The sequence below is a fragment of the Zalophus californianus genome, chromosome 14 (assembly GCF_009762305.2).
Source record: "Zalophus californianus isolate mZalCal1 chromosome 14, mZalCal1.pri.v2, whole genome shotgun sequence".
NCBI lineage: Eukaryota > Metazoa > Chordata > Mammalia > Carnivora > Otariidae > Zalophus > Zalophus californianus.
In genome coordinates, this window is record NC_045608.1 from 29,288,669 (window position 1) to 29,358,505 (window position 69,837).

Consider the following 69,837-nt stretch of genomic DNA (forward strand, 5'->3'; position numbering starts at 1 on the left):
CAGGAGGCCCAAGGCAGTGGGTCAGCCCTTTCCAGGGGGGCCTAGAAGGAGCTTCCTCTCTTGGAGCCTGGGAGAGAGGCACTCCAGGCCCTGTGATTTGGGGGCTGCCAGGTAGTGTCAGCATGATCAGCCTTGTGAAATTCCTCCAAATGTTGGACATCTCCCAACACACTGTGCCCCTCCCTAGAAAAGGGCACAAATAAAGCCGTGCTGGTAGTGACTAGGCCAGGCTGGGTAAGGGCTGGGACTTCCAGGCCCAGACTGGTCCCCCTAGGAAGCTCTGTGTTGTACACCCACCCCGCCCCCAGCCCTTTGAGGATCTGGCCAGGGATCCTAGCGCTCGTCAAAATGTGTGTCTGAGCCTCAATTCCCCCTGCATTTGCCAACCTGCCCAGCAGGGTTGGTGTAAGCGTGTGATGAGGCAGCAAAACAGTACCCCCTAACCTCTGATTAAACACCCAGGCTGTGGACTTTGGTCCAGGGTGAGACAGGGCCCCTGTGCCCCCTGTCCAGTGGTCTCTGACGGTCCCTCCCAATCCGACTGTGGCCCTGCCCTTTCCTAGTGGCTGCATGGACCACAGGAGAAATGCTGAGCTGGGAGACCAAAGGGCACGCTGAAGGCTAGCCTCCCTGGGCGACCTCAGGAGCCGCAAGGGATGGGGACCAGGGCAAAGTATCCTACTGCCCACTCGGGCCAGTGTCCAGGGCAGGTGGGAGGCCGAGTGCTCAGGATGCTAACCAGGTTTGAGCTGAGGTCCCGCCATGCTGGCCACATCTTCACACCCAAGATCCCCCATCCCTGGAAGCTCATGCCTCTCAGCTCCGGATGTCTGAGCCACCGCAGGCAATGGGGAGGGAAGGGGGTAGATCCAGCCCCAGCCCTGACCACGCCACCCACCGCTGTGTTGGCCTCTGCCCAGGCCCTCTCCCCAGGCCAATCCCTCCTTAAAGCCAGATCGGCCTGGGAGTCACGTGACAGTCAGAAAGTGAGACCAAGCGGAGAACCCCCCAGGCTGTGGGGGCGACAGCTGGCTGAGTCACACCGTCCAGCTTGGCTTCCTTCTGTTCCTGAAGCACTGCACATCTCTGTCCGCTGTGGCAAACACCGTGTCCCCCTACTCGCTCCTTCAGTCTACTCTTGGGGGGTCTGGGCTCCCCCAGGTGATGAGGGCAGCTTGCCATGCCAGCCAGACACTCCACCTGCCCCAGCCAGCCCTCAAGAGCTGGGTGGGCTTCTCCTCACTTGCTGCTGTGAGTATAGGCATGGGGGGCCCCGGGGTGCTGTCCTAGAACCCCAAATCCTCTTTCTTGCAAGCTGGAACTTTCTGCCCAGAGCCCACTGTGCAAATGACCTGGGGGCGGGGGCAGCCCCCATGGATAGCCACTTTGGAACTAGGCCCCACAGCTGGGAGGGTGGAATCTGGGCCATGCCAGGTGGGGCCCAGGGCAATGGGCAGGGCTGGAAGCTGCAGGTAGTCTTTGCTGGGAGGCCCGGAACACTGAACAAACCTAGTGTAAACCTGGTTAACAAGCCTGTTTGCTCGGCACCAAACACGCAGGGGCTGCTCAGGTATGGACAAGCAGGAGGATGGTCTGGGGGCTCAGGCCTGGGCATGGGGTGCCCTCAGGGCAGCTTGCAGTGTCTGACTGATGTGGGTGGCATACAAGAGCTGAACTCTGCCCTGGGGCCAGACAAGGCTGGATGCCGCTCATGCCCAGGGCTCCCATGAGATCAGGTCGGCCTCGGCCTCGTGGAGTGCTCATCTCTGCTCGGCTTCCCTTCCCTGGGCAGCCTCCCTCACTCTGCCCACGGAGCCTCCGTGCATGGCGGCACTAAGACAGGCAACCGCCAGTAAGTCAGTCCCCCAGCCTCCCTTCCCATCTTGGTCCTGCCCCACCTTACCAGCCCTGCAGGCACAGCCGCCCTGCGCTCCTGCCTAGCACTTGGAGGGGCAGGGCTACCCCTGGCTGTGCAGGAGACCCTCCTGGCTGGGCCTTGGCCTCTGGGGAGCTGGCCTCTACGGCAGCATCGGGCTCCAAATGCCTCAGAGCCCCTGGCACCTCCCAAGTCACAACAGGGTGGCAGCCAGAGGCAGAGGGCCACGCGGACAGCGGCTACAGCTCTCACTTTGCCACCACCACCGGGGTACGCCACTCTCGTTCGCCCCCCGACCAGCCTCCCCCCAGACCCAGACCCCGACTCCCTGGGGAAGGCGCTCCCGGCATCCTCAGAACTGCTGGTGAGGGTGGGAGGGTGGGCTGTGGCCTTTCCCTCTGGTTGGGCAGCCCCAGCCCCACATTGAGACCTGCGGTGCTGCCCCAGGCATTGGGGTCTGCATGCAGCTTTGACCCCATGCTCTGCCCCTGACTATGCCCCTCAGTCTGGCTCCCGGCGCCTGGGCCCCAGGGATCCACCTTGGGCCCTGCCCTGTCTTGGCACAGGACCCTGACCCAGGGTCCTCTTGGCCCGTGCTGCCAGAGGCCAGCAAAGCCGCTCATCAGAAGTTCCCCTCCAGATCACACGACTTCCAGGCCTTTGGTAATCTCAGGGGTGAGTTTTATGTGGGGAGGGGCCTTGCTCTCATCTTTGCTGCCTTATTTCTGCCCTCCCAGTTCCGTGGCAGAACCCAAGTCCTTGCCTGTCCCCACACCTCACTGTGTGCCCTCCCGGGGGCCCATTCCAGGGAGGGCTCCAGAGCGCCCAGCCTCAGGGTGCCCCGTCTCCACAGCCACTGAGCAGATGGGCAACTGAGCAGACACGCTGGCTGGCTGCCAGCCCTCTGAAGTCACTCCCCACCCACCCGCTCACCGCTCAGCCCAGGGCCTGTCTGGGTGATGTGGGCAGACCTGGAGTCACTGGGGTGCCCAGGAAGATCTGGAGGAGTTGGCAGGCCCTTGGCCACTTGCCTGACACATGGGAGAGGGCACGTGGCAGCAGCTGCAGGTGGGACACCGCCTCTCCAGGTCAGCGAGGGGCCTGCACAAAGGGCCTGAGTGAGAATGAAAAGCCAGAACATGCTCGTGTGTGTGCATGTGAATTGTGAGGATAAGCATGTGCGCGTGCAAGGCTGCATGTGGGAGAGCATGTCAGCATCCACATGTGTGAGTGTGCATGTTCGGGAGTATGAGAATGTGAGTGAGCAAGCGTCCAAGTGTGCCTGTGTGGTGTATGCGTGCATGCAAGTGTGCGACGAGTGTGCACGCATGTCCGTGCACATGCACAGCAAATGTGCACTGGTGTGCATGCACATGTTTCTGATGAGCGCGTGAGTATGCATGTGTGAGTCAGTCTGTATTAACAAATGTCTGTGAGTGTGCACATGAGTGTGAGTATGTGGGTGGTCCAGGTTTTACACTGACTTTGGCTTCCAGCAAGTTAATTTGGACAGCTGGGGGGCCCAAGACGGCGGCCAAGCTTTGGGGCAGTCCTAAGGCGGGAGTGCCTGGTGCCATGCCCAGGAGACCAGGGCCCTTAGAGTGGAGCCCTTGGCCAGACGGTGTTGGCGGGGAGGTCATGACCAGCCTGGGAGCTGGGCCTGGGTCCTAGGGCTAGAGGACCGGCCCTGGCCCTCCTCTTTTCCTTAGGATAACCAGCAGCTCCGAAGGAAGGTGCCCACAGCACAAGGCTGCCGGGGCACCCTGACCGCACCCTGCAGCGGTGGCCGCTTTAGTCCCCTGTCCCCAGTGGGCAAACGGAGGCTCCGCTCCCCACCGGGGCTCCCGGGGTTCCCAGCCCGGGGCCTGCACTGGTCAATGGCCACCGTCGGTAGAACAAATGGGCACCGTGCAGTGTTCTCTGTGAATCTGGGGGTGAGAACAGCCTTGCAGGTAGGGGGTGGGGGGTTCACATGCACAACACAGGCTCTTGGCACTAGTGGGTGTTTGCAGGCGCTAGTTTAGTTAGCACGAAGAACATTTCAGACCTGAGCTGCCAAGCCTGCGGCTGAGCAGTGCCCAGGGGTTCTGGGAAGAAGAGTCCCGGCTGGGAAAGAACTGCCGGATGGGGTCATCAGGGTGCCCCCTGCCAGCCTGACTGTGTCTGGGACACACGGGCCTAGGTCCTGTGTGTGCTTGGCTTGCATGCTGAATTCCAAAGCGCCAGCTAGGACAGCCGGGCATAGCTCAGGGAGGCTCCTTGTGGCCCAGGACCACCATCATTGACCCCGTACCCTTCCTGGCAGCAAAGCTACAGGCTCTGGGCCAGCCCTGCCCCCCTGGGCCCCAGGGAAGCCACTCTAGCTTTCATTCGGATGTCCCCACTGATGGTGCCCGCTCGCCCACCTCGCTCACGGCTCTTCCAGTGCGGGGTGGGGGCTGGAAGCCGGGTGCGGCTGGCTCCGTTGGCGTTTTGGAAAACGGCCACTCCAGGCAGGGAGGGCCTAGCCCATGTTCCCAGCAGGGTTGTCTGGCTGGGGGGTCTGCGCCTCGCCCCTGCGCCCCCAGTTCTTGGCTCCCCCCCCCCCCGCCCCGCGCAGCCTTTCTTGCCTGGCAGGCCCCTGGCCACCGCCGCCCGCCTCGGGGTGCGAGATTTCACAGTGGCGTTCTCCTTGCCAGTTTGTGTCTCACGTAGGGGATGTTTCCATTTTTACAGCAGAAAGCAGCGATTCCAAGCGCCTCAGCCACAGCCGGAGTGCGGCAGCCCCCCGGGGAGCTGCTGCCGCGTCAGGTGCTTTGGGGGGAGCAGGCTGCTCTGCCAGCCACGGCCCTAATTGCTGTCACTCAGGGAGCCGGCTCTAGCCTGGGGCGGCACGGAGTGACAGGGACCACACAGGTGGGCAGGAGCCCGAGGAAGGGTCTCTGGGGTAGGCACAGCTGCTGGGGGGGGCAGGAGCCGTGCCTGCCGGACACACGTCCTATGGGGTGGGCGACAGCCCCAGGTTGAGCGGGTGTCAGCCCAGGGGGGTTGGAATCCGGGCATTGATCCCGCCAGCCTCGTGGCCCCGGGCTCGGAGCCTGACCCTCGTAGACTGTGCGGGGCTGCGGGTGGAGGCACCAAGGTGGCTGGCTGTGGCTCCGTCACCTCCCGCCCTTGCTTGGGGCTGGGCTCCCAGGAACTGTTGGAGCACAACGAGGACTGCTAGGAAGGTTTTCTCAGAAATCTTTGCTGCCCATGGCACAGCAGGTCCATGGACTTGATGTCCAAAGGTCTCATGAGCCAGCGTGAACTCGACTCTGCCCCTGAGGCTTAGAAGGAAGAAGGACAGAAAGAGGGCGAACTGCATGCTCTGCGATTTACAAACGAAATGATAAGCCTTCTTGGGAAACAGGAGGGGGATTTGGCTCTACGTCATGAGCTGTGCACCTTAAAAGAATAGAGTGCTGTTGGGCCCATCACATCGGTGGTTGGGGCAGGGGGACACAGCAGTCCCGAAGGAGCATCGCTGACCTGGAAGCTCTGGGGGCATCACCAGCCCTGCAGTCCCTCAGGGAATGGGGCGGGAGGCAGTGGGTCCCGGCCCAGGGGGAGGCTGGGCGAGTTACTGGACTGTGCCTTCTTCTGGTCCATGCCCGACCCCTGGGATGTCTCCAGAGGCTCCAGGCAAGGAGGGGAGGGTAAAGTGAGACATGGAGGGGCCAGGGTGGGCACGGGCTGTGGGTTGGCATGAAGGGGAGTGTCCAGCTGGGCCCTGCACCGTCTGCCTGTCTGCAGGGCAGGATGGAGATCAGGACTGCCCGGCTTTGGCCGGTTCCAGGGGCCCAGACCCTGTGTGCATGGCTGGGGCGGTGTGGGCGGGGGCTGGTGGGGCGTTACCTGAGCTGTTGATCTGTAAGGCAAGAGGAATGTCTCGGTGCTTACAGCAGCACCTGTGAGTTCTTATGCATGGCAAGGTAGGTGCAGAAAGGTCCACACACATGGGATCGGGGCCCGAGGGGATGGTGCTGGCCCCGGGTCCCCCCATAGCCCACGCTGGCTGTGGAACTGAGTCTAGGTGTAGCTCCCGCACAGAGCAGCCCTGCTATCTGGGGCCACGCTGCGCTCTAGTTTTGGTTTCCTTCTGGCACCTGCTCCTCTGGGCCCAGCTCTGGTACCCCACTGGGGTTATGTGTTAGCAATTTCTGGATTTCTTGTCAATAAACCCACCTATAGCCACGCTTGTCTTCACACGGAAGGGATCCTGCCATGGATCATGAACCTCACCACAGTTTCTGGCCTTTGTTGGAGGTTCTGAGAATTGGGGGTCCCTCTGAGGCCCCATAGAAACTTCTGGCTCCTTGGTCAAGGCCTCCAACCCCCCAGTCTCAATTTCCCCTAATAATGGCACCTAATATCCATGTGGGGGAGAAGACTGTGCTCTTCCACTCTCTCCAGGCTTCTAGCTTCTGCCCGTCCTATGTCTCTGTCCCCAGCAGGCGAGTGGCTCTTCAGGGGGATCTGGGACCTGCTTCACTGGTGGGCAGAGCTGCTATCCTCCAGGGTGGGTGCCCTGTCTTGAGAGTGCCCTCCTTTAGACACAGCAAGTGCCTGTCCTTTCCTAAGTAATAGAATCCATCCCTTGAGTGCTTCCCGGGGCCCACCTACTTCTGCCTGCCCTTGACACCCTGAGCTTGGACTTGGGTGTTGGTTGAGGAGGGCCCTCCCTGTAGCCTGGCACTGGGCATGATTGCCTTGTCAATGTGGGGGCTGCTTTGGCCTCGGCGCATTTAGGAATCTGTTCCCATGGTGTACCACATGTCTGATGACATGAGGACATGGGGCAGAGCTCCTCAGAGACTGGTCCTTAGGGCAGGCGCCACAGTTTGGATGTCTACATACATGTGCCCACATGCTCACATACATGCACACACACTTACGTACATACATCCACACGTATGCCAGCACACACTAGCGCACGAGTTTGCATGTGCGCACGTGCGTACACACACACACACACACACACACACACACACACACACGTGGTGCTCATGGCAGAGAGGCCAGATGAGAAATGTTGGCCAGCTAGGGCTTAGGAAAGTCAGGCCTGCTGGCAGGCTGGGGCTGGGCCTTGGACCCTCTGGGTACCTGAGGCGGGGCTCTCTTTGGAGGCAGGGAGTCAATGGGGCCAGGATTTGGATCTGAGTTGGGGATTTGAATCCCAGCTCAGGGCCAGGGGTGTCAGACAAGTCTTTTCACCTGGCACATAAGGTCCTGCTACCTAGGATACAGGAGACACAGAGGAGATGCATCAGGCCTGTGGGATGCTGTGGCCAGTGCTGTGGGCCACTGCCTTGCACCACAGTCATGGGCTGGCCGAGGACCCATGAGCCCAGGAACGGCAGTGTCTGCGTGGGAGTGCACCCATGCCCAGCAACGCCAAGGGGCTGAGGCCACTGAGTGCCACTGACCACAGTGAGCCCTGGGCTGCAGACTCAAGGACTGCTCCGAGTCAATCTCCAAAGCCCTTCAGATGCCACACCAGGATTCCAGGCTCCTCTGCTTGTCTACCAAGCCACCCTGTGGGTAAGGAGGCCCATCAATGGGGCCTCACCTGTGCCCACCAGGCCCATAGACATGCCCCCGCTCCCAGAGGGCCACCCGACAGCCGAAGGAGCCTGCACCCCGCTCTCCTGGCTGCTCTCCCTACATGAGCTGACGGTGGTGTAGGAGCCTCTTCCACTGCCCCTGAGACCCCTCACGGGGACTGACCACCGAGAGGACAGCTCTGGGAGGTTCTCGGGGGCAGCTGGGGTGCCACATGCAGGGAATGGCAGCTTGGCTCTCACTGTCCCCTGGCCTGTGCTGCCCACTCACACCCCAAACCCGTGGCTCACGCCCAGCTCTGATCCATAGGCTACCCTATCCCTCAGCCTGGGTCCTGAGAGTCCCCCAAATCCTCGGTCTCAGTGCACTAGGGCTTCGGGCCCCCCAGTCCACTGCAGGATCCTTTGCTGGCAAACTCGAGCTCCCATCTGACAGCCTGGGGTGAGGGCAGAAGTGGGGGGGCAGGGGCACACACCCACATCTGCTCCTGCCCTCTCTGCATGAAGACAGGTGAGACCTTCCCTAGCACCCCACCCTGCCCTACACTGCTCTGCATCCACCCTGAACCCCCACCCTTGGCCCCTCCTGGCCCTGGCGCCCCTGAGCGCCCCAGAGCCATGCATCCCAAACCTCCAGGTGGCCCGCTGCTTCTCTGAGGACATGGCTTCCTGGTTAGGACCTGCCCGGTATCCAGTTAGGCCACTGCCTTGGCCACTCCTGCACCATCCTGCCTGCCACCATCGCGGAGACGGATTCTCCTGCCTGTCAAGCCCAGGGTGGGGAGAACCCCAGGGATTGAGGCTCTGTAGCTTCCCTGGTAACCACTCTACTTAGCGTCCCACGTCCTTGGCCTCAGAGATGCCCTCCACGCTAGACAGATGTGCCAGGGCTCAGGGCTGCTGGGTCCTCCCAGTGTGATGGGCAGTCCGGCTCAGTGTAAGGCCACAGTCACAGGGACCCTGGGCTCAGCGTGCCCCCACAGCCTCCCACCCCCTCGCATGGACGCCTCCGCCTGGTAGAGCTCTCAGCACCCTCCCAGCACCCCTGCATGCCCACTGCAGTCTGTGCCACTCTGGGGAGCTGGTGGTCCCAGAGAGGCCCCGGGCAGCCCAAAGGGGAGGGCTGCTTCCCCACCCTCTACACTCAGGTCCCCCCCTCCCGGGTGAGAGAGAAGCTGGCCCAGAGGGATGGGGCCCACCGTGCCCGTGTGCACCCCCACAGCTAGCTGCCCACAGCTTGTGACATCCCCTTCCACTGTCCCTGTTGTCATGAGCTGTTTTAAATCTAGGTTTTATGATTATTTTGCTCTGGCAAAGCCAACAGACCAGGAGACGATTGTCATTGAGAAGATAGTGGGTTACTCACAGATCCTAAGAGGAGAGGGCATACCAAGCTCTAGGGAGCCACGGGGGAAGGTGAGTCTGCAGGCGGCTCGGGAGAGGGACACTGTGGGCAGGAGCCTTTGTTGTGGTTTCTGAGGGAAGGCCGAGGGGCAAGCAGCCCAACGACTGGCTAGTTGGAACAGTTTCAGCGCTCTGGGCCATAGGGGCTGTCCCTGGTTGTCTGGTACGTGGCCCTGGGTGATTAGGACCGGTAGGCAGTAGCCCAGAGTGTGGGAGCCATGGAGGAGGTGGTTGGGAGTGGACTCTGGATTGGTTGGTTTGTCTGTGGAATGTGCGCTTCAGGATGAGTTGTTTGCTCTCTAGGGATTGGCCAAGCCTGGCAGGGGCAGTCCCTCCAGGGGCAGCCGGGACCTGAGATGTCAGAGCACCAGAACACAGAAAATAAAAGGCACGGTTAACGGTGTACGTGCTGGGCAGGCCCAGGGCAAGGGGGATGGCTCCTAGCAAGCCCCGTTGTCTGCAGAGGAATCCCAGAGCCCACCCTCCATGCCTGCCCCACGGAGCCATCTAGGCCTGTCACCCACTAGAGTCCCTGGGACCCAGAGACCTGCTTGGGTGGGGGTGGGCAGAGCCCCAAGAAGACTGGCCCTTTGTCCCAGGCTGGGTCCCTCCTGGGAGCCCATCTTCACATGGTTCTTGTGGCCTTTCATTACAAGTTTTGTTCGGGGAAAATTTAAGAGTATGAGAAGGGGGAGCCATCCCTTTTGGAGGGGACCTCTCAGACATGGGCATTTTCTCTTTCCCGTTCTCTGGCGTTATCCTCTGGGAAAGCCCTCTCTGCCCCGTTAGCCACAGTGGTCTCGAGTCCAGCCCCTCAGGAGGTAAGTCCTGGCTTGTTCTGCTGCTTCCCTCTCGACACTACCTGCCTGGCACTCCTTTGCCAATTCTGCTGAGGCTGCACAGGCGGCCCTCCATGGCTTTGTCCCTGTCCGAGGACATCTGCCTTCCAGAAGGACGATGTGAAACACCAACATCATTCATGACTGGTGCCAGGTCTTGCTTCAGTCGTCCAGTTTTATGGGCCCCGTTTTATGCTCTTTTCTTCCCCTTCCCTTTTTTTATAACTAAAATGATCCATTTATTGTGTTAAAGATTGCATATTCAGGACATTCACTCGGTAGGTGATTCTGCATAGTAAGTCTAGAATGAACCAGAGACCTATTTTTATATATTAAAAAAAATTCAAGAGCTTATAGACTCATAATGTTGGGGAGGGAAGGTTTGGAGGGGAAATATTCTTTTTTTTCCCTTTAATGTGATAAAATAGATGTAGCATGAAATTTACCATTTTAATCATTTTTAAGTGTCCAGTTCAATGGCATTAAGCATATTCACGTTGTTGTGCAGCCATGCCCACCAGCCCCCTCTGGAACTCTTCATCTTCCTAAACGGAAGCTCTGTCCCCATTAAACACAACTCCCCAGTCCCCACCCCAGCCCCTGGCAACCCCATTGGCTCTCTGTCTCTGTGAATCTGGTGGCTTCAGGGACCTCACGGAAGTGGAGTCCGACGGTATTTGTCCTTTTGTGTCTGGCCTGTTTCACTCCTCTGCTTTATACCCTTTTGCTGCTTGGCATTCTGGCTTTCTGTGTTCCGCAGCAATGGGTGGTAAGCTGGATACATGTCCTGTTCTTGATTCTCAGGGCTTGAGTCCCGGTTTTCAAAAATACACTTGACCCTCTGGCTCTGCGATTATCAAGTGCTTGTGTGGAAACAATACTTGTCACTTCCTAACATGCAGACCCCTGGGCTCTGCGCCCCTCCAGCCCATCCCCTGAGTTAGGAGGACGGCAGCACTGGCTCCGTGAGTGGGTGTTCTTGTGGGCCCAAGAGCACCCAGGCTCTGATGGGACCCCCCAGGACCCAGGGAAGTGTTTCAGGACAGTGGGAGTGAAGACTTCATGGTTCCCAGGATGGCCTCAGGACCACAGGGATGAGCTGGTTCTGGGACACAGGAGCTCAGGATGCAGAGTGCATGGGAGGACCCTCCCAGCCCCTGTTGCCACTTCCCTCCATGGTCAGTCTTCTCGGCTGGCTGATCCCCGAGTTGGACCTGTGGCCCCAGGCTTACACCTCCCAAACCCCTTCCAGGGAGAAAGGGGATCCCCCTCCTGCTTACATTTGAAAAATTCCAAGAAGGAATCTTGATCAGCCTGGCTCGAGTCATGTAACCCTCCTTCCATCCAATCACTGTGATGTGTCTAGGAGGCGGAGGTACTGGGGTTGTCCACGCCTGGGCCTTGGGCCCACCCTGATGCCTGGGGTATCAGCCATCCCAACAGCAATGTACCCTGCAGAGCCGTCGGCCTCACTTGGAGTTGGGCTCTGAGATGAGAGTGGACAACCTGAACCAGCAGCCCTGTGGGGACTTGAACCTGAGCTCTGTAATTCCAGGTGGAGAAACCGAGGTCCAGGTCAGGGGCAGACTCACCGGGGTCACAGAGAAAGCTGTGTCAAGTCACAGTGTGACTTTGTGCCCTTCTACTATACTACACCCTCTCTTCCAGGAAGCCTTCCTGGCTTGGCCTAGCTGGGCCTGGGGTGGTCACACCAGATGTCCCACTCTGCAGCTGTCTCCAGTGTCCAGAATAGGACAGGGGCTAGCCGCACAGTTCCTGGGTTCAGTCTGCATACCCCCATGCCCATGATTACAGTTTAATAGTTATGGTTGGCCTCTCTCCCCTGCCACTCTTTGGCTTTCGCCCAGCCACACGCCAGCTCTCCTGGGTCCTCGCTGATTTCCCGGCACATTGACCCCTTTTTGCCTCCCTCCCCTAGTCTCCGGGCCACACGAGCAGGGCCCAGACGTGATTTTTCAGCTGGGACCTGCTCATGTGTGGGATGGGCCTGGCCTTAACTTTGCCATCAGCGACCGGGCCGGGCACCCTGAACCACATGGGCCCCGAGCCTGCAGGCCAGGCCAGGCCCTGTGCCTCCCGCTGTCGAGGGGCCCGGAGTCTCCTCATGATAGGCAATGCAGCATCTCTCTTGTAAATTATGAACATTTGTAAGTGTTTATGGAGGCCCGGCGAGATTCTGGCATGTGCAGTTGATGATTTGGGGATGGAGGGGGCATGTGGAAATGACAAGTCTTATAAATGGGAACCCACTGAAACGCCCCGTTAGGGAGATTTACTCCGATCCTTAAATATTGGAGATTAATTTTTTGAAATCATCTATAAAATAAGAGATTTATACCTAAAACAATACCATACACCATGACAGGATGGGATTAGAGTCGATTTATGTGTGTATTAGTCAAAAACTCAATTTCATATATTGTGCAGAAAAATTAAAACCCTTTCTGCATTTTATTACAAATTAGGCATTCTCCATATATGGAGATAAATAATTGATAGCATTACAAATACTTAATCTAGAAAATATTTATTAGGAACAGACAACTCATTTTTCACATGTTTCGTTGAGGACAATATTGCACACTTTAAAAAATTAATGACGACTTCTTGCGAGAAAAAAAAAAAGTCTATATCTTAATTCTTTTGTTTTGCATCATGGTCTAGCCAAGGAAATGAGGCTGGGCAGCAGGACAAGAGTGTGGGGTCGGGCCGCCACTCTGTGACCTTGGGCACAGATGGGTGGGAGAGTCTCTGGGGTCCTGGCGCTCAGAGCCCCGAGCCTAGGAAGGTGCATCTGGAGTGCTAACATATTGTTTTTCAGCTGCTGCCCACACTCTCCTTGGCCTGTAATTTAAAAATAAGTGTTTCTGACTTACTCTCTGAGAAAGCACCATTTGAGGACGGACTTGCCGAGCCAAGAAATCAACGCTTTGCGGACTCGCAGCCCAGAGAATCACAGAGTTGAATTATCCAGGCCCCCAGCTTGGGTCCCAGGCTCTGTTCCGGAAGGAGGGCCTCATGGATGGTGGGAAGCAGGTGCTTGCCTGGGGCCAGTGGCCTCACCCAGGACAGGTGACCGCCCCCCATCACACGCTTTCCCTGCCACGGGAGCTCCCAGCCTCCACCTGAGCTCCGCCTGGGGCCCATCTAACCCTGGGCTCCACCCGACCTCTTCTCAGAGCTGGTACCACCTACCCATCACCCTAATCCAGGCCTGCGATGGAGGAGATGAGAACCAGGTGGGGCATTCGGGATCTGTGCCCTTGCCCATGACCTCTGTCCTCTGTCCTCTGTCCTCACTGTGAGCTTTGGAGGCTGCGCTGGCGCAAGGTGGGAGCTGACGGCAGTGCCCGGCAGGTCCTTGATGCCCCTGGGCCCCTGGGGGCACTAGGGATTGAATAAATAAAGCCATGTTTATTAAAATATAAATTTGGTGCCTAACAGAAGTGCTGTTTCTATACATAGAAAAAAAGGTTTAAAATAAAACCAAAACAGTTTTAAAGGCGCCATGGCATTAATTATTCATCTCTTGCTAATGAAAACATGCCTTTGCAGGCGGCAAGGCATCCCTCCTCTCATGGGGGTCTCGGGGCTCCTTGATAAGCCTGGCCTGAGGGTAAGGGTGCCTCAGGCGATGGGCCTCTGTGTGGCAGACCCCTGGGGCTGGGGCCGGTGGCTCTGAGCTTCAGTGTCCCCTTGTGTAAAATGGGGTGACCATGGTACCCCCTCGAGGCTGTTCAATGTGTGTCAGGCAAAAGATGCACTAGGACGTGGGACCCAACAGGGGACAAAGGACATAGACTGGCCTGGAGGAGTGAGCAGTGGGTGCTGGTCAAGACTGGGGGCCAGTCCACATGCATCCCTGGCTTCTGCGGTCAGGTCAGGGGAGCAGGGTAGCATCTGACATGGGGAAAGGAGAAGAGAGCAGGGAGGGGGGTTGGCTCGATGGCAGAAGCCCCTCCTGGAGGAGGGAAACAGGGATGAAGGCTGGTAGGGTCATCCTGATGAGATGATTCAGTGCAAGGGGCAGCTGGGTGGACACACTGGCGAGTTAGCCGGCTGGGCCAATAGGCCGCTGCTCCTGAGGGAGGGACCCGCCACACTGGGGACGTAGCTCAAGGCTCTTCCCTATCTTACAGAGTGCTCACCACCCACCCTGGCAAGGCCCGGCGACAGTGGTTGCACACCTGTTCTGTTCGCCTGCCCCAATCAAGTCCCCTCTCTTGGGCTCACTTTCACGAGCCTCACGTCTGCAGAGATTGGCTGGCCCACCATCTTGGACATCTGCCTGGGAGGGAGGGTTCTGCCCTTGACTCCTCGGGGTACCTCAGACCCTGCTTGTCACCCCGATCTTGTGCCTGGTGAGGAGCCCACCCAGTGGCTGACCCTTCTATCAGTCAGGCTGGGCAAGTGATGCTGGTGAAACAAATTGTCCCAAATCTTAAAGCGGCAGAGGAGGATTTTCTGTTTACACTGCACACCGCAACACTTGGCGGAGGGACCCAGTTCTAAGTCACTTGCTGACCCAGGCAGATGGGCAGCTACCAAACGGGGATATCACTGGCTTCTGGGCAGAGGGAAAGAGGGAGAGAATCTGTAGTCTTTAACCAGCCTGGATGTGCCCTACCCCACTCCTGCCCACAGTCCATTGGCCAAAACCAGCCCCATGCCACCAGGTGCGAAGGGGTGGGCTCCTGTGGCTGAAAGGCACTGATGGGAAACACTTGGGGAGCAGTGACAGGAGCTCCCACCCCCAGCTTCCACTTCCCCGTGGCCGCACAGTGTACCCTGCCCCCCGTGTGCAGTGGGGCACTGGTGCTGGGGAGCCCTGGCCGTGCTGCTGTGGCCAACGAGCACTGACAGGGACCTCAAACAAAGCTGGGTGCGGGGTCCCTAAATGGAGCCCCCCCGACCCATGGGACCCTGGAGCTTTTGGCTCCTGTCATCACCTGGGGCAATCCCCTGGGAGGCCTGAGGCATTTGCTCCTTTTTCCTTCATTCATTCACTCATTCATCCATTGTTCATTCACAAACACCCCAGAGGCATCACTCCACCGCGCCCCCCACCCCCCCCCCCCCCCGCCCCGGTCTGGGGCCAGGCAACTTGGCCTCACGCTTGGCGGGTAGATCTCCCCGGAACTCAGAGGAGCCTGATCCCCGTCAGTCACCTGCCTCGTCAAGGGTTCTGGGGACCCAGAGGAGCATCTCAGAGCTGCAGTGCCAGCCGCGGGTGGGGCGCAGGTGGTATCCAGGACTACAGCTCCCTGTGGAAATTAGCTGTGCCCTCAGGCAGCAGTGGAGGGGGACCCCAGCAGGGGCCTTTGAAGCCCTGCCAGCCCCTGGAGCAGGCGGGGGAGGGAGAGAGGGGCTGCTGGGAGAAGACTGCCTGGGCTCCGTCTTGGTGGGCAAGGCTATCCCTGCTCTGGCTGCCCCCCTCCTTGTGCTGGGGCAGGCGTGGCGGCTCGGTGCCTGTGACCTGCTGCGTGTTAGAGAGGACCTGGCCCCAGGGTTCATATGCTGGATGTCTCCCAAGGGAAGCTGGCCCCAGGCGGGGCCTGGCCCCGGGATGGCCTGGCTCGGCTCACAGAAGCATGTGAAAAGCTGGCCCGGATACCTTGGCCTGCTTTCAGCCTGTGAGCGGGTGAGGGTAGGCAGTCTGGCTCAATCCCCCCACCCCCACCAACCTCCCCCTCACCAACAGGTCTGACCTCACTGGAAATATTGCTCAGCTCAGTATGGATTTCCTGTCTTCACCGAGGTTGCTGCGAGCGTGGCCGGTGCAGTTGCTGAGCGGACGCCGGCCTGGGGATGTTTTTCTGTTGTGGTTGGGGAGGGCCAAGTGAGCCTGAGCTGCCCAGAACTCTGACTTCTCCTCCTGCCTGTGGCTTGGGGGCTCCTCACCTGGCATGGGCCCTGGACCCTGCCCTGGGGTGTGGGCAGCTGTCCAGCCAGACCCCTCCCCATCTAGGACCCTCTGCCCATTCTGCAGGGCACCACCCCAAGAGCCTTTCTAGAGCTGGAGTGACTGGGACAAAATCTCCGAGCTCTGCACGCATTTGACCTCATGTGGGGGACAGTATGGTGGTAATGGGTCCAGAGAGGGGTCATCAGTCACTCAGCATCACGCAGCCAAGCCCTGGGAGAAGTGCGCACTCTGGTATTTGATCCCCTCCCCCCATTGAGCTGGGTGGAGAGTTGGGGCCGGGTGGCTGGCCTGGGGACCCCTGGATGGGGAAGGGGAAAATGCCAGGTAGAGACAAAGGTAAGGGTGCGGGCACAGGAGTAGATGCTATGACCTCCCAGGTAGACACATTAGCACACACACATGCCCACTCGTGCAGACACACACACAGACACATGTATCCACAAGCTCACGTGCCCCTCCTCACCCCCCTACCCCCGTCCTGTTCACAGATGCACACTCAGAACTCACTGTCGGGCCCGTGGTGAGGAAAGCGGGGGCCCTGGGCAGGCAGGGCCAGGTGCTGCAGTGATAATTGGTCCTGGGTCGCCGTGCCTGGCTCACCCTCCCCAAAGCCAAAGGGCAGCTGCAGCCCATCTTTGGGAGGGGGTCTGAGGCCCTCACCCTCACCCTACAGTGTTTCAGGAGCTGCTAGAAGCTCCCCCTGGCAGGGGCTGTGGGACATGGGGCTATGCAGTGTGGTCCCTGAGGCTGAACATCCCCAGGTCCCTGCAAGCCTCCCAGGTTCCCAGATTGCCCAGTATAGCAGCGGTGGGGCGGGGTGAAGTTGCAGAAGGAGGTAATGAGAGATGTAGGCCCAGAGCCATGTTTAGGTGGGAGATAGGGAATGAGACTTCAGGTGTAGCTTGGGTCCTGTGAGGGTCTCAGGGACCCAGGCTGCTCCTGGGCGGGATCCATCACTCGCTGGACAAGCTTACCCAAGGTTCCAAGGCTAACTAGGCTGTCCATGGTGGGGGCCAACTAACAGGACACAAAACTTCCAAGGCCCTCAGCCCCAAGCTGCACGGTGAAGAATAACTGCTCGGCCATGAAAACTATTTTGCTCTCCAAGAAACTAACAGCTGTTTATAGTCAGCGTGTCTGAGCCCCTCCCTGGGGTGGTGATTCTATTGGATCCAGCTTCCTGTTGGCTTCCTGTATAAGGAACGGCCATGCCAGGCCAAGGGTCAGAATGGGCAGAGGATGCCATGGAGGGCTGGGCCATGTTCTTCCCGGTCACTTCCATGCCCCTGAGATGTTTCTGACCCTCAGGTCCACATCCCCTTGGCAGCTATCATAGGTAGTCATTAGGGCCTCTGGACACTGGCCTGAGGGAGTGCAGTGGTGATGCAGAGAGGGAGCACTCTATGGGGCTGATCCTGGGTGCCCATGGTGAACTTGAGGGGGTCAGGGAGGACCACTGAGGGGGAAGGTATGGGGTGGGGTTGGGCAGTCTGGGAGGCCCTGCTGAGAAGGTGGGCTGGAAGCACAGGCCCAGAGCAGGAGTAAAGGTGTGCCTGGACAGAGTGCACAGAGAGGGAGTGGGGCTGGGGGGCTGGCACGCGCAAAGGCACAGGGGTAGGTTCTGGTGCCACCCATAAGCTCCTCCCACTCTGCACACCTGTGCCTGTCATGGCCACATAGTGTCGCCCTCAACTGTGTGCATGCACAGTAAATGCTCATAAATACTTGCTGAATTTTAAAACGACAGTCTGGAACAGAGGCTTCTGAGGCATGGGACTGTGCACACTCAGGGTCTCCCGCTGCCTGCCTGGAGCCCGGGGCTGCTCTCTGGGGGAGCCCAGTATGCAGTGGCCTGGAGGCTACACCCACAGCACAAGGACAAGGAGCAGGATGCCCACTGCCTGGGGACACCTCTGCAGTTCCAAGTCCCCTCCCCTTGCCTGTTACCCCTGTCTCTGTCCTACTACCACCCTGCAGGAGTCCTGAGGCTGGGGAAGGGGCCCCTGAGCAGACAGGAGACACACAGGGTGATTCTGGTAGGGACTGGGGTGCCCACAGGCTTCTGGAGGGACAGTGGGTGGGTGTCAGTGAGCCCCAGCACTGCACGGCCAGAAGGCCTGGGAGAGGTGGGGATAGACCTCACCATGGGGACTCCCAGGTCTAAGTCCACGGTGGCTGAGAAGTCCCCCCCAGGTCATTAAGGCCCCTCAAAGTCCAGGCCTGACCCTGGGGTCTTCAAAAGAAAGGTTCCAGGAGGCGAGCTGAGTGTGGACTCTGGGGCAAGTGGACCAGGGTTCTTGGGTGTTCCTTGTGGCCCAACTTTCAGCCAGAGAGAAGCCAAGGTGTGGGCCGGGAGCCGCCTGAGGGGAGGATGCAGAAGCGAGTCTGGGCGGGGCAGCCGCAGTTCTGGGGTCAGCCCTCGGCAACTCAGCCTGACCTTGTGTCCTCCCTGTGTGATGGCCCATGGGCACAGCTGCCCCACAAGGGGCCTGAAGGAGCACGGCAGTGTCCTCTGTGAGTGTCCCTGCCAGGCACCCGGGGAACATTCCCAGTGACTGAAGCTGGGGCTTGGACTGCAAGACCACATCACTGGATGGCCCCAGGACTCAGGCTGGACCTGGCGGTGTCTGGATGCCACGGTCCCACGGTCCCACAGGGTCCACAGCCCCCTGAGAGGATCTGAGGCTGGGTCAGGGCCTGGCTTCATCTCTGGTCTCTCCTTTATTTTGCAGGGGGCCAGAGTGGCCCCTGTAGCTGCCCTCCATGCCCATCTCTGGAGAGGCCTCTGAGCTCTCAGGGGGCTCCTGGCTAGCACTCGCCCGGGTGTGGGCACTTGTGGCTAGGTACCTACTTCCAGTTAAGCCAGCTGCTCCTGCCATGTTCCACTGTTCACTGAAGCAACTTCCCTTGGGGCCAGAATTTGCTGGAGTTTCAGCAGCAGCTTCTGATTTTAATGTTGAGAGAGTTGTGAACAACATACCATGCAACAATGAAGAGTGTGTGAACACACAGAACAGAGCTGGAACTTTGGGGACCTTGGCTTCTGGGGCCTTCTGGGAACAGGTCCTTTCAGGCTACCTTCCCTGCCTGAACTGGGCCCAGGGACACCACAGTCAAGGTGGGCAAAGCTCTGGGGAAGAGGTCAACACTAGAGGTTGAGCACAGTTTCCTGCTTGGGATCAGCCCACAGATGGGAGGGCTAAAAAGTGGGGCCCTCCTTCAGTCAGTTGAGCGTCTGCCTTCAGCTTGGGTCATGATCCCCGGGTCCTGGGACCGAGGCCCATGTTGGGCTCCCTGCTTAGCAGGGAGCCTGCTTCTCCCTCTGCCCACTGCTGCCCTGTTTGTGCTCTCTCTCTCTCAAATAAATAAATAAAATCTTAAAAAAAAAAAAAGGTGGGGCCCTCCTGCCCACCTCTGTGTTCCAGCACTGAACACCAATGTGTCTGGAGGTGACAGCACATCCGGTGTTGGCATGAACGGTGCTTCCCAGGGCTGGCTGGGTGGAAGAGAAATCCATCCTGGGGCAACCTATGGCAGGAGCTCAAGCCCTAGGAGCTGGAGTCTCCCCATGGGGACCTGTAAGGAGACCCCTAGCATCCTGGCAAGATTCCCTGGGCTGACAAAGTATCTGCTGCCGACTGCTGCCATGGGCTGTGTGGTGATAGATGGAGGCCTTAGACGAAGGGGACACAGGCTGGAGGCAGGGAGCCACAGACACAGGAACCCCAGAAGAGGATGAATCCACTGAAATTCCGGCCTGAGCGCTGATGGACTAGGTCATGTGTTGGCGTGGCGCTGGGGTCTCCCTCTGTGCACATATGTGCATGAGAGTCTGCATGTGCATGTGGTTTGTGCACCTGTGGTTGGCCTTCCCTGGGTGCAGCCCACGGTGCCCAGTTTTCTCAGGGAGTGTTCATGGCTGGGCTGCGGAGACAAGCAGGCCCAGGGCCTTTGGATGATTCTCTGAAGACACTGCTGTGAGTCTCATCATTACTTCATTTCACAGACCAGGAAACCCAGGCCCAAGGAGGAGAAGTGATCGCGTCCCAGCAGCAGGAGGCCAACAGGAGGCCAGCCTGATGGCCCTGCTCCATCTCCTCCCCGGGCCCCTCCTCGCTCCTCTTGGTGTCTTTATCTGTAGTTTCCCTGGTTACAAAATCACAGTGTCTATTCTTGGTTCTTCCTACTGAAATCTCTCCATTTGGAGGGCAGCATTTCGGGGTCCATGTCCCAAATGTGCCCAGTCACAGGAGTCACCCAGGGTACTTGCTCAGCTTCAGATCCCCAGACTCGCCAACCCATCCTCCAGTGAGGGGACTGGACCTGCATTTGTAACAAGGACCAGGGGATTCTGTGTCAGGCAGGTAGGGAGAAGGTGGTTGGTGGAGAGAGAAGACTTAAATCCCATGTGGGCCCCACACCAGCTCTCGAGAAGGAGGAGGGATGGCAGTTTATCGTGGGCCTTCTTGCATCCTGCTGCCCAGGCTGGCTGCCCCACCAGATGCTAACCATGCATGTTGTCTCGGCCCTGTGCCCATGCGGCCTGAGCTGGGTGTGGAACCTCCCCGAGTCCCTTGGAGGAGTCTGGGCCCTGGACCAAGCTGTGGCCTGAGGAGGGGAGTTCCAGGCAGCCTTCTCGGACCCGACACACCTGGGGTCTACGCCCCTCCCTGCTCCTGCTGCGTGTCTCCCAGGGGCCTGGAGCTATTTCTGCTGCACTGGCCTCTCCACTCCGCCAGGCTTCAGTGAGCAAAGATTGTGCCGACGTTGACAGAACAGGCCTGCATGGCGCTCTGTCAGGGAGAAGGCCCAATTTAAAGGGGAAGTGTGGGGGCGTGCCGTAGGCCAGGCCGAGTGCAGGGGGGCCCTTGGGCCCTGCCTGCCCCGGGGCGGCCATACATAGCCTCTGGGCACCGATGGCAGCAGGTGGACTGTATAGCACCATGGTGACAATGCTGCGTACCAGAGAGGGAGTCTTTCTCCCCAGGTGCCCACCTGGTACCACACCTGCCCGCCTCCTCAGCCGGTGTGCTGGGTGTACTCTGGGCACAGGACCTGGGTACACAGACTCCAGACCAGTGCAGAGCGGAGGTGGAAGGCAGGCACAGAGTCCTTGGGCAGGACACGGGAGGACAAGGACCGGCTGTGGGCAGCAGGGGCCGGGGGCCCGGCACCCCTCCCATCCACTCAGCCATTGCTAGGAAAATGCCACATGATTGCAAACCTTTGTCTGGTGCCTTGTGCCTCCTCATTGCACTCTCTGATGTTCCAGATCAGCTCTGCTTCTGGGCCGTGGCCACACGTAGCCAGTGCACCAGCCGGCCTCAGTGACAGAGCCGTAATTGGGGAATTTCCTGGCTAAATGAACAGCTGGTCATAGTACATAGCCTGGACTGAGTCCTTCTCAGCATCACGGGCTGGCCCACAACTCGGTGTGGCCGGCGTCGTGATGGGGACACATTGAGAAGGGGAAGGATAATGTGTTGCTGAGACCCTGGGGCTTAGTGGGGACCCTGGCCCAGCCCCTCACTCTCCTCCCTTCGTCCCCCTCCCACAGGCCCCACATGCTGGAGGGGTCCATGAAGGAGCTCCTCATGGTCTATGGCCCCCCAACTCAGACCAGGCCTGTCTCAGCCTGCACACGGCCCAGGGAGGGGTCCTCAACCCTGACCCCAGCCATGTGCCTATGGCCGGTCCCATGGGGACACCCACCCGAATGCAGCGGCTTTCCCCCCATGTCACCTTTAGGCCACCCCATCCATGTGCTGAGCTCAGCCCCTGCTGAGGGTACTCAGGTCCCTGGCTTTGCCCAGCCCACCCTACCAGCCCCCGAGCCCCCATGGGGGACCAGGAGGAGGGGGTGAGTTGCTGTTGTAAGGACTGAGGATGACCCGCACTCAGAGCCACAGCAGTGGAGGTCCTGGCTGGGGCAGGAGGGACGTGTGAGGCCCCCAGAACCGAGATGGTGTGAGGGAGAGGTCAGGCAAGAACCGCCCCCAGCCCCTTCCCCACAAGGGTGTAGGGAAGGAAAAGTTGCCACATGCTGTGGACTGCAGACCCTCACCCTGGCCCCAGTGGCTTTGCCTACTTAAGACTGTGGGACGGGCAGGTGGGGTGCACTGTTCTTCCAGTTTGGGCTGCCTGCGTGTTCACAACACCTTATGCCCTCGGGCCCTGAGCAGGCAAGGGCCAGAGTGGCAGGTCCAGGGTCCCCTGAGGCCGGGGGTGCTCTGCCCTCAAAACCTGGCTTTCAGGTCCCTACCCCGACTCCCATACAAGGAGTCCTCTTATTAGCACTGCTTCGCCAATTTTGCAAGTCAAATCCTGCATTATTGAGCGCCTGCTCGGGTCTCCAGCTTGATATGCAGCCAGCCAAGCTAGAGGCCAGCTGGGAGAAAGGAAGGCTTTGTGTCAGGCGTCAGCAGTCACCCATCAAAGGGGCCTGGGGACCCCAGAGGCAGATGAGGAAAACCCTACAGCTTCATCCTTCTACCAGCGTCTGGGGTCACCACCCTCTGTTCTCAGCCTCACCCTGGCCGTGCTCAGCACCCTTCACCGGGTTTCCTGGGGACACCCCTACCCCCATCCCTAGTGGCTGCTAGGGCCCCCTTATGGGAGCCAAGTGAGGCCATGCACACCTGGCTCAGGTCCCTGCCCTGTCCCATCGCCCAGTGAGGCTCCCCAAGCTCAGGGTAAGCCATCAGCCTCTTGCTCTCCTGTGTTTGTGCCCTGCACAGGCTGTTCCTTCTGCCAGGATGGCCTTCCTGGTGCCTGCTTGGCCAGGTGGGGGTGGGGAGGAGGGAGTCCCTCCTTCTATGGGGCCCCCAGGGACTGAACAGCTGTGACACACATATGGGAGGATGCTGGCTACCATAGGCTGGCTCTCCACAAGGCCAGGAAAAATTGTTTTTAGTTTCTCCGGCTGGGCTGGGACCCCCCCCTCGTCTGGAGGGACAGCTGCTTCTTAACTCCCCACTGGCTTTCAGCAGTCCTTTGGGTGGGAGATGAGGGGCTGCTGGTGCAGGGTCCCTGGATGAGAGCTGTCTTCCAGCCAAGCTGCATTGGCCCCCACTGCCTCCCCAACTTTCCTCCTCTGTCCTTCCCAGTCCCCTCCTCCTACTGGTGATGGTGGGTCCCAGTCCCCAAGGGCCACAGGAGAGACCCTGGCTGAGACAGACGACGGATTGCATGGTAGGCTGCCGTGTCTCAGCCAGCAGGAGGGGGAGCAGACTCAGGGCTGGTGGATACCAAGGTCCCCCCTTAGTGGTGCCGTGTGTCCTCACTGCCTGGCCCTGGCTCAGGCTGGTCCTGTGGTCGCAGGAAGGTGGATGTTGTTCTAGGTGTCACACTTGTTCTCATCCCTTCTCCAGACCAAGGAAGCCTTTCCAGGAGCATCCGGCACATGCCCGACACTTGCCTGTCACAGGGAGAAGACAAGGTCTCCCTGGGTTACATTTGGAGGGTTTGAGTCAATACCTCACCCAACTGGGGCTTTGTCAGCAGTGGGAGGAGCGCTGGGTGAGGGCTCAGACTCCAGGGCCGAGAGGATGCAGTCAGGCCTGGCTTCCAGGAGGAGGTGGCCTCAGAGCCTTGTCTTAGAGCATCTGTAGGACGCACTGGGTGCCAGACACTGTGCTTGCTGTCTGGAATGCCCACGTCAGCCGGCGAGGACACTGAGGTTCTTCCGAGACGCTACCGTGGAGATGGTGGATGCCAGGCGCCCCCTCACGTCGCCCCCACCACCGTTCTCACCCCAGCACATGTCCTATTTCTAGAATGCAGCACCGGGTGCTTCTATTTGGTGTGTTAATTGGGGCTGGTTTTTACAGAATGAGCCTAATGGGTTGGGAAAATCTGCAAGTCTTCGTGCTCCAGTTAACCTGCGGGTTTGGGGGGTGTTTTGCCTCTTGGGCATGTCAGGGCTGAAGTCATGCACATCCTCCAGGCTGGACTCAGCATTTGGTGTGGGGGGGGGAGGGGGACTACAGCCTTCCCCGGGCAAGGCAGCAATGGGGACAATAGCACCACTGGGCTGGCATGGGTGGTCACTCTGGGTCCATTTGGTCCGGGATGTGGCCTTGCGGCCAGTTTGTCCCTCTGCAGTTTTGGAGGGGGTCTGCGGTCGGAGTGGGAGAGCATGTCCTGAATGATATTGACCCTGGGGATGGGAAAACCATGGTCCCCCAACCAGGATCTGATGGACAGAGTGGGACCTATCAAGCTGAGCAGGGAAGGTGTTATCGATGGACTGAGTGGTGGGTGGAAAGATAGGAGGCTGCGATGCACAGACGGGGCAGCTGGTACCCAGGGAGAGTCCGATCCCGACTGGGGCCTAGCCAGTCACAGGAGAGGGGTCCTGGGGTGGGGGTGGGGGACAGAGAGCCAGAGAGTGCTGGGAAGTGAGAACCTCGAGGTGGGCAGTTGTGGCTGTGGCTGTTCCTGGAGGCCAAGGGACCCTGCTCCGTTCTCAGGGGCCCTGGTGGTCCCGAGATTGAGACATTCCTCCTCCCACTGGACAGAGCAACAGCCTCCCGGAAGCCCCTGAAACCCTGAAGGCTGCAGCAGCAACCGCCCCCCCCCCCCCACCAGTTCTGCTGTCTCTCTGTTCCATCATTTTTCAAAAATAATTGTGTGGCATCAGGCTGTCGCTGAGCTGCTCCCTTTCAGGCTGCCCCCCACCCCCACCCCCGGCACCATTGCTGGCTCTGCATCCCTGAGACCCTCCCAGGCCACAATGTGTGTGTCAAGGTGTTTTCTCTGCAAGGTCTTCATCATTCCTTAATTGTTCACATTAATTTGTCTCCCGCCTTGGTGAGCGTCCCTTGAAGCCTTGGCCCCCACCTCCTTTGCTGGCATCAAAATGCGGCTGCCGTGCTCCTTGGGAGGGGGCTGCCTCCCCACACCCACCCCCCTGCCCCGCTGCCACTCCTCTGACTGCCCCGAGATGGATGTTCCTTTATTGCCTATAAATCTCTGCACAGCCCTTTGTGAAGACAGATCGGAGGCCTCCAGTTCCCCGGTGTTTGTCGGCGGCGGGTTTAATTAGCCCTCCCCGCAGAGGAGCGGGCTGGGCTTGGGCCAGGGAAGGAGCCTTTCACTGTCCCTGTGCTTTGTCTAGGGGGACCAAGGCTGGGGCGTGTGCAAGGACAACAGAAGGCTCCTCCCTCACGCATCCATCTGTGTGGATTCAACACACCAGACCATGTAACTGGCCTCCCCATGCCTGGTCCCAGGCTGACCCTTCCTGCCCAGGTGGCTCAGGGGGTGGATGGTAGAGGCCCCAGCAGTACTCCGCTGGTCCCCAGGTAAGAGTCCCGTTAGTTCTACCCAACACGCTGTAGGTACCTAATAAATGCATGGTGAGCTGGTAAGTTTCTGGATGAATGGGCCCCGCCCTTTCCCAACCTGGGCCAGAGCATAAAGACCCCCTTTACTGAGCCCAGCCCAGCCACGTGCTGGAGGAGAGTTCACCCCAGCAAGGAGGCCAGGTCACCTCCATAGCTGGCTGTGAGTCCTGCAGCCTCCTGTGGTCGGCAGGGCCTCGGCCCGCCTCCCTGGCCCCCAGGTAGGCTGCGGGAAGGAAGGAAGAGTTGTGTGTGCAATGCTCAGGACAGAAGGTAGATTGGGCACTCAGCTGACGTCAGGGTGAGGGGTCCCTGAGGCCAGCTCCAGCAGTCCCATTGGGGTGAGCTGTGCTCAGGTGGCCCTGCCTGGCCCCAACACTGGCTGCATGGCCTCAGGGGACTCCCTTGGCTTGCCTGGGTCTGAGAGTCCAAGTGTGTGTTCTGCACAAAGGTCCGAGGGACGAGAACACAAGCCTGCTGTGTGTGGGTCGGCTGGAGGGTGGGATTGCCTTGGGATGGTGTAGCAGGAACACCTCTGCCAGCCCCTCTGCTAGGGACCTCAGCCATATTGGCAGTCTTTGAGCTCTCCGGTGCTTGGTCTGAACGGGGCTCCTCTCACAGCCGCTCTGTGGGCTGCAGGGACCCCTGCCATGAGGATTTACTCATTTCTCATGACAGGCAGGAAAACTGAGAGCTCGTGAGGTGTGGTGACCTGCCCTGGCCAGAACCCGATTCTGGACCTCCCTGAGCCCTGGCTGTGCAAGGTCTGGGTGATATGGATCTATTCCATGACTACCTGGCTGGGTGAGGATCAGCCTGGGAGGATCACGGAGGACTTCCTGGAGGAGGGGGTTGAATCGGAGCTAAGAGTTGAAGCAAAGGAGAAGGTATTGGGAAGAGGATCTTGAGGCACTCGGGCTCTGGGAGCTGGGGTGGGCATCAGTGGTGGGAGATGAGGCAGGACCCCTGGATTCCCTCAGGGTTTCAGCTTGGCCACATAGGGCAGGGCACAACCAGAATGCTGCTGTCCCCCTGGGGCTGCCCATGTCTTGCGTGGGGAGCCTTGCCAGGCTCCTGGGCTGTGCTGCACACAGTGACCGCGCCTGTCATCCAGGGCTCCGAGGCAGGGTGGGAGAAGACAGACGGGGGTGTGGAGCAAGGCGGACCAGGAGCAAGGCTGCCAGAGAGGCTGGGTGGGAGGGGGACAAGTTGTGTCATTGTGGTCACATGTCCACCACAGCTCGGAGTGTATCTGCCTACAGGGCCGAGTGCTGCCCTCAGGCTGAGGGACACCCCTGGGCTGACACCCCCAAGCTGACTGGCACAAGGCAGAGAGACTGACGCTTAGTTCATGTGCTGTCCTGGCAACGGGGTGTGGAAGCCATGTGCCGGCCCCAGCGCTCTGGGTGTGTCTGAGCAAGCGTGCTGGCCTCAGGTAAGTCCAATGCTGCCCATGCACATCACTTCACACCCCTGGGCCTCCGTGTCCTCACCTGCACACTGGGGGCATCAGCAGCCTCTCGCTGTGAGGACATGAACGAGACGAGGTGTGTGAGGTGCCCACCCCGGCAAGAGCTGGGGCAGGGCTGTGACCAGGGCAGGCACCCTGGCTGTGAGGAGAGGCCTCCACCCTGCCGCCCCAGGCCCCAGCTCATCCAACAGATAAACACTTCACTTCTCTCTAAACATGTTTCCAGCATGTTCTTGGTCTCACTGGACATCAGTCGACCATCAGCTGCTGAACATTCTGCTGCTTCTATTATTTCAGAACTAATTTAAGCATTAAAAAATAATTCTTTTGATTACTGTGCAAAGCCCTGGCAGCCAGATAAATGGGGGCAGATGTTTCTATCCTAGGACCTGAACCAACCCTGCAGCCCCTGGGGTGGATGGCAACCCAGGGCAGCCCCAGGGACCCCTTGGCTCCCAGAGGGCCTCTGATCGTGCCTCACTACCCTCCTAGGGCCCCGGAGTCAGGGGTGGCAGAGAAGTGACCCTTGGGGGCAGCCCAGCCCTGAGCCAAGCACCCTGAGAGGACTGCTCACCCGCCCCATTGACCCCCAGTGAGCCCCGGCAGCTGGGGTCATCCTCCCCCGACTGCTCTTGGCGGTGCTGACCTGTGAGCTGTGAAGGATGCTCTGTCCACAGGTTGCCCTGTGGCTGGTCTGGCATCTTTGGATGGAGGCCAGGAGCGTTCGCTGTAAACCAGCAGCCGCTGCTGGGGCCGAGGGGGTGGGGGGCTGACACTCAACACCACTTCTCATGGTTTTAATTAGCTTCCAGTGCAGATCTCAGGGTTCAAGAGACTGAGGCTGGACATCAGCCACCCGCCCACCCGGGGCCAGGGGCCCCACCTCAGGGAATCAGCAGGGGGCCGCTAAGGGGTTGGGGGTCAGGTGGGGGCAGGCAGGAGCTGAGCCCGCAGCCTCAGGCTCAGCACTCCCACCCCTCCCTGCCCCTCACCAGCACCGGCCGGTGATCTCATCACTTCCTGGGCTGTAAATATCACCCAAACGCTCACGACTCCCAAATTGTCCTCCAGCCCAGGCCCCTCTCCTGAGCTCAGCCCGCACAGCCCACGCGACACCCCCGTCCAGATGTCTCCTGGGCCTCGACGACTGTGGCCGCTCCTCCTGCACCCCCACCTCGGGGATGGGCGCCCCATGCCGGCTGCTCAGGGCAGACGCTGTGAGCCCTGCCCACCATCTCTGCCTTCTGCCAGATCCAAATCGAAATGCAGCCATGTCCCTCCTGAACCCCCCACCCCGCCCTACTCAGGCCTGGCCCCCCTCCCACTGCACAAGCCTCTACTGCGCACACAGCAGCCAGAGGGACCTTCTCTGGGAATCAGATCCTGCCTTTGCCCCTCTCAGGACAAAGCCTCCAAGGTCTGTGGGATGCGACCCCCTACCCCCTCCAGTTCCACCTGGGCTCACACATCCACTTGCTTCACCCTCTGAAAACCTGGTTGGCCCCTTGTCCCCACTCCTTGCCATGGCCTAGGTTTCTCCCTCCTGGGGGAAAGGAGGGTGCAGAGTCCCAAGGGAGGGGCTGTGGGCTCTGGCAGCCCCATGAGGAATGTGTGCTGTGGAGGCAGGGCCCATCCAGGGCATGTGGGGGGTCAGCCAAGGCACACGCAGCTCAGCATGGGGCCCTGGGGTCTCCGGAGCTGCCAGTGGGCTTCCAGACATGAGGGCCAGTTGGTGGTGATAAACACAGTTAGCCTTCAAAGTGCCTTGAGGTGTCTCTCAGAGAGGAGGAGGCTCAACATAGTGAGTGAGTGCCCTGTCCTGGGAGGCATGCAAGCTGAGGAGCTCAGGTGGGCATCTGCTCTCGGCAAAGCTCTTTGCCAATGGGCATCTGCCATTTCTTGGCTGCCAGGAAGCTGGTGGGAGCCCAGGGGTCACCATGCTATGCAAAAGCCCCTCAGCCTCAGCTTGGAGCCCTGCCCCTTCCCCAGACCTAGCAGTTTGGCTACATCTTCTTGGGCAGGGCAGGGTCTGCTCAGGTGAAAACTGGATTAAAAAAATCTCGTCCTATGCTCCCTCTGCCCACCGACGCCCAGGGACAAGGAGCCAGGGAGCACTGATGGTGGGCCTTCAGGCATAGGGCCAAGGCTGTCCAACACCACCACACCAGACTCCACAGAGCTGCCTCTGTGAAGGCTATCAAGGGGGAGCAATAGGGTCTCCTAGGTCCAGAGGGGCTGAGACAGGAGCTTTGGGCACGCGTGTCCCTAACCCCTGTGGGGCCTTCCTGAGCTGCCCCCTCTGAGCCTGGGCAGTCTCAAAGCAGTCAGTTCTTTGAGCTTAGATGTGCTGGCATCCTATGTGCAGAGGGACAAACCGCAAGGGCCCATACTGGTGGGTGGGGGGGTGGGGGGTGCAGGCAGCACCAATGCGCCCAGGATCGAGAAGAGGCCCTTACCTCTGCCCTGAGCCCCAGGGTGGGGAGGGTCTGAGCCCACACCATGCGGACTGAGGAGCTGGGTAGGGGAGCTGGGAGCCTGGTTGCTGAGCAAGTCCCCCCTCCTCCTCCCTCCCTTGGGCTTCTGGAGCCCTGGCCGCCCCCACTGCCATCTGGTTCCACCAGCAACGCTCCCCCTACTCCTTCCCCCAACTCACTGTGCTTCCTCCCTCACCCTGTTCCCCAAGGCCCCTGCCCCAGGGGGATGGGGGAGCTTCAGCCACGGGCCACGTGGCCTCTTTCCCTTTTGTGTCTGAGTCCTCACGGGCCCAGTTCTTGAGAAAACGTGTGTGTGCATATTTTTGCCTGTGCTGTGTGCGCTGTGTTTGCAAGCACACGTGTGCATGCATGTGTGTGCATACGCGTGGTCCCTGCCCTGCCTGTGTACGTGCCATGTGTGCGCATGTGTGTGCAGGGTCATGCAGACCATGCAGGCCCGTGTTTGGGGTGTGGCGTGGTATAAGTGCACACGTGCCTGGGCACGCGCCTATGCAGGCACGGCTGCGGGTCTGGCATGAGACCATGTGTCGTGGGGTGAGGGCACACACGACCCCTGCCACATCTCGGAAGGGAGGGGCCTGGCCTCACCCACTCAGCTCTCCTTCAGGGCCACCCTGTCTACCCGCACAGGGTCCTCCTGGGACCACCCCAACCCACATGGAGCTGGGGAGAGGGAGCTGGGGGGGCGCTGGCGGCGGTGGAAGCCTGGGAGCTCCGGGGGCTCCGTGTGGCAGCAGGTGCAGACACCCCCACAAAAGCAGGCTCTACCTGCTCCTGCGGGCCTGCTGTGTGTCTGTGCCAGACACACACTGCTCCCTGGACAGACGCCGCTATCAACCCAGCTCGAAGGGGAGGTGGTTAAGGTGCCTGGTGGGCTAACGGACGTTAGTCTTCGTGGCTGAGGTGGAGAGGGGGCAGGGGCATGACACAGCCCCGGTGACCACCATGGGTGCTACGGGGCTGAAAGTGCAGGCTGCACCAGCGGGCAGCTCCCTTCCCTGCCGGGGCTTCCACGTGCCTGTGACTGGGGCGGGGCTGCAGCCCCAGGGCCCACATGCCTCTCACTGCCCACAGTGTCCCAGCCCGAGAGGCCACAGCGTAAGAAAAGATCTCTTTATTCCACGTCGTCCGATATTTTTACACAAGTAAAATAAAATGCATATCTCTATATACCGCGATCCGGGTGGGAGGGGGCGTTCTGGAACAAACGCTGCCGCCGCACCCTGTAAACATGATGGGGTGGAGATGGGGTGGGCGGGCGGGACGCGTCCATCAGGGAGGGCCTGCCGCCTGGTGCTGGCTGGTGGCGCCCAGGGGACCCCGTATGTACACACACCTGACTGCTGAGATAGGCCTCCCTCTTGGTGGCTGGTCAGCAGGGCCCCAGCGCCGTCCACAGCGCCAGCGCAAGGCCCAGGGGGGCCAGGCCGCAGGCGAGGCTGGGCAGGGCGCCCGAGGCCTCTGCATCCGCAGCGCTGCCGCCCCCACCGCTCGCCTGGCCCAGACGGCACTGGCCGCGGGTGCGGTTCCTGCGGGAACAGCCTGGCTTCCGGCGAGGGCCCGTGGTGGGGGGCCCTGGTGGCTCGGAGCCCTCGGGCCGCATCCCGGTCAGCGGGGGCTCAGCCGAGCCGGGCAGGGTCCCGAAGGGGGAGTCGTTGATGTGCCGCGGGCCAGAGCCATTGCCTGGCGGGCTGTCGCCGGATGGCACACGTCCCTTGAGCGCATTGCCGGCGGAGGCCGGGCTCCCCGCCTCCAACACTGAGGCCTTGTCCGCCGCATCTGGCTGGCAGCACTTGGGCAGCCCCAGAGGCTCTTCGTCAGTAGGCCCGCCGGTCCGGAAGGGACGGGAGGGCCTGGCAGCCACGGCGCAGCCCTCCAGGTCGGCGGCAGCCAAGCGCTTGAGGTCACGGCCGGCCAGGCGTGGGGGCAGGCTGCAGGGCAGCTCAGATGAGGAGCCCCGGAACTGCTGCAGCCAGGCCCAGAGCGGCCGTGCCCGGCAGTCACACACCCAGGGGTTGTCATTGAGCCGCAGGTACTGCAGGGACCGCAGGGGCGCCAGGGCCTCTGTGGGCAGCGCCGAGAGGTTGTTGGCAAACAGGTAGAGCGTCATGAGGCGGCCGAGGTCACGGAAGGCATGCGGGTGCACGCGGGCCACGCGGTTCTGATGCAGAAGGAGGCGGTCGAGGCTGTGCAGGCCGCGGAAGGCGCGCTCGGGCACGCTGGGGATGCGGTTGCCGTGCAGGAAGAGGTGCGTGAGGTTGCCCAGGTCGCGGAAGGCGTCGTCGGGCAGCGCCTGCAGCCCATTGTCCTGTAGGTAGAGGTACTGCAGGGCTGCCAGGCCACGGAACAGGCCAGGGCCCAGCTCCTGCAGGCCGCAGCGGTCCAGGTGCAGTGTGTGCAGGCGGCTCAGGCCATGGAACGTGGCGGGGTCCACAGCACGCAGCTGCGCGTTGTCGCTGAGGTCCAGCTGCTCGAGAAGGGCCAGGCCGGTGAAGGCAGCCGCGTCGATGCGGGCCAGCGCATTCGAATGCAGCCACAGGATGGTGAGGTTGCGGCAGGCACGGAAGCCGGCAGCGGGCACGTGCACGATGCGGTTGCCGTGCAGGAATACGCGCTGGCTGGCCGCCGGGATGTCAGTGGGCACGGCCTGGAGGCCCTGCTGCGGACAGCTCGTCGTCACCTTGGGCTCGTTGTAGCATACGCAGGCCCCCGGACACGGGGCGGCCACCCGCCACGCCTGCAGCCACAGCACCCAGGCCAGCAGCTGGCTCCCTGTGGGCAGAGGAGGAGGTGGTTAACAGGAAGGGGGCCCCGTGAGGCTGGGGGTCATGCTGGAGCCAGGCTGGCCCCTGGGATCAGTCCTCGGGAGTAGCCTTGAGCCGGGCCTAGGATGTGCTGTCACCCTTGAAGACTCAGGTGCTGTGATCCCTGCTCCACCTGCCACATGTAAACGACTTGGCTGAAACCTGCCTGGGGAGTTCCATGCTCCACAGTGAGAAACCTCACCTGGAGATGCCCCACGCCACCCTGCCCAGCGCTTAAACATACAAGCTGACATGCTCGCACCAGTTGCTCGAGGTTAGCGGGGTCACTACCAAGGCCCATATGAAGCCCTCCTGAGATGGACGCTCATGCCTGCAGATACCTTCTCAGTACACCAGCGAGCGCCCCGGGACTGCCCACCATTCCCGTCAGTCCCAGCACCATCCCTGGCCTGTCCCCTGCCCCACTGGCCTATCGGCTGAGGATCGGGCTGGCTGAGCTCACACAGAGCCGAGGCTCACTCCCAGGCCTGCCAGGCAGCCAGCTGCTGGGCTTCCAGCAGCTTCTGCAGCAGCGCCTCCTGAGAGCCCTCCCAAGCTGCAGGAAGGGAGGGGCTGTGGCCCAGACACTGTGCCCTGTGCAGGCCCCCTGCCCAGGCTCCCGGAGCCCCTGAGGCCCCAGGGCTGCCCGGATTCTGAGGAGGCCTCACCCCTGCAGAAAGCTGTGCTTTAATGAGGAAACCGCCAGGGCCTTAGAGCCAGGAGCCACAACCCCCAGCCCCCCTCCTGTAGGGGGCGTCTGGGTCCCACCCACAGGACACACAACTTACAGGCACCACAGGCTCCAGAGCAACTCTGTTCTTACAGGATCAGGAGCCTGGATGCCTGAGGGCAGGGTCAGGAGGGCAGGCAGGGGCAGCCCCGCCCGCCCTGTGAGCCCCCTCCAGGCAGGCTGCTCCCTCCTCCACACATCCTGACTTGGTATGGAACTCCTCCTGCAGCCTCCTCCCTTCGGCCTCATTCTCTGCTTGATCTCCTCCCCGGGTGAGGTGCTTACTCCTTCCCAACCAATCGATGCCTGCACAGTTCCTCATAGCCCCCCACCCCCACCACCATCTCGACGCCAGACACACACAGAGCCTCACCAAAGACCCTATACCCCTGGGGCACTGTATCCACCCTGGCCTCACCATCGGGGCCACACGCCCCAATATGAAGCTCACTGCCTATCATCCCACCATTAGAGCCCCCCCTCTTTGAATGCCAAAGGTTCTTTTCTCCTTCAGGAGTGAGTCTATTAAAATGTGAATCCCCCTAGGAGGGTTATGGCTTATCAGCTAACACTTGAGTTATCAGCTAACACCTTCGTTGACAGCTAACACCTGCACTGACAGCTAACACCTTTCCTGGCAGTTAGCTAAGAGCAGGATTCTGCAGACATGAGGCTGGCTAAGTGCTGGGGCTGGAGCTGGGTGGGAGGAAGGAGAGGACCATGGGCCACCTTCCCCCACCCAGACCTGTGACCTTGGGGCCCCCCACTCATGCTGGGGCCCTCGCCACATTGAATCCTCTCTGTCTGGGCCGGTGCTGATGCATGCCCCAAGCCCAGAGTCCTAGCAAGGCCAGCATGTTCAGTGGTCATAAGGAGTGTGCCCTCCTCGACTCTGGTCCCCAGGATAGGCACCCACATCCTGGGGGCTCCTCTGTCTCTTGCGTTGTCTCAGCCTCCAGGGCGGGGCCATGTGTTAGCTGTCGGGTACCCGCAGCCCCAGGATGGGGGGTCCAGAAAGGCAAGGCCTGGTCCAGAACTCCCCAAACCCAGGACACCCCTCCCCAGGCTGGCCATGCACAGAAGGCTGTGAGGGGGCCCCCTCAGCCTGCTGTTCTATTTAAACTGCTGACATCCTCTTCAGGCTCTCTCCTTACGGGGCTTCTCAGGAAGGTCAGGCCTGATTATGCCCGCTCTCACCAGTGTCTCACCTGTCACCGGATGTAACTATGCCTATGAAAACAGCGCTTCCTGTCCCCGAGGACTCACAGAAGAGGAAGACGTGGGACGGGGTGGGATGGGGGCCCCGGGTACTCACCAGGCTGGGCTCTGGACCTCACCACCACAGATGGCCCACGTCACCAATCATGCTACATCACAGCCATGCCAATGTCATCAACTGCGCCCTGCCACGAACTGGGCCACACCACCAACCAGGCTATGTCAGCGTCCACTCATCGTGACCACGCCTGCCACGTCACTGCCTGAGTGGTCCGGCGGCTGCCAGGCCTGAAGCCGTGGCCTGGGAGCTCAGCCGGTGTCAGGTTCAGCGGACCTCGCCAGAACCAGCTGCTCCTCCAGCCTCCAGCCCTCCCCAGCCTGGGCCCCCAGGAGGCTGTAAGCCATGTGCTTGGGGTACCCCCACTCCAAGAAGGGCCCAAGCGAGGCTCTGGGGCTGAGCTCGGCCGTGGGGGCAAGCAGCAGAGCTGCTATGTGGCTCAAGACCTGCTGGGAATCGGGCATCAGGCGCAAACATGGCTCCATTCCCGCTGAGCCAACTGCTTTTCAGAAACCAACTTCTGAGGGTCGGTCCCCCTGCACGGGCCTGCTGTCAGGGCAGTGGCCAGCGGTGGGCTCTCTCCTTGCTGCAGCCACGGTAATTGGCTCCAGCCCGGCCCCCCTTGGGGCCTGCCTGCTGGTCTCCATGGCAACCCCTCCGCTGAGCAAGCAGAGGGGGCATCTTTTTAGGAGGTAATCAAACCCAACTTTGCGGACTGTGTTCATATTCACAGCAGGGGCCCTAGGGACACAGGAGGCCCTGCCCGGTTGCAGGGATGGTGATCCCTGACCCCACCCCAGGGGCTGGACCCAGTCACTCGTCTGACCCCTCTGAACCCTAAAAAGCGCCCCTGGCCATCTGGTCCCCCCAGCCTGTCCCCCTAGCCGATCCCTTCAGCCCCACCTAGCACCTGTGCCCAGCCTCACTGGGTTCCCGTCCTCAGTGAGCATTCAATACCAGCTCGCCTCCAAACACATGGCAAGAAAACAGCCCCGCCACAGCCCTGGCTCACGCACGGGAACCACAGCAAGGCACACTCCCACACCAGGCCACCTGGCCACCTGAGCTTCGCACACACCCAAACCAGTCCTCTTCTGCCATCCCTGGGGCTGATTCTTGCCTCCTCTTTCCTTAGGCCTCAGCTCAGAAGGGCCCTGTCGGGGGTCTTCTCCAGTGGCCCCCCGCACCTCCGTGGAGAGGCCCGTAGGGTCATGGGAGGGGCTCCCCTCTCAGCTCAGGTCTGCCTCAGGAGCAGTGGTGATGACACAAAGGCCACCGTTGGGGAAGGACGGGCCACTCCTGCCCGGGAGGCTGTGGAGGGAGGCGGTGACTGGATTCTGCTCAGGGCCTCTCCCGCTGGGGCAGCCAGACGAAGCCGGAATGACGGCTGGTGCGGCCCTGGAGCCCAAAACCCATCCGGCCTGGGTGTGGTCCCAAAGAGCACCTGCAGGGCGTATCCTGCCCTGTCCTCTGGGCAGCAAAGGGCCCGGGTTCTCCTTCGTGGTCACTGCAGGATGTCGGGGGAGGAAGGGGAGGGAGGAGGAAAAGGGAGGAGTAGGGAGGGGAGCCAGGAGGGGCGGAGGCTTCTGGGGACTCACCAGCAGCCGCAGGAGCCAGTGGGCAGGCAGGCTGGCGGCTGCTGAGGTCAGCAGCTCGGGAGCAGGGATTGCCAGAGGCTGCAGGTGCAGGGGAGGTCTTTGGGGTGTTTCCTGGCCTTTACTTCTCTCGGGGGTCCCCTAGCCTGGGCTGGGCTGACGTATGTAGGCGTGCAGCTCCCCTGAGGTCCTACGGGACACTTGTGCTGCCACCCACCCCCTCCAGCCCACGAGGTCATATATACAGCGCAGGGCTGGCAGCCTTGGTTGCCCAAGGGCACTGGCTCCCCGCTTCAGTGGGGTGGCAGAAACACCCTATTCCAGGGGGCAGTATGAGAGTCTACCAGTTGGCATAGAAGGCGTGAGTCAGAGCTGCTTCAGAATCCATTTGCTTTATAATATCACAAGCCCATTTTACAGATTAGGAAACTGAGGGAGAGAGCAGTTAAGCCCTGGACTGCTCCCACCTGGCGATGGTCCAGGAGGAAGGGTGGGAAAGAGAAAGGGCCACAGTGCCACCCAGAAGGGGCCACCCAGGAGGGGCCATGTCCCATGTCCAGCCAAGCCTGTCTAGCCAAGCGAGGAATGGAGCCCAGGCTGTGAGGGCGTAGGCAGGCACCAGGGGTACATAGCTCCCTCCTGTGCCATCTGTGGCTGGGAGGGGACATCTCCCGGGAGGCTCTGAGTTGCTGCCTGTCCCCCCGTGGCCCCCCTTAGGAGACTGGGATGAGTAGGCTGGGGGAGGGGGGTCGGGCAGCTGCAGCACAGCCGGGACATTGGTCAGCTCAGGACCCTCTCGATCACCGGGAACGTCCCCAGAAGGGTCACGTCCCAGACCGCAGTTACATGGCAGAACAAGAGGTCACAGCTCAGCGCACCAAGGCCAGAAATAGCTCTGGGCGGGGGTGGGGGGCTGGGGGCCTCCACACAGCGCAGAGGGTCAGGGCACCCCAGCCGTGCCCTGTCCCGTGCCTGCTCCCCACCCCTGCCAGCCCTCCACCAGTGACTGGCTCACCCCCCACCCCCCACCGTCCATCTGTCCCCCCCTCAGTCTTCACTCCTTGCTCACACTCACCTCACACCTTCTGTCTGTCCTCCAACCCATAGCCGCACACAGGAGGCAGTGTGCATGCCCTTGGCGTTTCCTAGGCCCCTTCCTTGGCTCCAGGGGGCGGAGGGTGGCAGCAGCTCCCCGGGGGTGTGTGGCTGTCAGCCCCCGCTGCCGGCCATGCCCCTCAAGGCCCCACTCCTTATCGATCTTGCCGGGGCAGTAGCTGCAGGGGCAGGCCAGGTCGATAACAGGCAAGGTCACCTGCCAGGGAAGGAGGGCACTGGACCCAGGGCTGAGCAGTTCCAGCAGGCCACACTGCATGCACCAGGGGAAACTGAGGCCCAGCGTAGGCAGAGGGAGTGGGAGCAGCCTCCTGAATGCACTCAGTGCTCAGGTGGACTCAGGGCCAACAGAGGTCTCCTGAATCCTCCTAGGGGCCTATTTTATTTTCCTATTTTACGGGGGAGGAAAATGAGGTTTGGTAGGGGAAGCCACTTGCTCACAGTACCAGGTGTCTAATCTGGTTTTAGACACCAACCCCATGGTGTCTAATCACTAAAAGTCCTTGCTTGGCAGTAGAGAGTTAAAGCTCCCCTGTCCTCACCTTACCATCACCCCCAGCCCGGAAACCCAAGCTATGTTCCCCCTTAAAATTTCCAGCTAACACGGCACCTGGGAGGGCGCTGGGTCCCTCTCAAAGCAAAGAAACCAAGGCTGCCAGGGGAGGGGCCTGGCCCACTGGAGAGCCAGAGGTCTTGGATGCAGAGCTTACACTAAGGGTGTGTTCCTGAGGGGATACCCCATGATAGGGGGCGCGCTGGACACTGTCAGCGTGAGACCAGCCCCCGGCTTATAACACGTATGGTCAAGGAGCAGGCTGACCATCGGTGGCCACCCTGCTGCATGGCATGTGCCACATGGGGGATTTAAGGGACCACGGAATCCTGACCTGGCCCCAGACATCAGGGGGACACCAGGGGTGGAGCACTGGAGCCCACTGCTAGGGTGAGTGTCCAGGCAGACACTCTGATGGGTGGGATCCTTGGCCCCGTAATCACGCCTTGGGAATCCATCCTTGGTCAAGGGTGGGCTGCTGGACCAGACGGCTCGGGAACTTCACCCTGTCCAGCCCATGTTTCCACCTGATGCCCACCTCCCTTGGCCCCCACCCCAGGGAGCCCCACACCGGGGGCTGATGATGTTCATCATCTGGAGGCTCTGTTCACCTCAAAATCCACCCACGGTGCAGGACACACTCCCCTCGCTCCAGGGATTCAGCCAGCATCCCCTCCCTCACATGGCGTGGGCATCCCCTACCCACCTCCATCAAGACCACCAACAAACACCCACTGCCTAATTACCTGGGGAAACTGTCTCCACAACCACTCATCAGTTGGTCTCTCAACTAATTCAGTGTGGCGGCCAGCGTGGGCTCTAGTCCCCAGAGGATGTTAATGAGGAATCAGCCGGTGGCCAATATGGCCCTGCCCCACCCCAGGGGGCGCAGCTCAGGAATGGGGCACTCCCACTAGCACATACCTGCCACCATGCCCATCTGCCCTCCCTGACCCCTTCCCCCTGCCAGCTCCTATCCAGGACTGGGCGCCTAGCCCCCACCCCGATACATCCCCCCTCCTCCCAGGGCCCTGCATCTGATACCTGCCAGAGCTGACCATCCCTGTGAGGCCCAGAGCATCAGCCTCCAACAGGGCAGGCACAGTGCAGGAGTGCACTCTTGGGTGCACTTATAAGAATGCACACCTGGGGTGCATACTATAGTAATACCCACCGAGGGTGCATGCTATAGAAACACACACTCGGGGTGCACACTGTAGGAACACACAATAGGAGTACACTTTTGGGCCTTCGGCTGCCAGAGCCGGGGTGGGTCAGGGCACAGTGGGTGAGTCGGCCAAGTAGCAGAGGGTTGCTGTGATGAGGCCAGACAGACACGGGCAGCTCTAGCCAGGAAGCAGGGCTGCAGAGGGTCGGGCTGCAGAGGGTCTGCTCTCTTCTGGGGCGGGACAAGACAGGAGGGCGTGTCCCCACATGCTCCCGAGCCCTCGGCACTTGTCAAACATCACCGACAAGGCAGGCCGGTGGCCTCTGTAAGAGTGGGATTTATTTCTTCCCTTGCCCTCTGGGATCAGCCAGTCCCACCTCTCGGCCGTCTGCCTTGGATCAGCCCTCGTCCCCTGAGGGAGCAGCTGGACTGCAGCCTACCTGAACTGTCCCAGGACAGCTGAGCTCTGGCAAACACCCCTGACCAGGGCAGTCAGGACTCGGGGAAGGGTGTAAAGAATGAAGGGTGCTCAGGGGCTTTGTCACTAAGCTGGAGTGCTGGGGACGGGGTGGGGGGTGGCAGCACCTGCTGAGACCATGGAGATGCCCAGTGGGGGCTGGTGAGAACCCCTGGACAGAGACAAGTGGGAAGGGCCATGGGGTCTGGCCCTTTCCAGGGGACGAGGGATTCCAGAGGCAGTGATGCGATGCTCCCATTTGGGTCACCACCGGCCAGGGCACCGTGTTCAGGTGACCAGAGTGAAACCCTTGTCTGAGCCAATGTGTCCTCATGCCTCCTATTCTATTGGCATCTGGCAAACCGGCCCACCAGCCACCACCTGTCTTTGTAAATAACAGGTCATCAGCATATGGCCACACCTGGGTGTTTATTGTGCTGCTTTAGCACTACCACCGCCGAGTGGGGTAGTCCCCACACACAGTGTGGCCCACAGAGCTGAAATTGTTCAGGATGTGGCCCTTTAGAGAAACAGTTTCCCGACCTGGCTTGTGATGGGAGCACACAGAGCCCCTGCTGCGTGTGGGTATTGCCACCTTCACCCTCACAGTGGTCCTGCAGAGGTCACTTGAACGCCCACCTAATGAAAAGGAACCCAAGGGTCAGAGAGGGCCACACTGCTGCGACCACACTGTTGGGATGGACAGAGCCTGGTGGCCTCTCATGGGGTTGGAGGGAAGATGACCCCCAAATGGTGTGTAGGTCAAAAGAAACACAATGATTTTGCTAAAGAGGCTGTGGAGGGGCTGGTGATGGAACACGCATTAAAGAGGACACTTAAAACACTGTCGAACAAAGCTGGCTGTAAGGAGGATGCCCTCCGGCTCTGGGGGGTGGTGGGGGGAGGCACTGATGCACACGGCACCTGCTTGTGCTTCAGGAAGACAATCTAAGGGGGGGTGGTCTTGGGGTCTCTGGGCCACAACCCCCTCCATGCCAATCCAACAGCACCAGAACCCTGTGCCCTCCTCTAGGGGCTCTGTGGCCAGGTCACACTGAGGGCAGCTCTCTGGCCCACTACCATTAGCCTGTCCACTTGGGCTGGGAGGAGGGGACATGGCAGGTCAGGTTTGATGCACTTCCCAGGATGTGGGACAAGGTCCAAGCCTCGGCTGACAGAATCTTCCCATTTGGGAACAAAGAAAAAGTACAGGTGGGATGACCCTGTCCAGAAAAGGAGACAGGCATTGAGCGTAGGGGCCTGCTGGCAAGTAGGCTTTCCTGGACCATCCTGTGGACCTCTGGCCAGAATCTTGAATGGAAAGTGGGCCGTGAGGGCCCATGATCCTTGTCACCAACACCACCACCATCACCGTCACACCAGTCATGTGCAAGGTCCTCAGATCACAGACAGCTCAGAACCAGCCTGGGACCAACCTGAGGCCAGTCTGGAGTGTAGCCAGCCTCGTACAAGGGTGGGGAGCCCCAGAAGCGGGTGAGCAGTGGACCAGTGTGGGGTGGACACCAGATACCCCTGAGCAGGGGTGTGGCCCAAGGATGCCCATTCCAGCATCCCAGCCTTGAGGCTGCGCGGGGCTTGTTGACCAAGTATGTCTCCCATCAAGGCCCAGTCAGTCCGCACAGGGCCTGTACCAGGGGACAGGGAGGGAGAGGGGAGACATAGGGCCCTTGGCCTCCCTGGGACTGCTCAAGGCACGGACTTCCTGAGCTCTCATGACATCCCACAGCACAGCAAGGGGGTGACCATCAGCCCCACTCCTCAGACAAGGGCACTGAAGCCTAGTGAGGTGAGGTGACCATGCGTACCAGCTGAGGCCAGGGGACAGGATCTAAGAACCCTGCCACCGCCCCAGATGACCAGAGCAGGCCCTGAGCCCTAGAGACCCATACAGCAGAGGGGCAACTGTTGAGCGCACCCCCATGCTCTGGGCTCCCTGACCCTTACTGCACCTCATCCTCAGCCCAAGCCTGTTGTTTCCTGGGCTAGTGGGCCCTGGGGTCTGGTGGTCCCAGGCTCAGATGTGGCTCTGTAACCCTTCACGGAGTGGCTGGGGAAGCTGCTGGCCAGCTCTGGGTCTGTCTCAACACCCATGCTGTGAGGATGACAACAGGCTAGCACCAGCCATTCCAGGGCCCTGAGATGCCTCCAGCACTGTCCTGCCTCCCCAGAGGACCCTCTGTGAGCCCCATCTCAGGTGAGGAACCCAGGGAGGTGAGGCCTATAACTCAGAGGTAGCATCCCAGAGCCATACTGATTGGTTGCCTGGACTGCTGGCCCTGCTTTGTCCAGGAGAGGTTGCATCCGGGCGGGAGAAGGGTGGAGGAGGAGGGCCCAGCAGCCAGGCTGCACACTGTAAGCATGCCCAGAGCCATTTCCCCCACCCCCACCAACAGGCTCAGCCTCAGTGGGAGAGTGAGGAGGCTCCCAGACAGGCCCGTGCAGCCCAACTCGAGGCATGAGAGATCGCTGCCTGTGCTCCAGCATGGCCTCAGGTTGCTGCTGCTTCTCAAGGAACACAGGCACACACTTGGTGGTTCTCCTCCCTGCCCACCCACCACCTGTGCTAGAGACAAGTGGTCATCCCCCCTCCTCAAGAGCCAAGATGATGATGATGAAGTATGTATTAAGAAGGGCAAGGACCAGGGAGATGGGGCCGCTCCCCTGGAGAAACACCCAGAGAAAGCGTCTCCACCATGGGCTTCTGGGGGCCCTCAGGGTGGCTCCTGCCTGATCACCCCAAACCTGCCAGTTGATAAGCCCCACTCTCAACAGTGCTTCCCTAGAACACATGACCAGAAAAACCAGGCATCTGGAAAAGACTCTAATGCAGACAAGAGGGAAAACAACTCTAAAAGAAGCAGAGACAATGCAAGGAATAGATAAAAATTAGGAATAAAAAATCTAATCAGTGTCCTCTCAGGGATAGAAGGAGATTTAAAACAAGAACAGGGTGCTATGAACAAGGAGCCATCAGAAAACAAGAAGACTACCTGGAAGTTAAATATAGAATTACTAAAATTACCAAAAAAAAAAAAAAAAATCAATAGAAGCGTTGGAAAACAAGGTCAAGGAAGTTTTCCAGAAAGAAAAACAAAAAGAGAAAGAAAGAAAAAAAAATTGATGAGATTCAGAAGACAAATATAGGTCAAATATCTGAGAAAACAGAGAAAATAAAGGAGAAAAAAGTTATCAAAGCAATAACACCAGAAAATCTCCCAGAGCTGAAGACCCAGCCCTCCACTGGGCAAGTAAGTGCCTAGCACAATAGATGACATTCACAATGTGATTTCAGTCCCCTGGGGGTGAAAAGAGGCCTGAAGCTCCAGAGGGAAAAGCAATGTGGCATCAGACCTCTCTACAGAGCACTGGATGCCAAGAAGATAACAAAATTGCAATGGCTTCAAAATTCTGAGGGACATTCTTTTCAACATGGGATTCTGGATCAGGCCAACCCAGCCTGAATCGGTCTGCTAACACATGAGGACTCACAGAACGATTCTTCACTGTGAATTCCTTACAGAGTTAGTTGGGGGTGTGCTTCAGCTAGAACTAGATATAAACTAGATATAAACCCAGAAAGAGGAAAATGTGGGGCCCAGGAAACACTGGGTGATGACAGAAGTCCTGGGCAGTTATGAGGGGACCACAGCATGCCTGGTCCGTGTGGGGACAGCAAGACAAAGGCCTGGGGTCAGACCTCCCTGGAGTTAAATGAGACACCCAGTAGACCACCCGAGGTGGAGAGAGAAAGCGCATGAGGGCAGTAGATGGGACAAGGGAGAAAAGACAAAGTCGACTATAAGCTCCAGGGAAACCAAAGGCCATAGAAGAGCAGAAAGGTCACCAAAGTACGCCCTGCTCCTCCAACCTGTGGTGGGGTGGTGAAGGGCATTTATGTGACCTGGGTTGGGAAACACTGGTTATGAATGTAACTGATAATAGTGAAACAACCACACTGGGAAGTATGCTAGGGAAGAGGCGGCTGGGGTAGGAGCCACAGAAATATGAAGGCAACCACTAGGAAAAACAGGGAACAGAGCAACAGTGGCTGCCTTCAAGGAGGAATGGGGGCTGGGGCAGAGCAAGCCAATTCTCAGACTAGCCCCAAAGGACTGGGTGCAGGTTTTAACTTTGAGCAAGATATGGTTGACCATTTTATCTTTTCTCCAAAATGACTGCATATTTTGCACTGAAATCTCAGACATAGAAATAAAAAAAGAGAAAATAAAGTGTATCTGCCTGACAGTGGAGATGAATGTGGTTTAGAAGCAGGCATCTCTGAGGGCCAGGAGGAGAGAGTGGGCCTGTGATTGCTTGAGCAGCGTCTCCATGGCCCTGAACAAAGCTCTTTGGCACCATGCTCAGCCAAGGGTCACCGAGGTTGTTCCCCATCTCTGGGGACACTCTGGGCTCTTGGCTCTAGAGGCCTCTACAAGTCAGACACTTGACAGGACAGCTTCTGGCCTGAAAATTCAGCGGTGTGCTCAGACCTTCCACATCTGGACAAAGCCCCACCCCAGCTCCTTCTCATCTCTGCCCAGTTCACAGACCTGAGACCCCCTACTACAGACTGAGGACCCCCAAGAACAGGGGGCCCAGCAGGTAATCCTGGCAGGGGGCTGTGTGCATATGGGGCCTCCGGAGTGGGGGTCTGTGGCCCCTGGGGAGGGCTTGCCCTGACCTTGGCCTAGCGCAAACAGACTTTCCTCGGCTTCAGTGAGAGCCCCAGTTGCGTTTCTGCCACTGAACCCGAGGCACACAGGCAGGGGCGACGTGAATAAGTAATTGCTCTTTTATTAACGAGTGATAAATTATTCCTATATGATTGTGTGTGATAACTCTTCCTTATTTGAAATCAATTTGGGATGGAAATTGTTGGCGGCTTCTCACCAGTGAGGGTGGGAGGACCAGGTGCCGCTGCCTCATGGAAAAGCAGGTCAGTGTATTTCGGCTACTTCCTGAGGCTGATGTGCTGGCATGTGGAAGGGGGTTGGCTGCCTTGGGGGCGGGGGCTAGGGAGGGCGGCCTTATTCCTCAGCACCTGCCCCTGGGACCTGGGAGGAGTCAGGGCAGGTGCTCCAGCATGGACTCTCCCCACCTCCAACACCTGCTGGAAGCTCCAAAAGGGGCCCAGCCTACCCCACCCGACCCAGGGCACATATGCACCCTGGGCCAAAGAAGGGTCAGGCTAGGGAGGCGGGGGGAGGAGCCCCCGAAAGCTCAAGCCCTGCCCCCAACCTCATTCCGTCCTCCCCCAGCTCAACACAAGGGACTCCAGTGTAAGCCCAGGCCTAGGCCAGACAGACTTGGTCCCCCCACAGTGCCCCTAGCTGGGTCCCAACTCCCGGGGGCTCAGCGCGCTTATCTGTTGATCTGTGTGAGGAGCTGCACACAGCAGGCACTGAACAAAGGTGAGAAAGACTGCACTCCCGAAGGCCGCACCCCCCACACGGACCCTGCAGCCTTCGTGGCCCCAGAGGGCCGGGGGAACCCCATGAAGAGGAGGAAGCGGATAACCAGAGAACAGGGTGCCTTTGGCCCATGCACCAGAGCTGCACCTCTTTGGGGAAGTGCGTACTTAAAACTCTGCAACGCACTAGCCAGGCAGTCGCTGCCTCACTCCTAGGCCAGGCTGCAGGAAACCAGGCTGTGCCCACCTAGCCCCACTCTTGCTCCTCCCCAGCTGCCGCCCTGCCCCCCAGCACAGCAGCTACAGGCCTGAGGGGCTGGGGCACCTCCCAGCTCAGCCATTTTGCCCCGCTTAGCTCTGGCACCACAGGTGACCTCGCCTCTCAGGTCTGGGTTGGTCATCTGTGAAATGAGGAGGCTGGGTCTGAGAACCTGACAGACCCCTGGGGGTAGGGGGCATTTGGTGGACCCACTCCACTCACTTTGGTGGACCCAGGGTCCCCGACACCCCCCGCCTCCGTCCACTGCCAGGGCGCCCACTTCAACACACACCTCGCTGGTTCATTTAGCAGGTCTCCATGTTGCCTGCTTCCTTCGGTTGCCCCCCACCCCGGGCTGTGGCTCCATGGGCACAGGACCCCAGCTGGTGACCAGCACACACCATAAATGTTTGTCATACATGAGTGTAAGAAGTGTCCACCACTACAGACAGGCAAGTTGCAGACTTTGCGAGGCTGTGGGGACAGCATTCCCTGAGGATGTGCTCAGAGAGTCCCCAGGAGAGTCCACCGGGTACTCACATCCCCATGGGGGTGGGGCAACTGCACTGGAAGCCAAAGGCAATTTCACAGAATGTTTACAGAATGTTTTTGTCACCCCCAGATTCCTGTGTTGAAGCCCTCACCCCCAGTGTGATGCTATTTGGAAGAGGGGCCTTGAGAGATGGGGACCTAGATGAGGTCCTGTGGGTGGGGCCCCCACGATGGAATTAGGGCCCTTATAAGAAGAGATACTGGAGGGCTTGTTTTCACTGTCTCCATGCGGGGACATGGCGAGAAGGTGGCCATCTGCAAGCCAGGAAGAAAGCTCTCACCAGAACCGGACCACGCTGGCACCCTGATCTCAGACTGTCCGCCTCCGGAACTATGAAAAAATAAATTTCTGTTGTTTAAGCCACCCCAGTCTGTGGTATTTTGTTATGACACCCTGAGCTGACTAATACAACTTCTTTCTTACATCTCTGGTATATCTTCCCAGATTTTTTACAACACGCACGAACCGGTAAAATCAGAAATGTATTCAGTTTGGTTTGTTTGGTCTCTTGTGCCAACACTGGATGGGGCAGCCCTGTCCGAGGGGGCAGACTCCCTTCCAAATCCCCCATGCCATGCGGTCCCTGCCCACCATAGCCAGCCCTGCAGGATGGCTGGAGAAGACCAGGCTTTGGTGCTGATTCTGCCTCTCTGGGGCCTCAGGCAGGTCTCCCAACCTCTTGGGACCTGTTCCATCATCTGGAAAATGGGGATAACCAAACCCACCTCACAGGGTATGGAGAGACCACACAGCCCACGTGGAGCTGGTGCACAGTGGGTACGGTGGAAATGCCTGGCTCACCTGTGGGATCATCACAGGGGTGCCTCACGTCACCCCCAACAGGGACCCACTGTCCTCACCTGACAGAAGGGAGGCCAAGTCACAGCTAGAAAGGGCATGCTCATGCCTGACCCAGCCTCACTCCAGCTCTGACCCCGGCACGTGCTGTGGACCTTGTGGCTTCCATAAGCCTTTGCTCAGGCAGCTCCCCTTTCCCGAATGCCTGCCCTATTCCCATCACATCCCCTTGGAAGGGCTCTCCTCCTCAGAGTCCCGCCATGCCAGTCCTTGGAGCCAGACCCTTCCCAACCTGTTCCCGCCCCACACCACAACCTTGCCTGTGGCGTCCATCCTCATTCCTGCCCACAACGCTGGACTCAGCTCCGATGGGGCCCCTGAAGGGAGCAGGTGAATGAGCAGAGCCCTGGAGCCTGGCCAGGGTCACAGCCATGGGCTCCCACCAAGGGGTACATGGCAGGGGAAAAGCATCAGCTAGGCCTGAGTGTTCTTGCGTGAGTGACATGCCAAGCAGGTCTTGAACCCACCTGGGTCTCGGGGCAACACGGGGATAGTGAACTTACCAGTGCCGGTGTTGGCCACCTGGCAGGGCCCGAGGGTGAAGGTCTGTAGCCCTCACTCCCTAACTCCCACTACCTGCTCTAGGAACATACTGCACCCCCCAACAAGTCCCCTTGTCTCTGACGAGAGGGTCATGCCGATATCAGGCTTCCTGTGATCTGGAGTGGGGAGAGAGTCAGCCACGGCATCGGGGAGGGCTCCATAGGGGCACTGCCACACACTGCCACCACCCACCTCGGGACACCCTGGGGACTGGGCCGTGGCTCCGGCAGCAGGTAAAGAATGGAGTCCGTTAGGGCCACCATCTGTCTCAGCTGTGATGGGTCCGCTCGGTGACATCCAGGAGGTATGTAGATGGAATATCTTTATGGGGAGAGTTTTTCTTTTGCCAATTTTCGAATAGGAAGCCAGACACTTGTCACACCTGTCCCCGTGTCAGCCTCTGCCTGACACAAATTGGGACTGAGGCAGGGAGATGAAAGACAGCCTGGACACGGCCGGTGTGCAGGGGCCACGTGTCGTATGGTACACGGCCGGTGTGCAGGGGCCACGTGTCGTATGGCCGGGAGCACACAGAGCAGGGGGCTGGCCTCCCGCTGGGGCTGGGCCGGGTTGGGGGGGCATGCCACTGCCTGAGGCCCCCCAACACTCCCCCCTTGGCTCCCCTCTTGGCTCACCTAACTCCCATCTCCCCTCCGCCTACCAAACAGCGTAGGCCCAGCTCAGCAGCCCCAGCCAGCTGCCCGGCCTGGAGTACGCTGTGTCCCAGTTTCTCGGCTTCTGCTCCTGCCAGGAGCCCCCCACCTAGACCAATAGTTCTAGTGCCTCTTTAAGACCTAGGGCCAATGTGATCTCAGGGCAGGGGCCTGGGCTTCAGAGTCCTCACCGCATCCCCACTAGCACTTCTCTCTCCTGGGAACCTCATGGGCTTTGGGGTATCTCCCTGGGACCTGGGGCCCTGGGGGGCAGAATGTCTCACAGGAATCTAGGGTCCCTGCTGCTAACACAGGGCTGGCCTGAATCACTTCACCAAGAGAACGGAGGGAGAGAAGAGTGACCCTCAGGGACCTGCCCAGGTCCCCCTCCCAGCCCCCACCCCCAGTGTACATCTTGGTGCCTGGCTAATCCCATCGAGGGTGGGGAGGGTCCTGCCCAGGAGATGCTGGGGGACCAGCTGCCAGGCCATACTTCAGAACCACACCCCAGGGCCCCCCTCAGCTCCTCCATCAGTCCCTGTCATGTGGGGAAGCTCACTGCCAAGGAGATAGTGACAGTGGCCCTGGGGGTCTTGGCCTCAGCCCCCAAGGAAACCTAAGAGCCCAGGTCCTACCAGGCTCATGGGCCACTGCCTCCCACAGCTTCATCCCTGGGGAGGCCCCCTGGAGCCTGGGGGTGGGGGCTGGGCAGGGGTGTGACCAGCCAACACTGTGGTCTCTAAGGACAAGGAGAGGGCTGAATGTGTCCTGGGAGAGCAGGGAGGCCTCAAGCAGGGCAGCTGAGGGAAGTGGAAAGGAGAGGGCTGTGGGAGGAATGTGGCAGGGCTCTGGGAAGGGTTGGGGCAAGGCTGAGCTCTAGGGCCCACTCCCAGTTCCTGGCTGGGGTGTGCTGTGGAGGCAGGTGAAGGCCTGTGGAAGCAGGTAGGAGAGCTGGGTGTGAGCATCCTGTGTGACCTTGGTACCGACAGCCCTCCCAAGACTGCTGTGATGTGGGGCCCAGCCCATTCTGGTGGCTGGCCAGGATTAGCCTTTCTCTGTAATTCTGCTTCCAGCCACATCTTTGGGGATGGGCATGCTTTGGGGCCGGAAGCCACACCCAGGGGGCAGATGGCCCAGCCTCCTGCTGCCTGCACCCTACCCTGCCCAAAGACCACGGGGCGCCCTTCCACCGTAACACAAAGCTGCTGCAAAGTGAATTGTGGAGGCAGAAGTCTCCACATTGTGAAGGCAGAGGGACCTTGAATTTCCTTCTGAGTTAGTATGGGGTGACCAGGCCCAGTGCCCACCTGCCCCAGACCCCTGCTGGCACTTGGAGACTCCTCACCTTATGTGGGTCCCACCCCTCCAGGATCCCCTGCCGCTGGCCCTGCCTGGACTTTTGCATGTCCCATCCCCAGCCCACCAGGGCCTCCCAGCCCCACTCCTCACTTGGCTCCCCTTGGCATGAACTGATATGTCACAGACTCCCCCTGGGACAGGTAGCAAAGACCCTCCTGGCAGGAGGACTGATGGGGGAGTGGCAGGCCCAGACGGGCTTCTCCTCTGTGCTCCCATGGCTCCACAGAGTCTTCTGCTCTAGGGTGCACAGTGGCCCACACACACTTCTCTACCCTGCTGCCCGAGTTCCACCACAGACCCCCTCCGGGCAGGGCAGCTGCAAAGGACTTGGGAAACCAAGGGCGCCCCTGGAAGGTGGGGGCCCCCATGACCCACTCAGGGCCCTGGAAGCCCCATCACCAACCTCTTGTCTCCATAGGGAGTTCCAGCCTAGGGCGGGGGGGGGGTCCCACCTGAATGGGACAATCAAGCTCCCATAAGGGGGATGGGCCTTGTGGGCATCACTCAACATTGACTCCCCCTTCAGAGTCTCCTGTGTGACAGAAAGACTCAGAAGGTGAGTGACACATCCAGGTGCTCAGCTGGTTCGGGGCTAAAGCCAAGAGGGTCCCAAGGCCAGACACTGCCTGTCGAGCCTTTGCCTGGAGGGCATCCCCCACAGGATGGCGTCTCTGTCTCTCTCTAGACCCATGTCTTTGCTCATCTGGGTCCCAGAGCGGGGCCGCCTTCTTGCAGCCACCTTGGGCAACTGGCCTGCACCTGACCACCAGCAGCCATCCATTCCCAGGGGCCAGGACTGCCACCTCCTCTGTCTCCTGGGAGCTCACTCCCTGTGTCCCAGCGCCAGGCCTGGGCCGGACTCGGGGACGTGGAGATGGGGAGGCAGGCACAGGTGCGCATGTCAGGTGCTGAGACCAGGGAGCTGGAAGCCTCCCCCAGTGAGGGTGGAAGAGAAGGTTCCCAAATGAGACTCACTGGCCCAGGCCCTGAAAACAATGAGGGCTCACCCAGGGGTAGACATGGGAGAGTTTGAGCAGGAGGGGCCTGGCTGGCAGGCATCTCAGAGCCTGAAGGGAGGATGAGACGGCAGGCAGGCAGCTGTGGGCATCTGTGGCCATGGACCTGGGAGGGGGCCGGCCCGTAGCAGGCCCTCACTGAGGGACAAAAGGGGATGGATTTCCCTGGAGCCCAATTTGACACTGGACGTGCCTTTGGGGATGGGAGGCAGCCAGGACCCTGGGCCTTGGGTGTAGATGTTGGGGGTGGAGGGGCAGGTCGTACAGGGGTGATTAACACCAGATAGATGGGATCGGGGGGACCTATAACTCCATTGGAGCAGAGCTACACATGCAGGGGAAATACATGTAGAACTGCTGGGCGGGGGCAGCCTAGGGGCCTGAGACCCCTGCTCAACTGCATAGGCCTGGCATACAGCGGGGAGGCAATAAACGCTTGCTAAGCAATCTCTGGGACTGGAGGACCACAGCAGAACTCAGTGACGGGCCAGGCTGGGCCTCAGAGCTGGCATTGCTGGGGTGGGTAGGGAGGCAAGGAAGTCTGGGGGCTCTGGATTCCCAGCTGGTCTTGCACCACCCCCACCTCCTCGCCTTCCGTGTCTACTCACTGTCCCCTGCTCTTTATGGAGCACCTACTATGTGCTTGAGGCTGTGACACGATACCGGGAGCCAGCCACCTAGGCCCCATCTCTCTCCCCTAGAGCCCAGCACCCTACACACCTCAGGCCCGAGCGTTTTCCCACCCACAAAGGCACTGAACCAGAAGCACCACCTCTGGTCAACAGCCGTGGATTACGGATGAAGCCTCTGGAGACCAGGAAAGGGCGGGTGCTGCCCAAGGTCACAGAGCGAGCCAGCACTACATGGGCTAATCCAATGCCTGCCCAGACTTCAGGATGGGGAGACTTCTGGCAGGTCTCTGAGCCCGCCCCATCTGGGCCCTGGCAGGAGGTGAATAAAGGCAACATCTCAACAAGGTCACAATAGCTGGGACAGATGGAGGACACGGCACTGGGCCCAGGCAAGCGAGGGGCAATCCGAGAAGGCTCCCTGGAGGAGGTGAGGGGCCCAGAACCCTGCCTTGGCCTGAGCCCCTCGGCACTCCACCCCCTTCCTCGATGGGCCCTTCACCAGCTTCAGCCTCAGCCTGACATTTCCCGTGACATTTGCTGCAAAGAAATAGAGTCATAAACCCAAAGGTTAAATTTGCACATTGCCTCACACTGCCAGGAGAAGTGTGGTCCCTCCACCCACCAGGTGCTGTGGCTGCAGGGTTTGTGTAGGATGGCCCACCCATACCTGGAGCCCTTCCTGGGGGTCCGAAGGTCTCCCTCCCAGGCCCTCTGAGGAATCTCAGCCACTGTAGCCCAAAACAGTTTCTGGGCACACCAGTCCCTGAAGTGTGTCGCATAGGGGTGCCCATCAGAGGCCCTGCCCAATCTGCTTGCAAACCCAAGGCCCCAAGACACCCTGCGGTAAAGGAGATCTGTCAGTGCCACTTAGCCCAGCCAGTCCCAAATTTGTTTGACCACGAAACCCTTGTTCAATCCCTACCAACATTTTGTAGAACTTCAATTACGTGGAGTGCGACCTGTGATGGCCAGTTAGGAACGCCTTGGTGCTGACCAGAGAGCAGAGGAGTGCCCCCAGGGTGCTGAGTGGGCTGCCTGAACAAAGCTGGGTCAGCTCCTGACACCCCCGGCCCTCCACTTGGGCTCCCCGCATCACCACCGGCCCAGCCCCATGTGCGTGGGCCCCTACAGGGCTCACAGGCTGCCAGGCCCACCTGAGCCACCCCAAGCCCCTGGCCTCTGCCCATACAGCACCTTCCACGGCCCCGCGAGGAGGTCTGCCCATAGTCCTGCCTTTCAGCTGCACCTCCTGGGCCTGGCTGCCCTGTCCTGCGGGGGGAGGGGGTGGTCAAGGCTGTAGGATGGTGCCGCATGGCCCATCCTCCATCCTCTCTCAGCAGGGCAAGGCAGTGGGCCCACGTGGAGACAGGACTGTCAGGATGCTGCAGGGTGAGGGCAGAGGCTGTGTGAAGGGGGCAGAAGAGAGGCAGCTGGAAGCCCAGCTGCATAAAGGCCATCCCCAGAGTCAGAATCCTGATCAAAGCCCAGAAGCAGATTCCACCACTACCAGTGAGAAACTGCCCAAGGTGAGGGAGAGGCCCAGGGAGCCCACCCATAAAACGTTGGGAGGGGGTGGGGATCAGGGCCTGCCACCTTTGCAGTGGGGAGGGGGGCCTGTGGCCAGGCCCTCGGGGGTGGGGGGGGTACCTGTCAGGCCTGCAGTGAGGACACCTGGGGCATGTGCTGAGTGCACCTCCCTGGGGGCCGCCTGCAGGACCATGGACAGTGTGAGAAGCCAAGGCAAGTTCTGATAAATAAATTATGGCGAATCCTCAGGAAGGGATTCCACATACACCAGTAAACCCATGATGCACAAGAATAGTTCCCGACGTGCAAAATGTTTAAAATACAGCGACAAAAGAAGAAACTGCAGCACACAACACCCGGCCGGGCCCACACGCTCCAGTGACGGCTCGGGGAGATGCAGGGAGTGTGGACTGTGTGCTCACCCTCTGGCTGGGCTTCCATTTTTGGCTCTGTGACCACCTGTCCTTTAAAGCATTTGGTCCTATAAACTCAGGAGGGCAAGGATCACATCCCTTTATTTGTCTGGCTTCAAATAGGGTCTGGCAGGCTAGGGACAAATGAATGAGTAAATGAATGCGTGTCTGAGTCAACGGATAAGGAGCAAACGCAGTGTCTGGGATAGGGAAGCTGGGCCACAGAGTGGGGGGACACTGAGGAGTGCCGAGGTTCCTGAGGGGTTACCTTGAGAGGGCAAGTGGGGGGCTGGGGGCCAGTGCCTCAGCACAGCTGAAGGGATGGGAGAGAGGGGTATGGGCAGCCAGGCCGTCTCCTATGGACCTTGAGGCCCAGGCCCTGGGTGGCCACTAAGGGACAGGCAGCCCTGCCCGGGGCGGGGGGTGGTCAGAGGGCAGGGCGGCATGAACTTGTTAACCAGGCACAGCCAAGAGCCCTCAGGATCCCCACAACGGGGCCCGGGGGCAGGAGTGTCACACTCGTACACACCCCCCTCACACACTCACACATTTGTTCACGCATCCATTCACTCATTCAGTGTAATTCACTTATTCATCGTGGAACTCCTTCCTGGTGCTCCTGTTCTAACCCCCTTCAGGCTGTAGACTGAGGCTCTGTGGAGACTCTCTGGCCATAGGCCCAGGAGACCAGGAAATGCAGCCCCGGGGGATGGGTTCCTTCTGCCTCCACCAGCCAGGACCCTCCTGGTGCTGCACCAGCTGCCCCAGGCATCCGTGCCACAAAGCCATGAATTCAGGCCTGGGGCAGGGAGCAAGGAGGGGCTGGAGCCTCGTGGCAGCACTGGCCACGGGTGAGCATGGTGAGCACGAGTCCCCTGGCCTGGGAACAGCAGAGGGAGGGGGAGCTTGGAGTCCTGAGAGCGTGGGGGAACCAGGGCCGCACACAGGGCCATCCCCTCACGGTCTGTGTCACTCACAATGAGTAACAGCAAACAAACATGGGTCTCGGGCCAGCCCTCGGGTTCCTCAGACAGCAAGACTTCCTCTTCTGCCTTCCAGAGCCCCCGCACATCCTGTGGTGGGGGGTCGTCTACACACACCCCTATAAGCCCTCTTGCTTCCTGAGACCCACTGGGCCCTCACTGCTACCTTCCATCCACGACCACAGGGAGAAGGCCAGCCCCACCTGCAGGACACCCAGCTGGCTGTTAATCCTCACGTAGAGAAACTGAGGCTCCAGTGTTCTGCAGGCTCCCTGTTGGTGAGGGGCACAGCAGCTTGGGAAGCACGTTGCTGGTCACCTCCCACCTTCTGCAGTGCTCTCACTTCCTGCCCCCCAACTGCCCATCACCCCTTTCCAAATCCCCTGTGACTGCTATGTGCCTTTGTTTCCCCATCTGCAAATCAGTAGAAAAGAGGTCCAGTTGGCAGTGTAAGTGTTCTGGGAGGACTTCCATTTGTGGGAACCACTGCCTAGGATGGTGCGTGTTGGGGGGGGATGCTTTGGGTATTTTGAAGGCAAAAGCACTGGCATCAGAACCCCATGGGGACCTTGGCCTGGAAGTGCCCCCAACAATCCACAAGGGAGGCCCGTGTCAAGGGCGAGAAGGCTGAGGCACACAGATGTGAACTGTCATACCCAAGGTCACACCACCGATGGGTGGCTGCACCAGGACCCAAATCCAGGATGTTCTGCTATCCCACACCCAGCAGCCAGGGTTTATGAGCAGCCCTCTGCCAGGTGGTAGGGTGCTGACCACCATGGAGCTTGCTTCTCCCTCACCTTGTCTGGCTTAGAAAAGAGGAGTGGCCAGCCCCTCAGCCTGCCCAGCCATGGGGCCCAACCTCCGGCCCACCCCTCTGTTACACCCCCGCACACTCTATAAGGATGACCCACTTGTCTTCATTGTATAGACAAGGACACAGATGGGGACCAGGCAGTATGGCCCTGCCTCCAAGCCCCGGCCCAAGGTCCTCCTCACTACAGTGAGAGTGGGTCACCAACATCCTTACATCAGTGCCCCACACAACACCTGAGGCAGGTGACATACCATAGAACACCTTACCAATAAGGCTCTTACCACAAAGAGACTGAGGCCCGAGGGCAGGGCCTTCCTGAGGTCACCCTGGGTCAACCTCAGTGTGGGCACATACCTGCTCCCCGTTGTGCTTAGTGGCAGTGACTACAGAGCATGGAGGAAGGGTCTGGCCTGTTTGCCACTGTGTTGACCTCAAGCTTCGAAATGGGCCTTCCCTGCCCAGGTGAGTCCCAGCCCCCATCGGCCACCATTGCTCCAGCACAGGGGAAGGCGAAGAGTGGCTGGGAGCCCTTTGGCCTCACACCTTAGGCTGGGTGCACTGAATTAGCTTCTCGGCACACAACCTTAGTGCCTCTGCCAAAGATTTGGGTAAAACCTGCTTACAGCCTGTCTGGGCATACAGGGGCACCCACACTGGAGGCAGAGACACATGCCGATGTGACCACAAGCACATACGGTCACGCGTGCAGAGACACACACAAGCAGAAGCATACTGAGTTTCACACACACACACACACACACACACACACACACACACACACACACACAAAGACCCAAGGTGCTGTGGAGGGGAGACTCCCAGGACACGCAGGGGGCGGGGGGAAGGCAGACAGAGGTGGGGCCATGCTCCTGCAGCCGGTTTCTCGCCCCTCCATCTGTGAGCTCTGGCTGCCCAGAGCCTCCCCCTCAACGCATGTGCATGTAGGCAAGGCAGCGGGTCCCACTAAGGGGCCCCAGCATGTGCCAAGTGTGGAGACCACAGCAGGCATGCTATGTGCATGCATGTGTGGCCGTGGGCGTGCAGGCGAGGGCGAGGACATGGATGTGCATCCACAGGGTATGTGTGCGTGCATACTGGGGCAGCCTGGCATGCATGTGCACACGCGGTGTACAAGTGTGCAGCCCTTGTAGACACGTGCACGTGCAAGGAAACGTGTGTGCCGCCTGCGGCACGGTGGACATCAGCAGGGCAGTCTGGGTGGGCACCAAGGGAGCGCTCTCCAGGCAGGGCATGCCCAATTTCCCTCACAGGAGTTCACCCCCCCCAGACCCTTCTCTCAGGACCTTGCACCAGGTAGCAGAAGGGGTCCCATGAGGGCTGCAGGGAGGGGATGCTGCGCGCCCCACCACTTCTGGAGCCTCTTAGCAGAGCCCCCCAGGGGCCCTCAGGCTGCGGGTGGGGGCCGCTAAGGCTACCTCTTCTCGCCAGCCCCCCGGGGGGCAGCTCTGGGCCAGCCCCGCCCCCCACGCCCTCTACTGTCGCCAACGCCCCCGATTCATCCGGCGGCGGCCTGACCCCAGAGAAACCAGAGGTCCTGAGCGGAGTCCTGGGGCAAGGGTGGAAGCGACCCGATACCCCCACCCCTGCTTGGTACCCACGTTTCTGCAACCCTGCTCATTAACCCCTTCGAGGCCGGGGCGCTCCGAGGCTGGACCCCGCCCTTCCAGCCGGCAGACCCCACCCCGACCCCGGCCCGGCGTCCGGGGCCACTCGGCCCCGCCGCCCCCGGCCCCGCCGCCGCGGCCAACTTTCCCGGGAAACGGCAACTTTTCCTGCTGCCGCGGGCTCCGCCCTCCCGGGGCCGGGGCGCCCGCGGCCCCAGCCCGGCGCGGCACTGCGGTGGCCCTCACGGCCGCCCGGTGACCCTTCTGCCTGCCTCGGCAGCCCCAGCCTGGCCCTGCGGCTCCAGGAGGGGCCGCCCCCACCGTCCCCACCCCGCCGGCCCGGCTCGGGTGCCGAACCGCACTCACCTCCGGCGGTCGCCCTCTTCATCTTAGGGGTCGGGCGGGGCGCGACGGGGACCGAAAGTCGCTTCGGGGCCGGCGCCCGTCTCCCCGCGGCCGGGTCCGCATCCAGGCGCCGCCGCTCCGGCCCGGCCCCGGCCCGGCCGCGGGACGAGGCTGGGCGCGCTCGGCTCCCCGGGTCGGCTGGGCTGGCGGGGCCGCGGGCGCGGAGGGCGAGGGCGGCGGCGGCGGCGGCGGCGGCGGCGGCGGCGCGGACTGGCGGGGCGCTCGCGGCGCGGGCCGGGAGCGGATGAATGTTTTATGGGATCATGTGGTTTGACGCGCGAGGAATCCGCCTGGTCCCCCTGCCAGCCGGGCCCGGGCGGGGCGGGGGCGGGGCGGGGCGGGGCGGGGCCTCGCGGCGGGCGGGGCGCTCACCTGGGCGCGGGCCGCGCGGGGTGCGTTGAGGGTTGCGGAGCGGGGTAAGGGGGAGGGAGCGTGGGTAGCGCAGGGTCCCGGGGCGCGCAGGCCGGGCCGCAGGAGGCGTTCAGCCCGCCCGGTGCACCGGCGCCGCGCGGCCCTAGACAAAGGCGGTGCATTTCTGAAGAGGCGGCGGCCCCTGCAGGCGGCCGCGGGGATGGCGGCGCCGGCGGTGGCCGGCTGGGGGCGCTGGCCCGAGGGCGTGGGCCCGAGGGCGTGGCGGCCGGGACTGGACGGGGTGTGGGGATCCCCGATGGGTCCAGCCACCGGTAAGGACTTTGTCCGGAGGCCCGGGGAGGGGGGACGCCTCTGCCAGGTGCGCTCGCTTCCCCGCCTCACTAAATCCTGGAGCCCCCACCGCAGAACAACCCTTTGTGGGAGTAGGATTGCTCCATTTTTCAGTTAGAAAACGGAGGCTCAAAGCTCAACAAGCTTCTGAAGCCCCCAACCCGTCTTTGCGGCCCTCTCTGCACCAACTCAGGGAGGGGACGCAGTCACAGTCCTGCCCCTACCCACAGGTGCACCCCCCCCCCGTTCCCTCCTTTGGAATGGGGAAGCCCAGGAGATACCCTTCCAGCCCACCTGCTTAGTACCCCCACCCTCCACAAAGCCAGCCCACTCTCAAGGGCCAGAAAAACCACTGACCCTGCCCCTTCCACAAACACACCTGCACAGAATTCCCTCTGTCCCTCTCCTGGGGGGGGTGGGGGTCTATCTGGCCTCACAGATAAGCTCCTGGGTGCATCTTGGAGTCTTCAGCCAGCTGCCAGGCCAGCATCCCTGCAGCTGCCCTGCACATGGAGGAGTGCTGGGAGCTGATCAGCCTGGCCTGGGCCTCTCTGAGCCCACCCTGCCAGTACAAGGGCCAGGTGGATAAGAGACTGGCTGGCAAAGTTGGTTCCAATCTGTAGGATCCTGCGCCCAGGGCAGGCTCTGGACCCTTCCCTGTGACTACACCATCCTGGCTAAGGGCTTGGTGGTCCCCCTGGGAGCCCTAGCCAGTGTCACTTGGTGACATGAATCTGAGCGACCTGGGCACTAGAGAGCCTAGCACCTTCTGCCCCCCCACCCAGACCAAGCCTCCTGACCATAGAGGTGGCATTAGGAGAGGTCAGCAGAGTACTGGGTTTGTGGCCTGTCAGCCTCTCCAAGGCAAACCAGGTAACTCTCTGAGCTCAGTGCTCCCATCTGAGCATAGAGTTGCAGGCAGCCTCATGGGCTGGAAACCAATGGTGGTCCCCAAGCTGGATTAGCCCTCTGGCCTGGTGTAGAGGCTGCACTGCCCAGATCCCTCAGGCTGCACTGTGACCCTGTCTGCACATTTGCCTGCTCTGTCCCTGTTGCTCTCATCCCTGCCTTGGTTTACCAGGTCATTGTGGAGTACATTTAATTCCCAGACACACAGGAGATGAGTTGGAGCCCAGACCACTCCCGTACCTGTGCACTTGCTCCTGCCCCCAGTCATGCACCCACAGTCGCCTCTCCAGTGGGTGTTGGTTGCTGAGTGCCACCAGTGAATCCTTGCCACAGCCACACAGGAGGTGTGTCCCCATCGTACAAGTGGGGAACTTGAGGCCAAACTCACAGAGCCAGCCAGGGGCTAAGGCTTATGCCCATGCTAGCACCCTTCCCCCAGGGTCCTTGCATACAGCAGCTCCCAGATCAGGAGAAGTTCTCTCCACAAGCCCACCTCAGACCAAATGACAAGTCATGTGGCACTGGCCATCGGTCTGTGGTCTGAGCTAGTGTGGACCAGGATCTCATGCTCCTTGGTGGCTATAATGATCCAGGACCCCAGGCTGCTGAAGATTGTGATCCCATTTTCCTGTAGGTTCAAAGTCCCCTCCTGAGGGCAGTTGGGACAGTCATTCTGGGGCACAAGTGCACATAGGAGGGAACAGAGAGCCAGTGTTAACGTGTGGAGGATTCTGGCACCAGGATCCTCTCCAGCTGCCAAGCCCGGATGTTTCTGGCTGCTCTGAGCTGGCATCTGGGCCTCCCACCTGCCCACAGGTCTGTGCAGGGAGAACCCACCCCTGTGGGCCATAGGACAGGTTTCCTGGGCTCCCAGTCAGTACTTTGGCCAGCACCCTTCTTGTGGGCTACCCAGCCTGTGGGATGACCCCTGGGTGTTGGCTGCAGGTGTTGACTGGGGTGGGTAGGTGTGGGCCAGTGCTGAGGGGGCTGAGGGCAGGTAGAGAGAGGTTGCTGAGCAGGGCTGGGTGGCAGTCACTCGGCATCCAGCAGGATAAGGCTCACTCCTCAGGCTGGAGACATGGGAAGGGTTTGGTGAGGAACATTTATCAGGATGTGGGCAGGTGCAGGACAGTATGAGGGACGGTGCACTTCCCAGGGGGGCAGGTGTGGAGTCATCATCAGCCAGGGCCCAAAGGGTGAAAGAGAGGGGGCACATGACAGTTGGTGAGGAGTCAGTGGGGAGGGCTGACAGGGGCTGCAGCCAGCCCTGAGGGTCAACCCCCTGTGGGGGAAGCCAGAGACCCCAGGGGAAGAGCTTGGCCACACACTGCCCCTTTAACGTAGTCTACACCAATCAGTTCCTGGAAGATCCAGCAGGGGTGCAGAGATGACAGGCCATTGGGTCCCACTGATCTGAGTTCCCTAGGCTTTCTGGATACATGGCCCTGGGGACCAAGAGTAGGCATGGTCTGAAGACTCTAGACAGCTCTGCTCTCTAGGCTACACAGACCTGTCACTCCTGCCTGGGCTAGGCTTCTGCCTGCATTGCCCCCCTCAGATATACCACACATAAGGTATGGCCTTCTGCTACCTCACCCAGCCCACCACACACCTCCAGTGAGGCTTGGTACTGTTGTGGGGCTGCCTCACCACGACCCCCCATCCTGGGGACCAGCCTTCACAATTAGCATGTCAGGCATGGGAAGGCTCTCCCAGCTGTGTGGCCTTGGCCCAGTCCCTTGGCCTCTCTGGGCTCAGTGCAGTCTGTAGACAAGGCAGATGTTAATGCTTCCTGGGCTAGGTCAGCTGGTCACTGGCTCCCCTTTGTCCACCTCTCCTATCCCTTGAGAGGGCTGATCAGGGTCCTAATGGACATGCTGATTGTCACTCAAACCTCCACGTTTACTCCATAGAATCCAGCTTGGACAAGGGGCCCCTTCTGCTGCAGCTGGTCCTGTGTTGACAGGGACACAATTCAACCTCCTCAGAAAGCTGCTGCTTCCACAGGCTCCCAGAAGTTTGTTTCTAACCTGGAGAGACAGGCTTGTGGTGGCTTTGCTCCGGCAGCCCAGAGGGGGACGCACAGGCACTCAGTACCCCCAATACTTTCCCATGGAGGGGGTGGGGAAGCAAGGGACATGGTGTCCGTTGCACACATTCTGGGCCACCCCAGGGCAGTGCAAGGAGAGACCTGGAAGGAAGCTCAAAGTTCCTGCAGCGAAACTGTGCCTACCACCCAGGCGCTGCTCCAATGTGACCCTTCCCGGCACTCTGAGTGGGTGGCTGGGAATGTGGTCCCAGTGCCAGGGAGCTGGGGGGCACCGGCCTGCCATCTGCTGGCACCACAGAGGGTGGCTGCCTGCCCGAGGCCTGAGACAACTCTGTGCCAGGCTGCTAAGTGCATCGTTCCAGTCTGTCCTGTGGTGGAGACACCACCACCACTACCCATTTTATAGACAGGAAAACAGAGATCAGGGGAGTTAGGTAGACCTACCTCCTAGAAGCCCCTCTCAGGGCCACCTTTGCCCAAAGCCACTGCTTCCCCCACAAGCCCCTCATCATCCCCAGCCTCATGACTTCAGGGGGTGTCTTGGTCTTCTCTCATCAGCCCTGTACCCCTGAGGAGTACCTCTGCCCAACTGCCCAATATTATGCCATAATTAATCTGCTTCCTCATCTCTTATTCATTAAAGCCACACACGGTAGCAATCAGAACCATTATAGAGAAGGGGACGACAGCCTGACCCCTGGCAGCATCCCAAAGTAGCATCCCACTGGTCAGCTCATCTCCAAATACCTCCAACCTCTGCATTGAACAGGGGCCTCCTCCTATAGGACAGAGCCCCAGATTCTGTCATACTAGGTGTGCCCCTCAGGCCATGTGCACCTTCCACCTCCAAGAGGTTGCTGGGATTGTGGATGAAGCATGTATATTGCACAGTGGTGGCTCTCACCACACCACTTTGCCCTTCCCCCCACCCCCTTGCTGTTGACCTGGAGCCCCTGTGGCCAGACTCCAGGATGGGAGCCTGAGCCTGGAGAGGGGAGGAGACTCAGGCTGAATGGGACATGCATTGATGGCACTTGGCCCCCAAGGCTAAATTTGCCCATTCTCCTGGCTTCCAAAGGGAGGCATGAGACCCCAGGGCTCCGTGGTGGTCACTGAAGGGTGAGCTCAGGGTCTTCTCCTAGCAGGTGCAGCAGGTTGGTAGTCTCTGAACTAGGGATGAGTAAGAGACTTCTGGTTCCCGAGGGCTGAAAGTCAGGTGCAGGGGCAGAGCTCTGGAAGGTGGAGTCCCCAGGCTGTGCCCAAGGCATCAGTGCTTGATTCATGCTCCTCCTCCACCCCTGCAGGGAGTGTGGATCCTTCCAGAGCCACCCACCCAGGAGTGACAGCTAAATTGTGATTCGCTGTTCACACTAGGAGCCCAGCAGGCGGTCAAAATCAGGTCGGCGGGGAGGGCACCTGGTGAGGGGACCTGGGAACACCCAGTGGGCTGGGGAAGGCAGGACTAGGCATGGAACTAGCTGCCAGCTGGAGTGGAAAGGTGTGAAGGGCAGGACAGGCATCACAGACCCATTCTGGGGCCACAGTGAGGGGCTTGCTGCTCGGCTCAGACTCAGTGCCCAGACTTGCTCTACCTAGGGCTCCCTGGGCCCCTGAGCCCCTCCTCTGGGCTGCCACGATCCACAGACATGCAGATGTGCTCCGTTTCCCAGATGGAGAGTTTGAGGGCAGAGAAGGGCCAGTCCCCCCACCCCTTAGAGCTCAGAGCTCCCACCCAGAGGGCACTATGGCAGACCCCTTTGCCTTGTTCCCTTCAATGTCTTCATCTTGTCTCCTGCTCAGTAATTTAGTCATTCAACAGACACACTGGGAGGCCAATTCCAGATACCTTCATGGCTCAGCTGGATTCCCATTCCCTTCATCCTCACAGGATACAGGTAGGGAAACTGAGCCCCAGGGAGGATGGATTTGTCCTGGATCACTCAGCCTGTAAGCCCAAAACAAAGGGTGTGTCTATGCTGTTTGGTTACCCACAGGGGCTGATGCACCGATGGAGCAGGCAATTGGGACAGAGTGCCCCTGGCACTCACCTGACACTTCACATTCTGCTAGGGTGACTCAGCTGAAGCTCTCTGGACTTTGGCCCCCATCAAGTGGCTCTACAGAGAACTGTGCAGGGTGAGGATGGCAGAGCTTTCACCCCATGCCCTGGCTTGTTCTGGACTGAGTTTTGCTCTGACCTCTACCCAGGGTCATGGGCAAGGAAAAGGGCAGGGACCAGACAGGGCCTTGAGGTGAGACAGAGTTCTCTGTGGCTGGGCTTGGAGACTGGGGCCTGGGCTGGGACTCACTGGGCACAGGGCCCAAGTTTTCTCATCTGTTCAATGGGCCCTGTTGCCAGTGTCTTGCACATGGGTTGAAGGGCACGTTTTTGCTGCCTGGTGTGAGGAGGGGCTCTGAGGCAGTGGCAGCGGGCAGGCCTCTGAGACTGGGGTATTTTTAGCCAGGATTCCTGCTGACCATCCAGGCGGGCCCAGGTTTGTTGCCAGCCTGCATCAGAACATCTGGGGTCTGCCCACCCCAACCTAGCCCTTGCTCTGTGCCCTTGCCTCACCAGCCCATCCAAGTGGCTGGTTTCTCCCGGGTGAGGCTCTCCCAGGTCAGCCACTGTGAAAATGGAGCCTGGGCTCCAGGGGTGCAGCTGAGGAATAGGCAAGGGAAAGCTGGGCATAGAACCGTGGGCTACCCATGTCCTGGTTGCAAATCTTCTAGCCACCACTCTTGACCAGCCTGGGGGGTCAGGTTCCTGGAAGGCTCCAATCAACGCCCAGGCCCCAGGCCCCAGGCTCCAGGCTCTGGGCTGAGCATGCACAAGTCTACTGGCTGCTGCCTCCCAACTGCCTGTAGGCCTTTTCTGGAATGAGTGTGCAGGAGAACGACCATAACCATCTTCCAAGGGCCTGGATTCTCTTCCCGACATCCGTGCCCAGGGCTGCCCACCTGCACTGGCCACTGGGCCAGGCTGGCTCTGCTCGGGTGCATGTGACAGAACGACCCACATTTGGGCCCAAAGAACCCCACCACTACCTCCCTTTCCATAGGCAAGTGAGGACACCCAGATTGTAGGTCTTGGGCCTCTGCCACTCCCTAGAGACACTCTCCTTCTAAGGCCAGGGGCCAAACCACAGCCCAGCACCCTGGACAGCACCGCGCCTGCGCACTCCACCCGCGGGGGCGTGGTCTGCCTGGAGAGCAGGGGCGGGGGCGGTGGGTGCCCACAGGTCAACTAGAAGAACCCAACGCTGGGCCCTGGGTGCAGCGTTTTCTCTGGCCTTGCTGAAGTCCTAACTGCTTGTTCTCTGAATAAAGCAAGAGGCCCTGCCAAAGCAATTCTGAAGTTCACATGAAAGAATATGTGAGCAAAGAAACCCAGGAAAAAGTTTAAAAATAAGCTAACCGAGGTAGACCAGCCATGTGGGATCCTAAAATATGTTCTAGAACCACAATAATTAACACAGCCCATGGACAGTCAGATGACAGGAAAGAAAATCCAGGAAGAGACTCTGGTGCAAATATGAGAAGGGAGCAGGTGAAATCCAGGAGAAAAAAAAATGGATTATTCAATAAATAATTCAAAATATATAATAAATATACAGTCTTGGGACAACTAAACAGACATTTGGGGGAAACGTTTGGATACCTACCTCGCTCCTTGACACTAAAATAAGTTCCAAATGGATCAAAGCTTTAAAAAGGAAAAACAAAACTGTAAAACTACTAGAAGGATAAAAAAAAAAAAGTCTGTAATTTTGAATCATTCTAAGAATTACACAAAACCTAGAAGCCATAAAATAAAAGATGGATATATTCACTCTCATGAAAATAAAAGGCAGATGCATGGCAGGGGGCACAGAATAAAAAGATACACAAGAAATCGGGAACATAGGCAACTCATTTCTCAAAGGGCCACAGTTTGCTCTAACAAATTTTTACAAATCGGTAAGAAAAAGACCAACTACCCAAGAGAAAAATGGGCCAAGACCTGAAATGAACCCATAGAGACAGGCTCAACTTCACTTGAAATGAGAAAGATGCAAATTTAAATTACAGTGAGATGCAGCTCCCCCACCCCCTGACAGGGCAGCAGAGTTCATCAAGGTGGGGTACCCGCTCTGGTGAGAGAGGGGGCACGTGCAGCTACTGTTAGGAGGGAAGAGACAACTGTATGCATGGCTGGGGGGTAAGGGGAGGGGACACCTATATGTGTCGCTGGAGTTGGTGAGGGAGAGGACATCTGCCAGTAGGGCCCTGAGAGTAATGAGGAGGACACACACTTATATTGCTGGGGGCGGGGAGAGGGGACACCTGAAGGTAGGGCTGAGGGTATCAGGTGACTGGAGGTGGGGAGGGAGGGAGATGCTTCTTTGTGCCTCTTTTATTCCATATCACGGGCCGGGGGATCCAAAATAGGAAATAAAGCATTATTTTTTTTTAAATATATTATTTATTTATTTGACAGAGAGAGACACAGCGAGAGAGGGAACACAAGCAGGGGGAGTGGGAGAGGGAGAAGCAGGCTTCCCGCTGCGCAGGGAGCCCGATGTGGGGCTCGATCCCAGGACCCCGGGATCATGACCTGAGCTGGAGGCAGACACTCAATGACTGAGCCACCCAGGCGTCCCTAAAGCATTATTTTAAAATAAAACACATGACACCATCTCCTCCTGCCCACCACTACGGACAAGGCAGCAGGCAGGGGCTCTCCTGGCTCTCCCACCTGTGGTGAGCTGCCAAAAAGCACCTGTAAGCACCTGCGCCCCCTTTGTCTTCATTTGGTGCTGTGCTGGCAGAGGCCTGCTTTAGTTAGTCTCTTGTCTTGCTTCTGGGGAGCAGTGCCAGGTTAACCAGGCTTGCCCTGGTTGGCCTCCAGCCTGCTCTGCTCCTCCTCATTGGGTCTAGTCGGCTTCGCCCATATCCCATTATCAGTCCTCGCTGTCCCCACGTGTCACGGGTGGCCAGCAAATCCCAGGCTTCCCACAGACTGGCCATGTGTCTCTGAGCAGTCCCTGTCCCTTCCAGCCTCAGTTTCTCTGACGGCAAAATGGGGTGAGATCTATCTTATAGGAGGGAGAATTAACAGAAACAGGGAGGACAAGAGGAGGGGAACGTGGGGGGAACAGCAGCATCAAGCGTCCCTGAGTTTGCAGGGCCTACCTAGGGATGTCCATCTGGGAGGTGCAGAGATATAGATCAGTTGGGAGAAGGGGACAGTGATCTAGGGAGGGCTTCCTGGAAGAGCCACGTTGCTAGTCCTTAAGCACCGAGCCAGGTGGCAAAGACTGAGCGTCCATTCTGCAGGGACCCACGTGCCCACCTCTGCCTGCCCACCCCTTATCTACTCATGTCCGGGGCGGGGGGCTGCCTAGAAGCTGGAGCTCTGGACAGCCCTAGGGCTGAACTGTAGGGACCAGAGTGATGGGAGAGTGGCTCTCAGCGAGGCAGAGCATGTGGCTCTCCCCTGCCCCATAACTCACCAGCTTGTCTTGTCCTGGCAGAGCTTTCTGGGGAAAAGGTCAGCTTTTCAGCTGAGGCTGAGCTGGAGGTGGGAGGATAGCAGCACCAGTTGGGGGGTGGGGAGGCACCTCCAGGAGCAGCTGCACCTGCCAGGTCAGGAAACACCTCCCGTGTGCCCCTCGAGGAGCAGGCTGTGCGCTCCCCCCCCAGGCCCTAGGACAGGGCACCCTATCTGGGGGACTCAGACTCCTGGGAGCAGGGAGTCCAGGCCCAAAAGCATCTGGCCGCCACCAGAATCAGGAGGAAGGCTCTGCTGCATGCCCGAGCAGGGTGTGGGTGTGGCGGCAGCCTGGGCCCATGCCACAGATGAAGAAGCTAAGGCCCAGGAAGGTCTCCCTAGGACTAAGGCGTGATGGAGGGCAACGAACCAGATAGATGTGTGGTGACTTCCTTTCTCTACTTCGTCCAGACCTGCCTCCTGGGGGAGCCGCTGAAATGCCTGGGGCTCTGGGGATGGGGGCTGCTGGGGGAGGAAGTGGCTGGAGGCCCAGCTAGCCAACCACACTTCTATGTTCCTTTACTCTTGGGGAGTTTCAGTGACTAAAAATCAGGCAGATCCTGGGACAGAAAAAGGACATCAGGTAAAAGCTAAGGAAATAGGAATAAAGTATGGGCTTTGGCTGATAATCATGTATCAACATTGGTTCATCAATTACAGATCTTAACGTGAGATGTTAATAGATAAAACTGGGTGTGTGATACATGGGAACTCCCTGTACGATCTTCTCAATTTTTCTATAAATATAAAACTGTTCTAAAATAAAAAGTTTATTAAAAAAAAAAAAAAAAAAGACAGGTCTGCTAGCAAAAATCTGGGATATACAGAATTGAGCAGTGGGATCACACGCCCTCCAGTGGTGACCCAGACTGTGGCTCAGAAGGTTTGTATGTGCCCATTTTTCACGTGTGGGGCCTAGTCCCAAAACACTCTCCTCTGCACCACCTCCCACACCTGCCCTGCCTGGAACAGCCTCTGGACTGCGCTTCCTGGCAGTGGGAGACCCCATGGGTATAATCCATCCATCTATCCCACGCTGTTGGACGTGGTAGTGAGTTCTGAGTTAGTCTGGCTCTTACTCTGCAGAGGTACCCTGCCAGGCCCCTTTCCTGGTGGGCTGAGGTCAGCCCCTCCTCCACGGGTGACCCCATGTGCAGATGGCAGAAGGAGGGCGGGGCCCATCTGAGCTCCCAGGATGGGGGAGCCATGGACTCAGTCCCAGCTGGCTCTCTCCTGCGAGGCTGTGATGGTGTCTCCCAAACTCTCTGGCCTCCTTCCATTTCTTCTGTGGAAAGTAGAGTGTGCTGGGGGACCTCCAGGCCTGAGGGTCAGACAGGCTGCGTCCAGACCCCCACACTATAACCTTAACCCTTCCCCAGCTGAGGGACCTTGGCAGAACAGGCACCATTTAGCTCCCTTGAAGCCATAGGGGAGGTGCCTCCTGGCTCCTGGACAGTGGTGCTCAGCCAACCGTGCCTACACAAGGAGGGGCCAAGAGGGGTTCTGCTCATTGGGCTGGGGAGCCCAAATTAGCCCTGGTGATATCTGCCAGCTCATGTCTGGGAGTGATGGAGCAACAGAGGGGAAAGGCATAGCTCTTTTGAGGACCTGCTATGTTCCAGGCCCTAGGATGGACCACACCAGAGGTCCCTAGAGTCAGACCCAGCCTCCTCCCTTCCAGACATGTCCTGGGGCCTGGGGCAGGCCCACTGGAGGCTCATGCGGTGGAGAAGAGGCCCTGAGCCTGTCTCAGTTTGTCCAGGCTCCTATAACAAAATAAGACTGGTTTATTTATTTATTTATTTTTTGAAAGATTTTATTTATTTATTTGACAGAGAGAGACACAGCGGGAGAGGGAACACAAGCAGGGGGAGCGGGAGAGGGAGAAGCAGGCTTCCCGCCGAGCAGGGAGCCCGATGCGGGGCTCGATCCCAGGACCCTGGGATCGTGACCTGAGCCGAAGGCAGAGGCTTAATGACTGAGCCACCCCGGTGCCCCAATACCACTGGTTTATAAACAGCATAAATATGTTGATCACAGTTCTAGAGGCTGAAGTCTGAAATCAGGTGTCAGCCCTGTTCGGTGAGGGCCCTCTTCTGGGTCATAGACTTCCTTTGTCCTCACATGCCAGAAGGGGCAAGGGACCTCTCTGGAACCTCTTTTATAAAGTCACTAATCCCATCCATGGGAGCTCTACCCTCTTTGCTTAAGCACCTCCCAATGGCCCCACCTCCTAGTACCGTCACCTTTGGGGTTAAGATTTCAACATATGAACGGGGCGGGGGGGGCATACCTTTAGACCGCAGCAGAGCCTGATGGGCAGAGGCTCCAAGCAACAGAGCCCAGGACTCAGCCTCAGGTTGGGAAGTGGGGCAGCTAACACACTTGCTTTCTCTTTATGAGGCCTGGAGGCCTCACCTGGGGCCCACCTGGGAGCCTGGAGCCCTGACCCAGCCCTGAGGCACCCGTGTCCACTTAAACACCCATTTTTGGACCCAAGACGCTAGTGGGCAGTGCCTGGAGGTGGCTGTGGTCTCCTGTCTGCTAGGATTGGGCCCAGTGGTGTCATCTGACACCTTGAGCTTGCGTTTTGGACACTGTCTGGTCATGAGGGAACTCTGTACCACAAAGGGACGTCCAACCATCCCCAGTTCCTTCCAGAAGTGAGAACCTGCTCCCAGGAGGTTAAGGGAAAACATGGAGGGTCACCTAGCTGCTGTGCTGAGACAACATCTAGGAAAGCTGCCCAGCTCCTGCTGTCCCCTGTCACACGGCCCTGGCCTGCACAGCCGGGTTTGTTCATGGCCATACCCCTTGCCAAGGAAAGTAGGTGCAAAGCCCAGGCCCAGGGGAGCTAGCCCAGGGAGTCTAGCCCAGGGTACAGCCAGCTCTCCTGCCTTTCTCTGGCTTCCTTCTCTCCATCTGTAAACTCCTGGGGAAGTGCCTGGTTGGTCCAGCCTGCCTGGGCTTGGGGGCAAGAGGAAGGTCTCTGACTGGCCACCCTCACCAGGTTTCAGGATTGGAGCAAAGGGCCAGAGTCTGCCCAAATAAATGGGGCATCCTGTTCCTGGGCCCACACATCTGCAGACATTTGTTAAAGGGTGCACGGCCACTTCCAGATGCAGGAGAGGAAACTGAGGCTAGAAGTCCTCCCAGATGTGCCTGAACGCCGCACTGAGTGGCAGTGAATCCCAAATGGCCGCCTCTCCCTCTGCCATGCCAGAGTGGGTGGGAGGGAGTGGCTGCAACCAGCAAATTCTGCTGTAGATTTTTCTAGTTGCAGGAGTCAGAGGAGATGATTAAAGGTAGATTGCGCAGAGATAAAAAGTATGAGTGATGCCCAGGACGTAGAGAAAGTGAGAGAGCCTCAAAGACCCTGCTATACTCTCGATGGGGTGACTCAGAGACAGGCTTCACACAGGGAACATGGAGGAGTGGAGAGACAGGCTTGGTCCTGGATCAGGGGCCCCGTGGAGCCCAGCCCCCCTGCCAGCCCCAGGCCGTCCTATGCTGTGGGCATGGAGGAGGGGGCAGCATCTCCCCGGGCCTGTGTCCCAGAGCCTCGGGGACCCTCCGGGAGCCCAGGCAGACAATAGCCCGCTGTACAGATGGCAAATTGGGCTGGGGGGTGGGGAGGGTACATCCAGAGTCACCTGGCCACCATCGTGTGGCACGCTGCACCCTCCATGTGCCAAGCACCAGGCCAATTTGCAGAGACACCAAGGGGAGCAAGGTCTCACTGGGGCTCGGCACGATAGCCAACTTTGGATAAGGTCCCTGTAAGAGCGCACCTGTTCCCGGGTAGGCCAGTCAGCCACCCACACTAGAGCAAGAGGCAGTGGGTGCCCTAGCCCTGTCAGGGCCAGGCCTCTAGCTGGACAGAGAGAGAGGGGACAGCACCTGCAACCATTCCAGCTGCCCCTGCCCCAGCCCGGCCCACCAGGAGAGGAGGGAAGCCTTGAAGTGCCAGGCCTTTGAATCGCTGTCTCCATGGCAACGCGTGGGCACAAAGGGCCGGGCCAACAAACAGGCAGCGGCTGCGCAAAGCTAGAAGGAGGAAGGGAATCTTTTATTTATGGGGAGGGAGTGTCGGGGAGCCAGGCTGCGCCCACACCCATAGCTAGGCCAAGATCTTGAGGCTGTGCTTTCTGCTCCATAGCCAGGCCCCTGACCTAGCACCCTCCTGGCACCACTGAGATACTCTGCCTGGTTAGGAGGATGGAACATGGGCAAACGGAGGGCAAAGCCAGGGACAAGAGTCCAGCATGCGCCCAGCCTGAGAAATGACCCCAGAGGTCCCCCGGGGGGCAAGGGAGCCCCTTTCTCCACTGCACCCCAGTCTCTATAGGGCACACGTGCCAGGGCAGGGTGCATGCCAGGTGTTAGGGCAGTTGCAGGCAATGAGGAAATACAACCGAACAGGATGCTGCAGAAACAGAACTTGGGGGGGGGGGGGGTGATGCTTTACTAGGTACTAAAGAAGGATCGCTCAGAAGAGATCAGAAGGAGCCAGACAGGAGCAGAAGAACCAGTGTGCAAGGGCCCTGTGTCAGGACAGGGCTGCCAGTGTGTGAGGACAGGCAGGAAAGCCAGGAGGGAGAGGGGGCAGGTCCACCCACTGCAGCCTCTCCTGCCCCCACACCTGGCCACAGGCTCCATGCCGAGGGCATCAGAGGCCTTGGGCACCGGGTGCCTTGGGTCCTGACTACTTCAGGTGCAGCTGTCACCCACTCCTGGTGTCTGGGTGCCAGCCCCACCTTCACCTCAGTTCTTCTGAGGCCGCAAATTGCAGGAAACTGCACACAGGGTGCCATGAGGTGGCATTCGGACCCCAGAGACCCAGGCCGCAGCACAGAAACCACCATCATGGAGCAGAGATTTTCATTTAAAAAAATATCTGAGCCAGATTGAAGAGAGA

General features: G+C 59.6%; 1 protein-coding gene across 1 annotated transcript; it reads right to left on the reverse strand.

Moving 5' to 3' along the window:
• Window positions 1–30,076: 30,076 nt before the first annotated feature.
• Window positions 30,077–55,783, reverse strand: RTN4R (reticulon 4 receptor). The gene is made up of 2 exons (XM_027576769.1): window positions 55,690–55,783; window positions 30,077–31,730 (listed from the first exon to the last, which is right to left on the reverse strand). The coding sequence occupies exons 1-2, from the start codon at window positions 55,709–55,711 to the stop codon at window positions 30,331–30,333; spliced, it is 1,422 nt and encodes a 473-aa protein (XP_027432570.1). The 5' UTR covers window positions 55,712–55,783; the 3' UTR covers window positions 30,077–30,330.
• Between the last annotated feature and the right edge of the window lie 14,054 nt (window positions 55,784–69,837).

Bases quoted from the DNA above. Each gene is read 5' to 3' on its own strand.
- RTN4R (XM_027576769.1), bottom strand. From the start codon at position 55,711: ATGAAGAGGGCGACCGCCGGAG. The intron at 31,731-55,689 runs GTGAGTGCGGTT...CTCTGCCCACAG, and splicing joins GAAGAGGGCGACCGCCGGAG to GGAGCCAGCTGCTGGCCTGG.